This window comes from Apodemus sylvaticus, chromosome 1, assembly GCF_947179515.1.
Source record: "Apodemus sylvaticus chromosome 1, mApoSyl1.1, whole genome shotgun sequence".
NCBI classification, from domain to species: domain Eukaryota; kingdom Metazoa; phylum Chordata; class Mammalia; order Rodentia; family Muridae; genus Apodemus; species Apodemus sylvaticus.
This window is the reverse complement of record NC_067472.1, coordinates 102,440,461-102,505,920: the sequence shown is the minus strand read 5'-3', so window position 1 is coordinate 102,505,920 and position 65,460 is coordinate 102,440,461. Positions and strand designations below refer to the sequence as shown.

At 37.5% G+C, this 65,460-nt stretch overlaps 4 protein-coding genes and 1 pseudogene across 4 annotated transcripts; 2 read left to right on the top strand and 3 right to left on the bottom strand.

Annotated features, from left to right (window-relative positions):
- Positions 1 to 6,514: 6,514 nt before the first annotated feature.
- LOC127683447 (olfactory receptor 52D1-like) lies at positions 6,515 to 8,715 on the bottom strand (annotated as a pseudogene).
- An 8,502-nt stretch (positions 8,716 to 17,217) lies between these two features.
- On the bottom strand, positions 17,218 to 18,162 carry LOC127680953 (olfactory receptor 52M1-like). The gene has a single exon (XM_052176770.1). The coding sequence runs from the start codon at positions 18,160 to 18,162 to the stop codon at positions 17,218 to 17,220; it is 945 nt and encodes a 314-aa protein (XP_052032730.1).
- An 8,255-nt stretch (positions 18,163 to 26,417) lies between these two features.
- LOC127680945 (olfactory receptor 51G2-like) lies at positions 26,418 to 27,377 on the top strand. Its single transcript, XM_052176758.1, has one exon. It carries the CDS (start codon positions 26,418 to 26,420, stop codon positions 27,375 to 27,377), a length of 960 nt encoding a protein of 319 aa, XP_052032718.1.
- A 7,940-nt stretch (positions 27,378 to 35,317) lies between these two features.
- Positions 35,318 to 39,332, bottom strand: LOC127680934 (olfactory receptor 52Z1P-like). The gene is made up of 2 exons (XM_052176750.1): positions 39,314 to 39,332; positions 35,318 to 36,243 (listed from the first exon to the last, which is right to left on the bottom strand). Exons 1-2 carry the CDS (start codon positions 39,330 to 39,332, stop codon positions 35,318 to 35,320), a joined length of 945 nt encoding a protein of 314 aa, XP_052032710.1.
- Positions 39,333 to 53,382: 14,050 nt separating this feature from the next.
- Positions 53,383 to 54,333, top strand: LOC127680923 (olfactory receptor 52K1-like). The gene has a single exon (XM_052176739.1). The coding sequence runs from the start codon at positions 53,383 to 53,385 to the stop codon at positions 54,331 to 54,333; it is 951 nt and encodes a 316-aa protein (XP_052032699.1).
- Positions 54,334 to 65,460: the final 11,127 nt, after the last annotated feature.

Sequence of the window (65,460 nt, the reverse complement as noted above, 5' to 3'; positions counted from 1 at the left end):
AATGTTTTGGATTAATTTAAAAGACAGATTCTTCACTGTAACATACATAAAGTTTGGCTTTGCACTTCAATATGAAAACTAATTTGCTCTAAGTTTATATTAAACATGATCTATTAATTTTGTATTTTTATGTTCCCTACTAAAAATATATCTTAAGTGAGAATTTTTGAAATAAGTTCATATCAATTGAAGGTTCTAAATGGATCTCAATAATCATTAAATTATTAAAATGTGCCAGGTAGGAGCACAACCTTACATAAGCAACCATTACATAAAGCATTAGTATTTGCTCATTATTCCACAGCAAATGTGGATCTAGCATATTGTCTAAGCAAAAACATCACACAATTAAGTTTTACAGCTTATCAATAATAAACACATGGAATTTAATATCAATGAAATTACCAGTATTAAGTCTTGCCTTTTTCATTATTTGGCAGTTTGTTCAAGTATCTCATAAAATGGTGTTTTCACTTTATGATATACCTGTGTAAATATAAATGTCATTAATCTACTTAGATGCTTGATTAGCTACACAGTTGTATTTGGAAAATTTTGAGGTTTACATGGATCTCTAAAAATATTTAGTTAATTTCTTTATATTATTACAATTTTGCCTATTAAGAGTTTCAGAAACATTAAAAATCATGTTTATAAGCAATGCCATTGCTTCTGGCTTTTTTTGTTTTTTGTTTGTTTTACTGATTTTGTTTTTACAATTAATAAATAATACAAAATAAAAGGTATGATTCTTATCATACCTTTCATATCTTATAAGAATCATACCTTTTATTTTGTATATTTATAGCTGTAATAAGTTCTCAGTTGCCAAGTCATATGCTATATGTCTCATGTATCAGTTTCCCATTATGAAAACTGGGAAAAAAAATAAAACTATGTGAAGATTAATGTCATTAAAATTCGCCAAGCACTGTGGCACAAGTCTTTAATCTCAGCACTTGGGAGGCAGAGGAAGCACTCTGTGAGGTAAAGGTTAGCTTGGTCTACATGGTGAATTCTCGGAAAGCCAGAGCTATAGAGTGAGACTCTGTCTTGGAAAAAATTATTAAAATGTGCCAGGTAGGAGCACAACCTTACATAAGCAACCATTACATAAAGCATTAGTATTTGCTCATTATTCCACAGCAAATGTGGATCTAGCATATTGTCTAAGCAAAAGCATCACACAACTAGACTAGCAAATTAGATAATAAAAATCATGGTTCCTGCTTTTGTGCCCTCTCTTTTGTGTGTTCCAAGTGGGCTGCTATGAACATTATAACATCCATCAACCACACAATGATTCTCTGCAATGGTAACCTTTTTCTCATAAGTCTTTTGATAGTGGTTACTGTCCTGTTTTTATTATCTGCATAGCATTTCATTATCCTTGTAGCATTTAGGCTGAATAGAATTCCATCTGTGGTTCTGTGATTCTTTGCTAGCTCACATCACATTAACATTTGTTGTTAATATGTGCTCCCATTGGAACTTTACAATTTTGCTGTTTTTGGAAGGCTTAAAAGCTATGGTATATCTTGTTTAGTGAAATGCAATTATTGGGTCACCTGACTTCTTTATAAGTTTAAATTTCTCAATGTCAAAGTCTTGTGTAAGTTTGTATTGCAATGATCCAGCCTAAAGTCTAGAACCAGATTCTTTATTTTATCAGCAAATTTTCGAAGTAATTAAGTTGTTGTTTAATGTGGAAGTACTCCCAAGGAAAACTTGTTTCAGCTCCATGACTGAATTTTCATTTATTTTAAAATGTTTGATATTTTTATTTTAATTAAGATTTAATTACATCATATTGCCTTTCTTTTCATTACTTAGGTCCTCTCATCCCTCACCCTCTAGCTTCTCCTACTTCCTTTCAAAATCATGAAGTCTTGTTTTCAACTAACTTTTTATCCTAATAAATAAAACACATTTCTTCTTTACTCCTAAATATTTTCCTTCCACAAGACATGCTGTGATTTTGCAAACTCTAAAGCTAAGTAGAACAAAAATAGGAATATCTGCACACAGATATGATCTGTCCTGGCCAATTACAATGCTATTACCAGTCTAATTCAGATTGTCTATCAGTCTATCACTCTACACTCCAGTTAATACACAAATACACTATATATCATTTATGAAAATTTGTACCTATTTGTATGTATGATCACTAGTGTCCTTAACTTTAGTATGTATATTTGTAGGATGGAATGTTACCTTTCTGACGATCTCATAATTCTATAAAGTAGTATATTAGAGTGAAGCCTTGTTTGCTCTATGTTTCCCATCCAACATTTCTGTTTTCATTCTTCCAAATTAAAAGGTACCTGTTCTCCAGAGAGCTGCCTTTGATGAGCAGATACATGGTATGCTCTGTTAATAGGAAATGGAACTATAGCTCACTCTGGGTCCATTCCAGATGGAGCAATGATTAGTGGTCCTTTGGGGTCAGGGACCTAAATTACTTTTAGTGAGAATAATTATCACAAACTCTCTTTTAAGAAAAGTAATAAAGATAATGATTCTTTAATGTGTTCTGAACACTTTGATATTTAAAATATTTGATGAATATATCCAAGAATATTCATCTTATTCTTATCATGAGTCTTCCAGATTTCACTAACTTGTTTTAATTTTCTAATCCTTCCTTTGAAAGTTGAACCCTGTATCTGACTTCTGACTGTAGAACTCTAATTTTTAGATATTACATATAAAAACTTGCCTTTCTATTATCTTACTCAATACCTTTCTTCTACTCAATAGCATTCTAGTTTGTTTCTTTTCATACTCTATCTTTCTCAACAACCCATTTCTAGTTTACATCTTACTAAAACCATATTGTCTTCTTTTACATGCAGAAATCCAAAGTCAGAGTCTTCCATTGACCTAAACTTATTTTTATCTTCTATGACTTCACTCTATCCTTTAAGTGACATGAAAGTCAGATACCTTGTCATACATAAGCCAACTCACAAGGAGCACAACAATTTCCCCTTTTATCTAACAAAAGAGAGGAAATTATTTCTTCCAGACTTTATCGTTTGAATAGAAACTATCACTCTACAGGCACATATATTGAGCCCAGTGGTTAATGCTCTTTCAGGAGGTTCTAGAATATCAATGACATTCAGTCTAGCAAGAGAATGATCACTGGAAACTAGGGGCAAGTCTGAGGGTGATGTCATGCTTCTGTCTCTTTCTCCCTCTTCTTGTACATGGCCATTTCTTTCTCCTCTCCCCCACTTTGTCTTTCAGTTTCCTGAACACTGCTGTGCCATTGTGGGCCATGTGCCATCATTAGGCTTTTAATTTCCTGATTGTGGTTCATGTTTTTTCCAGGCTTCAAGGAACAAAATTGCAGCACATGAACAGTTTCCTAAAGTTCTTAAAGAGATGATCCATCTTATGGCATGAGGGACTTCTCTTACATCAGCAAAGTTTTACTAACTAATTTTTAATAGTTTCTTTTATTGTTGTTTCATCTTCTTTTATTCAAAACTGTTTTAATTATGTCTTTGCATATGTACTAACCCAGTTAACACATTTCAAAGCTTCAATATATCTTCCTTTCTCCAAATGTGAAATTTGACACCAACACTTCACTAGGTTGGAGAATTGTGCCTCCTCTGTAACTCCTGCATTTTTCTCTGACCATTAAACATTGCTTCCCTTTCTTGTTCCTTAAACAAACTGAGCAACATTTTTTATTGCATGTCTAAAACTTTAAATTTTAGGTTTCCTATCTTTTCTGTGATTTTTTCTTTGCCTGCATTGAATTGTGAATTTATTTCAAACTGCATCTTCTTATTGTCATGATTTAATTAGTGTTAAAGGATTATGTCTTCATATTTCTTTATACCTTTGTAATAAGTTAAGTTAGGGTTCATGAAAAGTTTCTCAAAAATATCTGAATTGAGCCTATGGATTTCTTGTATTAAACACAGAAACCTCAGGGCATGCATCTGTGCCTTTCCTCTTCTAAAGAAGACCCTAAACTCACCTGGTTTAGTCTAACACAATAAGCACAAATGTACCTCAGACATTTTTCAGCTATGGGTGGGTACTTGTCCACTGAGTCACAGCTGAAGATCTTGAGGATACTTGTTTGCTACATATTTGTTCTCCTCAGTAAGGGAACATGTTTCTAGATGCAAATTTGAGCAAAGTAGACATGCTACTCTCCCAGGAAACAGCAGAAGAAATGATTGATGTTGCCCCTTCGTGGAGAGATGGGGAGAGATGGAAGGTTAGAAGTTAAGACGAAAAGATGTGGCCGGGCAGTGGTGGCGCATGCCTGTAATCCCAGCACTCTGGGAGGCAGAGGCAGGCGGATTTCTGAGTTCAAGGCCAGCCTGGTCTACAGAGTGAGTTCCAGGACAGCCAGGGCTATACAGAGAAACCCTGTCTGGAAAAAACCAAATCCAAAAACAAAAACAAACAAACAAAAAAAAACAGAAAAAAAAGATGAAAAGATGTGTTTGGAGTCTCAAAAAATATGCAAAATGTTAGCACAAAAGTACATTTATCAAGATTCATTGGGAAGTGTGCATATTTGATATGAAATTTGGTTGACAGAATTTGTAAGACCAATAAGTCTTAACTTCTGCCATCTGCAAACTGGAAAACCAGTTTTAATTTACTGGTAGTGGATTCAGCTTGACTCCAAAGGCCTGAGATTTGAAAATGGAAGTACTGCTATTTTCTTTCTTCCAATTTAAAAGAGACCCTATTCTCTAATATTTGGTGAGCAGATAGATGGTATGTTCTGTTAACAGGAACTGGAACTACAGCTCACTCTAGGTCCATCCCAGATGGAGCATGACTAAAACTTTAAATTTTAAGTTTCCTATCTTTTCTATGTTTTTTTCTTTGCCTGCATTAAATTAAATTTATTACAAACTGGATCTTCTTATTGTCATGATTTAATTACTTTTAAATGTGTATATCCATTGATTGTAGGCTACTTCCAAGAGAATCTCTGCCCAACAAATAGGAATTGTGCAACATAGTATCTGTGCACTTCAATAGAATCCTGCCATACAAGAAAGAACATAGTGGAAATACAGTATATAGTCACTCTATATTTTTGTTTCTCATCTCTATTAGTTCCTTGATAATTTCATATAAATTTGATCATATTTGCAATCTTCTTCCAACTTCTTCAAGATTCTTCCCAATTGTTTAGTTACCTAATTTTGAGTACTCATTTTTATTTGCTTGTTTGTTTAAAACTCGAGTACAGTTTTTGCTCTCTATATGCATTTACATGTGTAGCTTGCAACTGCAGTGTACTATATTTAACAGGAGCCACACCCTTAGAAAACTGATCCTTTTACAGTAGCTATGAAAATCTTTTTTCAAAAATATGTAGATTATATTATTATATAATTTTCCTATTTTCATCTTTTCACATCAGAAACTTTTACAAATACTCTTTAGCACTACTGCAAATTAATAACCTAATCACATGCATAATATAAAAAATGTATTTATTTATTATGATAGGCAAACAATGGATACTATTTTCAGGATGCATTTTCAGTTTGCTTTTATTTCATAACAGAATGTCATCTCTTACATTAGTTAGAGAGCAAACATTAGAATGGAAAACATTTTAATATGCCAATTTTTCTTTGAAAATATCTTAACTAAAAGATATTCTTAGATATCAATGTTTTGTTTTACCATAACATAAACTGATTCACAGACAAGTGTTTTGGAGAAAATAAATTCTTACAACTGATAGTTTGTATATTTCAAGATGGTCAGTACTGACTTCTGTAGCCATTCTTAGTAATTTTAGTTATGTGAGCATATCTAATCCTAACCAAGAAAATGTAAAAGCATGGTAATTAAGCTTATAGAACTAGATAAGAATTGGAAAGACATTTTTTTATTTCTTAATGTAGAGTAAGTATATGTAGTAGTACAGAATATAAAAACATCAAAGAATTTAAGAGGAGGCTACAGCTTTTAAAGAATCCACTATAACAATAATGTGAAAACAACAAGAAAAGGAAATGTTAGAGTAATTTGAAATATTTTTAAAGCACTTGGGAAGGTGTTTATAAGATGTTATTTAGATTTAGTAAAAGAATTTCTAGATAAACATTGCATTTCAAAATTCCAGGAAAACTTCTGGAAGGTATATTTAGAAGACATTTATTTTCACATCATAATCTCTGTTGTTAAGTTTACAAACTGCCACTTCTACATGATGTGTATATAACTGTATTAACTAAAAATGCAAAATGCATGCCATTTCAAGGAATGCCAATTAGTGAGTTAGAGGCAATATATCAGAACTTCTAAGGTGAAATAATAAAAGTTTTATGTGTGACCTTAGGGCAGAATACAGTATCAAATATATCAGCATATAGAATCATACAGATAGATAAATATTGAATAAATGTTTCAATTTGTCCTTTTGGTGAAAGAACTTTATTGTTGGTGTTTTGATTGGTTCCTAAATCACTGGTTTATGAACCAGTGGTTCATAAAACAATAGTTTAATTTATGCATTTTTAGATGTCAAAATTTAGAGAAAATGTTCACTGATTGTCATGGTTCTGATTCCATAAATAATTGGGTTTGCTAAGGAAGGAACAAGAAGGTAAATATTAGCCACAAAGACGTGAATGTGAGGAGCCACATTATGACCACACCTGTGAGTAAGGAAGGAGAAAACGGCTGGGGCATAGGGTACTAAAATCACACAAACATGCGATCCACATGTGCCCAAGGATCCACATGTGCTGTGCTGCTTTGGATGGAAGATGAAAGACATTATAAATGATGACAATAAAGGAGCATATGATCAATATGAAATCTAAACCACCTGTTACGAAGGCAGCAGTTATACTGTATAATCTGAAATTTTGGGTCTCTGCACAAGCCAACTTTATTAGACCCATAAATTCACAGTATGTATGAGGGATGGTATTTGCTTTGCAGTAGGGAAGCATAAATAGCTGAGGACTAAAAAGCAACATCCCACGGAAGACAATAACTATCCCCAAGTTCCAGATGACATTGTTAGTCAGGGTAGTGGAGTGCTTCAGAGGGTCGGAGATAGCCATATAGAGATCCAAGGCCATGAACAAGATAAAACTCAAGACCATAGTGCATAGTGAGTAAATGAGAGATACTTGTACCAGACAGGCTTCGAAATGAACCTCTCCAAATTGATCCATCCTTGTCTCCTTGTACTAAGCTCAAATCCAAATGGATCAAGGACCTCCACATAAAGCCAGACACTCTGAAGCTAATAGAAAAGAAACTGGGGAAGACCCTTGAGGACATTGTTACAGGGAGAAAGTTTCTGAACAGAACACCAATAGCATATGTTCTAAGATCAAGAATTGACAAATAGGACTTCATAAAATTACAAAGTTTCTGTACAGCAAAAGGACACCATCAAAAGGACAAATCGGCAACCAACAAATTGGGAAAAGATCTTCACCAATCCTACATCAGATAGAGGGCTAATATCCAATATATATATAAAGAACTCAAGAAGTTAGACTCCAGAAAACCAAACAGCCCTATTAAAAAATGGGGTACAGAGTTAAACAAAGAATTCTCACCTGAAGAACTTCGGATGGCAGAGAAACATCTTAAAACATGCTTAACTTCATTAGTCATTAGGGAAATGCAAATCAAAACAACCCTGAGATTTCACCTTACACCAGTCAGAATGGCTAAGATTAAAAATTCAGGAGACAGCAGGTGTTGGCAAGGATGTAGAGAAAGAGGAACACTCCTCCATTGCTGGTGGGGTTGCAAATTGGTACAACCACTCTGGAAATCAGTCTGGCGGTTCCTCCAAATACTGGGCACCTCACTTCCAGAAGATCATGCTATACCACTCCTGGGTTTATACCCAAAAGATTCCCCAGCATGTAATAAGGATACATGTTCCACTATGTTCATAGCAGCCCTATTTATAATTGCCAGAAGTTGGAAAGAACCCAGGTAACCCTCAACAGAAGAGTGGATGCAAAAAATGTATATATACAGAATGGAGTACTATTCAGCCATTAGAAACAATGAATTCATGAAATTCTTAGGCAAATGGATGGAGCTGGAGAACATCATACTAAGTGAGGTAACCCAGACTCAAAAGATGAATCATGGTATGCTCTCACTAATAAGTGGATATTAACCTAGAAAACTGGAATACCCAAAACATAATCCACGCATCAAATGAGGAACAAGAAGAACGGAAGAGTGGCCCCTTGTTCTGAAAAGACTCAGTGAAGCAGTATAGAGCAAAATCAGAACAGGAAAGGGTTGGGTGGGAAAACAGGGGGAGGGAAGGGGACTGATGGGACTTTCGGGGAGTGGGGGTCCAGAAAAGGAGAAATCATTTGAAATGTAAATAAATATATCAATAAATTAAAAAAAAAATAACCTCTCTGTCATGGACCCAAAAATTGCTGAGAACTTTAAGCATGGACAGTTGTGGAAAGGATCAGGTCTGTCACAGATAGCATACAGTGGAAGAAATAAATTGGCTCACCAGATTGGATGGAATCTATTCTGACAATAAAGAGAATAGAGGAATTACCGAAAAGAGCACTCAGGTAAATGAGGCAGAAAGGCACTGATAACTGTGTGCATGGCTTCCGTTCCTGCAATGCCAAGGAGAAGAAAGATCCTGGGGTGTAGATTAGTAATATTTGACAATGGCATCATGGAAACAACTTGTTGCATTCTTTTGTAGAAAGTGTAAAGTCTTCACATTCATCTGTCCATTAATAAACAGATTATTTATTAATTTTAATATAACACTTAACATGTTTTACCCCAAGATTAAATTAATAGAATCCACTTTTCTAACTTAGAACATCACCATTATAGTAGGAGAAATATTTGGATAATCTAATGATTATCTTCCCTGGTAACAATTTCTTTCAAATCATATGAACAAGTACTTTCAAATGACTCAAAAGATGAATGAATTGACTGATTCATAGACAACATGCTCAATCCTTGTCCCTTAACATCCTGGACTTTTAGGATGAAGAGAAAAATATAAATTTTAATAATGCAAAACCAGAAGACATGATTTTCATTTCTAAGAAGACAAAAGAACTATATTTCTGTGTTTATAGACCAAGATAGAGTATACATTTTTAAACCTTCAAATACAATTTTTATATACTTTTCATGCATGACACAATGGAGGAGTTAGAGAAAGAACTGAAGGTGCTGAAGAGGTTTGCAACCCCAATGGAAGCACAACAATATTAACCAACCAGACCCCTCCAGGGCTCCTGGGGATAAAACCACCAACTAAGGAGTTCACATGGAACAACCCATGGCTCTAGCTGTATATGTAGCAGAGAACGGCCTTGTTGGGTATCAGTTGTGACAGAGAGGGAACTAGTGGCTTATAGAAAATACAAGGAGGAGTTGGTGGGGTTTCTTTTTTTAGTATTTCTCACAACAGATGGCGTACCCAAAGTGCTGGCTGGGCATGAGTCCACTAGAAATTTGAGATGTTTAGCCTGAGAGTTAGAGTTTTATTTTAGTATTTATTTATTTATTTATTTATTTATTTATTTATTTATTTATTTGGTAAGTGAGTACACTGGGTGGCCCTAAAAGTAAGTCATGTGACTCAACCTGATTGGGGGGAGTTGAAACAAATAAACTGCTGGCAGTCCTGAGGTTCCCTGCTGTAAGGAAATCAGATTACTCAGAGTCAGAGAGCTATAAAATGGAAGTTTCCAAGTTCTTGGGGTAGAGATTGATTTAACTCTGAAGTTAAAATTAGGATTATTTGCTTTTAGGATAAATTTATTTTCAGATTCTGTCTGAATCACATGGGAAATTTTGCCTGTGGCTCAGAACTAGATAGGGAATACTAGTCACTGACTCCAGAGTAGAGAGTGCAGTGATAACCATTGCTTGCTATGAACAGGTATTAATTAATAGATGTCTGAGGCTCCAGGTAGAAAGCCCAACAGATAGACAGTATAACAGGATGGCTGCTCTAGGCAGAGACCCAAACAGGAAGGTTATCTTGATGATACTCAAATTTTGCTTTGAGATTTGTATATTAAAGAATATACAGCCCTGGTCAGTCTCCTCGTCAAACATTCTGAACTGACCTGCTTGAACTCCTGATGTCCTGCACTTCAGCCAGATCCAGTCAAGACATAGACAACAGAGACTAATTCTATTTTCCTATCATTCCCCGCCCCTTTCATAATATGCATTTATTCAGCTTGAAGAAGTTATAAAGAGTTGTTGACCCAATTCCCTGGGATTTGTGGCTGGAGAGGATTGTTAATAGGTTGTCTTTCTAGGAAATATAAAAATGGTGATATCTGGAACAGAGAAGAAATAGAATTAATTGTATAACCATAATCTCATTTGCTAGAAATCTTTATAATTTACTAAGTTAAGTCATAAGTTCTTATTTGGTATAAAATTCATTTTGATACAAAATCAAGGTTTTCACTAGTATAAATTTCTTTTATTAATACTAAAAAGTTAAAAGTACAGGCCTTAGACCAAGTCCTTCTTCACTGTTATAAACAGATCTAAGATGTTTAAGCTTGTGAGTTTAGGGCCAAATTCTTGGCTCTGAGTTTATTGTTAGGGTGTTTTCAAGATTTTAATTAGAAGTAACTTAGAGTAGTTAATGGACAATAGTCTAGATTACTTTGCATAGATTGTTGGTTTTCAAAAACATCAGAAATCCACAGAATGTGATGTTCAATGCTATGAATACACTTGTTGTTGAGCCTAGTCTGCTCCTGACAGCTTTTTCTGTCTTGGATTCAAAGAAGAAGCTTAGTATCTATGAGTTACTCCAGCTGTGGCCAGACATCCACTAGGCAATAATTGCCTTTTTTCATCTACAGACATAATATTGTCCAATGAAAGGACACAAATACAGACTTAGGACAGCTTAAATCTGCAGAGACAGAGTAGGGAAGTGCTTAATATTCCTGTTTCTCTAATGTCTGTAAGACTTTCATGGGCTAGAAGCCTGAAGAACAATCCTCCAACATCTTGATGTAAAGGGCTATCAGGATGTTTAGCAGTTTCTATCAATTGGCTAAGATTTGGAAGCTGTGTTGGGCTTCCTATCTATTTTCAGTCGTTCTTGGATTTCTGACAGGGTTGAAAAACTACATAGTCTCCTAGCCAACCTAAGCTTTTTACTTTGAGAGGAACAGATTTGAAAGGATGGTTTTCAGATGGCATTCAATCTAAAGCCTGGACAAAAGTCAGGTACAGAACTGTAGTCTTTTAGGAGAAAGGACAGTGTTCAATTTTGTTGACAAGTATGTTGGACTGGATGTTAGGTTATACCTTGTACCTTATAATTTACAAAATGGTAATAGTTATGCTCAATTTATATTTTGAGACAAAGTTATTTTTCTTAAATTAAACAGAATGGGTGAAATGTTGCAAGATTTCCCATGTCTAATCATATTAGGGCAGTGGAAGGCCTGTGATTGGACAGGAAAGGGGAGAAAGAACTAGGAGTTGGGGAGTCTCAGAGGTCTCAGGAGAAGGAAGGAACCAAAATGGAGTCCAATATGGTGTTATCAAGAGGTTAGAGTATTTGGGTTAAAGCTTTTATCATAACCAATTGGCTCTCAAATTACTGTATTGGCATCTTGTAATTGTGATTCTAAATATACATAAATCTAATTGGCTTTAAGAATCATGTTTCTACCTGGTATTTGAAGTGAGAGGTGGCAGACCATGGGGTGTATAGATAAGCAAGAGAGATGAACTTGCATAGCCCTGCCAGAGATATGGCCAGGTCAACAGAATTGCTGAATAGCTGGGTTCACATGGAGAGGGACCCTGAGGGGACATGGTATTGTACCATGGCAGGGCAGGAGAGTTGGCAGGTCTATCATTTTTTAATATTGCACACAACACACCAAGATTCATGAATATTCTTTTTTTGATATTAAAGATTTACTGTTTCTTAAATGTAAATGTTTTGGGGTTGACCACTTGGTACTGGATAATTAATCAGAGGAGCTCAACCCTGGAGAAGACGGTTCAATGGATTGTATTTATATATGTGTTCATATAACACATACATATGCATATACAAATACTAATTTAAAAAAAATAGTAAATTTGATGAGGGGCAGGAAAGGGACAGAGGAAGAATTGTAAGAATGAAGGGGGAATGATGTGAATACAGCATACATATATAAAATTTAAGAAATGAATGAAAAAATAAACATCTAAGAGATGGAGAAAGGAAAGAATTTAAATGCAATGTGTCTCATAGTATTTTACTGGAGATATACTAGATGATAAAATATGTCAAGTAACTTGTACCACTCCATATGTGATATTTCCAATGTGTCTACATTTGCTGTATCTTCTCTGCCTGATTTTCCTTTTCACTTTTTAATTTAATGGGTCTGTATGATGAGTGCAGGTCTTGCCTTTTGGGGTACTGGGCCTTGGATTTGTGACCAATTACATAGTATGACTAAACAAATATCAAAGTCTCTTGCTTATGGTAAAACAAAATCCAGAGATAATGCAAACAAAGCAACCAAAAACCAATCAACTAGAGTTGTTCAGTGTTCTCAGTATTTAAATTTATGCCACAGACAATGGGAGGTAAAATTGAGCCATTTTCAACACTCAAACTTAATGTGTGCAATTTGATTCCTGAACAGGAGGCTGAAGTAATCATAAAGGAAATTCAAGGAGCACCTATAGGAATTTGTTTTAATAAAAGAGGGAAGATGAGGGGGACTTGAAGTCAAAGGAGGGGAGACTGTGTTTGGGCTATATTGTGTGGGAGATGAGTAAATAAAAAGACAAGAGAACTTCAAATAAATATAAAATGTACATTTCTTAGTAATAAAAAGAAAAAAATACATTGATTTCATATAGAATTACTACTTAGAAATGTCCTCCAAAATGAAAAATATACAGAAATTAACTAAATATTAAAACATTTATTAAATTTTTAAAAATTTATCCCTCTTTATAAATGGTTAAATTATACTTAGAGTAATGCCTCTCCTCTCACCAGTAGTGTTTATACAGGATCCCATGAATGACTGTATAATGTACCAAGGGAGACAAATTGAATAGGCAATCAAAACTTTATATAGGAAAAAAATATAATTATTTTCTTCCATTTTTGTTTCACTTAGTGAAGGATTTATTTTATTTGAATTAAGACTAATTAAAATAAGTGTTTTGCATCCTTGGCTAGAGTTTAAACCAAGATATTTTATGTTATTTGAGGCTATCGTGAATGATGTTTTCCCAAATTTCATTTGGCATTTGTGTATAGGAAGGCTACTAATTTTTGTGAACTAATTTTGTATCTATCTACTTCACTTAAAAGTGTATAGTACCTATAGGAGCTTTCTGGTGGAATTTTTCAGGTCAGTTATGTATACTATCAAATTGTCTGTAAATAAAGATACTTTGATTTCTCCCTTTCTAATTTGCATTCCCCTGATATCCTTTGGTTGCTTTATTATGACAGGTAAGATTTCAAGTACTATATTAAATAAGTATGGACACAATGAACAGCCTTGTCTTGTTCCTAATTTTAGTGAAATTGCTTTGAGATGCTCTCTGTTTAATTTGAACTTGGCTTTGGGAGTGCTATAAATTGTCTTTATTATGTGACTGTTGACATATGTCTCTTGCATTTCTAATCTCTCCATGACTTTTATCATGTGGGTGTGTTAGATTTTGACACAGGCCTTTTCTCCATCTAATGGCATGATCATTTGTTTTTTCTTTCCTTTCTTTTATATTGTTTATATAGTAGATTATATCTATTGTATATTGAAAGATACAATGATATGTTGAGATATACACAATATATCAATGTGAAACTTTGTCAGTATGGATTGAAGAAATCAATCTTTCAAACAAGGCGCACGAGTTTAAGTGGTAGTTCAATTTTTAATAACATCAAGTTTTTCCTAGGTAAGAAAGATGTAGAAGGTGGAAAATTAGCAAAGACACAGATAGGAAGAATACTGAGGCCTGACTCAGATGTGAGACTTCATAGGTAGAAAACAGCACACGGGGATGTGGAGGAAACTAAGAGAAACTGGAGAATGATGATTTAGTAAACATTTCTCAAACACATATCAGTATCTACTTACTTGTGTATCTATTATCTATCTACTTCTCATCCATCTAGGTATTCATCATCTATACTAAGAAGAAAACTCTGACACATGTAGAGGAGACACTAGATATAGTAATTAAAAGAACTGCTGAGTTTTGACTGTGGGATGGCAATCCCATCCCTGTCTTTCTGCAGAAGGTAGACTCTACAAGTTCCCTCTCCTCAAGTTAGAGCATTTCATCTAAGGTCCCTCTCTTTGAATCCTGAGAGTCTCTCACATCCCAGGTCTCTGGTACATTCTAGAGGGTCCCCCCCCAAAACCTCCTAGCTTCTAAGGTTGACTGTTTCCATTCGTTCTGTGGCCCTCAGGGATTTCAGTCATTTTTCCCCACCCAACACCCGATCATGTTGCCCTCTCTACCCCCTGGCATATTAGGTCCCTCCATTCCCCTATGGTGGTTGTTTTCTTCTCCCTTCCAAGTGGGACTGAGAAATCCTCACTTGGGCCCATCAGCTTGTTGACCTTCTTGAGTTCTGTGGATTATATCCTGGGTATTTGGTACTTTTTAGCTAATATCCAGTTATTAGTGAGTACATGACATGCCTGTCTTTTGGGGTCTGAGTTACCTCACTCAGGATGATATTTTCTAGTTCTGTCCATTTACATGCAAAATTCAGGATATTCTCATTCTCAATCGCTGAGTAGTATTCTGTCGTATAAATGAACCACATTTTCTATATCCATTGACCTATAATTGTTCCTCTCTGAAAGAACTGCAGAGATGGAAATGGAGAGGAGCCTGAGGAAAAGGTCCTGCTGGATCCCTCAAAGTGGGATCCAGCTCAAGGGGAGGCCCCAAGACCTGACACTATTACTGAGGCTATGGAGCACTCACAAAAAGGGACCTATCATGATTTCCCTCCGAAAGACCCAACAAGGAACAGAATGAGTCAGAAGCAAATGTTTGCACATAACCAATGAACAGAAGATGCTGGCCCCTGTGGTTGAATTAGGGAAAAGCTGGAAGAAGCTGAAGAGAAGGGCGACCCTGTAGGAGGACCAGCAGTCTCAATTAACCTGGACTCCCGAGATCTCTCAAGTGGACCACCAACCAGGCAACATACACCAGCTGATATGAGTACTCCCAGGTATATACAGCAGAGGACTACCAGGTCTGGCTTTAGTCAGAGAAGATTCAACTAACCCTCAAGAGGCTGGAGGTCCCAGAGAGTTTAGAGTTCTGGTGGAGTGAGGGGTGGGGGATGGGAAGAAGGTAGGGGTGTGAAAGAGTCAGAGAGTGGACCAGGAGGGGAATAAAATCTGGAATTTGAAATAAATAAATAGAAAAAAGTGAAATGGTGAAACAGTTTTGCTGATAAATAAGAGGCTGAACAGCTTTATTTATTAAAGAGTAAATGAGCTCAGATATTTACCTTCAATTAATTTGTAGATTGTAGATAAAAGAATGAAAAAAGAAAGGGAAAATAATATTATAAAAATTATAAATTTTTATAAAGGCAGCATTGCCATAGCCTCACCTTTATTGATTGCTTCTGAAATCATTTATTCTCTTATAGACTAAGAAAGATTAGGGTTACCTTATTTTGAGGTATAGCTAAATGGTTATATTTTTCATAAATAAACTTACATTTTCATTACCAATTTGATCTTCAATGTTTCTGTTAGAATAGTCATCCAATAAATGTAAACTGCTTTACATACTGGCCTGTCCTTTTTATTTAACAAGAAATAATGCCACATAATTGTAGCATGTAATTATTAAAAAGCAATCCATACTACTCACCAGCAACAGTGGTCTCCCCGCCCCTATGGCTATCCCTGATTGGTGGTATGCCCAATTTCCCATGGTTGGCTTGCCTCCAAACCCCTCTTATTCCCAGGCATCTGTCCACTAGAGCAAGTCTTTTAAGACTTGCTCTAAACCCCAGCCCAGTATAAAGAAAACTCCAGAGGATTGTAATTTATTAGTCAGATTTTAACAGTAAATTCTCAACCCACAAAATGCCCACACTCAGAACTCAAAAGTTCAATTGATATCAATACAAGCTGCCTACCTAGAGTGGACAAATTGCCACATATTATTCTGTTGCTCTTCTATGATATCCATAGCTACCTGTGATTACTTCAATACATGTGGATTCAGTTTGTCCTGTTCGTCCATCTTGCTCTGTCTTTTGCCCTATCTATCCCCTGTCCTCTCTCTCTAAAACTCTTAGCTCCACTTCCTTTTCCATTGCCCAATCACAGCCTCTAGCCTTGTATTTCACCTGTCCTCACCTGAGTATCTACAGCAATCAGCACATCAAAAAATGTATCAAGTTCACTGCTCTTGATAGGACTTTTGGTATAAATATAAATAAGGCTGTAGTGTGAGAAAAAAGTTATAGAAGTTTTGAGGACCATTATAATACAGACCAAATGTTAGTTAAGATAAAAAATTCAATAGTGAATACAAATTACTATAATTTTTTTGCCATACCTGCTTTATGCAGTATTAGAGTGAACTCTGCGTTTCATGCAAACTGACATATTTGTCTGACGTAAGTCACTCTGAGTGAGGAAACAAATTCCATTGAAATATGGAGCTTAGAACATGAGGGCTTAGTGGCTGCAGTGCTGGATTGTAGCACATCTTCTGACTGAGAAATTGCTGTGCCAATTTCTGGGACTGTGTGACACGTTCCTCATATGCAGATGTAACTAGATCATTTATAATGCCTCTTTATGGTATATTGTCAGTGGCTATTAATTTTCAAATTAAGTGTTATTCATGGGCTTGGTTTTAAAATTTTAATGATTCATTGATTTTTAAATAAGCCTCTATCCATTACATCACACATTGGTAAAAGCAAGGACTTAAGAGATTCATTCAATATTCATCAAGCTCATAGTATAGCCTCTAAAAGGAAGATGTCCAAAGAATTTTTTTACTTGCTAGTTTTATTATATTCCCATTAATATGTGAAAACATTGCTGCAAATATGACAAAAATCTCAAATTTCTGTGAGAAAGATGGCAGTTACATAGAAGGCTTGAGTTACTTGCATAGGAACATCCTATGTTGTCACTTTCTCTGCAGGCACTTGAAACATCAGGAAACTTTTATTCTAAGAAAACTAAGAACATACTCTCTAATTTTCTTTGTCCTGATACCATAAACAATGGGGTTTAGAAAGGGTGGCACCAGAAGGTACATATTGGCTATGAAGATATGAATTTGGGGGGCCACATTGTGGCCAAAACGGTGGGTTAGGAATGTGAAGACGGCTGTAGAATAGAAAACAAGGATTACACACACATGGGAGCCACAGGTGCCTAAGGCTTTAAGACTTGCTTCTCGAGATGGAAGACGAAAAACAGCACGGAGAATAAGAACATAAGAGAGGGCAATGAAGAAGCCATCACAAGAGCCAATGACAGAGGCCACACTCAGGCTGTAACGCTTGGTGGCTCCAGTGTCCACACATGCCAGTTTCACCACAGCCATGAACTCACAGTAAGTGTGTGCAATGATTCGAGTTCTGCAGTAGGGCAGCTGCTTGAGCAGGATGGGGTGTGGGGAGAAGAAGCCTACCCCCCGCAGCACCACAACTGCTCCCATCTTGACGATGCGGCTGTTGGTAAGAATTGTGGCATGGCGCAGTGGGTCACAGATGGCCACATAGCGATCAATGGCCATGGCCAAGAAGAAACCAGATTCCATGGCAGTGAAACTGTGGATGAAGAACATTTGAGCAAGGCATGCATCAAAGGTGATGTCATGAACTTCCATCCAGAAGAGACAGAGCATGCGTGGCAATGTAGATGTGGAGAGGACCAGGTCAGTGACAGACAGCATGCACAGGAAGAGGAACATGGGCTCATGGAGGCTGCGCTCTGCTCTCACCACGGCCAGGATAGTCACGTTCCCCATCAGGGCCACCATGTACATGGAACAGAAGGGAATCCCAATCCAGACATGGAGGTGCTCTAGGCCCGGGATGCCCATCAGCCAGAAGGTGCTTGGAGAGAGTTGCGACTTATTAGCTGGCTCCATGATGGCACTGCCCACTGTTTGTGGCTGAAGTCCTCCTGGTACAGCGTGCATGTTTTGCTGAGGTCAATATAAATAACTCTGCAAACAAATGAGAAATAAACCTGGAGTATCCCCCAAAACTCAACCTGTAGCTCTACCTAAGCCTTAATTAGAGCAGTGGTTCCTCAACCTGTGGGTTGTGACCCATTATCATTCATCTAAGACCCTTGGAGAGCACAGATATTTTATTATGATTCATCACAGTAGGAAAGTTACAGTTATGAAGTAAAAACAAAAATAATTATATGGTCTGAAGTCATTACAACATGAGGACCCTGATTAAAGTGTTGCTAATTTAGAGAAATTGAGAATCACTAAAGTACAGATAATAAAAAACCTCCTTAGCAACATTAGGTGAAACATGTACTCAGACACCTCAAATTGCTTATAAATCGAGTAAAAATTCTCATATATGTTTAAAAACATTAAACTTATTTGACACTATATATTACAAACAAAATATTAACCTTGTTTTATTTTCGTTATTTGCTTAATTCTTGGGTATATCAGATTTATACATGGAATATGTTTAAAATTTTAGATTAATAGATTTCCTTCTTGACATCAAACCTAAACATTCTCTCTCTCTCTCTCTCTCTCTCTCTGTGTGTGTGTTTGTGTGTGTGTCTAAATAAAAGTTTGTATTCCGTAGAATTTATACCTATGAGACATTCTCTACTGCTCTACAAAAGTGAAGAGTATTCTGCAGGCAAGATTTTATAAAATTTTTGAAATGTAAATAAAAAATATATCAAATAAAAAAAAGAAAATTAACAAGAATTTCCTAACACGTACTTTTTTGAAGTCAAATTTCTCAGTTCATATGTTTTGTGATGTTAAGCCTTGATTTCTGTTTTAATTCACTTCCTATATGTCCAGTCATTCTTAATGTTCATTGTGTTTGAGGTATTTGGCACAAATAGTAACTCATTTATATCTCTTGATGTTTGCACATAAATGTAATATCTCTCCCCATTTTCATACAAATTAATGAAAGAGGGTAATGACTAGATTCTCTTAAAATGAAAAGCGAAACATCATGCTAGAATGCCTTTCATATTGCTACTTAACTGGAAACACTATACAAAGCAAATAGTGATTTTTCAGTTTTGTAGGTATAAAACAGAAGCTCAGAATATAGATAATGCAAGGTATCACGGAAGGCATATCTAAGCCAAGGCAGTTCCATGATACCTTCTATTAACTATAAGTCCCCTTTGTTTTCATTATGTTAACTTAATTTTTCATGTCACAGATTATACTAAAATTTATGTAAGACAAAATGCTGTGATACCTCTTAAAACATACTCTGAGTTTTCTCTTTTGGATTTTAGAACCAGAAGTCAGGGTGGTGAACAAACAGAAGTAGGTGAGATGAGGGGTTATATGAATGAACACTTTTAAAACTTTTGTTCAGGAGAATTATTTATGCTCCAACAATTTTTGTCTGAATGTATCTCTTCATTTTCAGTCTTTCTTATTTCTACAGACTAAGAACTTTAAGGATTAACTGACTGAATAGTAATTTTTTAGAGACAGAGTCTTCTGCAGCCTAAGATGGCCTAAAATTCTCTAGAGAGATGTAGGATGTCTTTGAACTCTTGATCCTCCTGCTTCTACATGGCAGTGTGAGGACTACAGAAGTGTGCTACCACACCTAATACTAATATATATATATATATATTATATGATATACATATATATATTAATTTAACATCTCTAAGTTGATATATATGTAGGAATTTATTATATGTGAATATCTATGATATATGATATGTGGAAAAGACAGGAATTTTAAAGTTAAGACAAGCATATCAGTGATTGAACACTTCCTTTTTTTTTACAATAAAGGCGTTTAAAAGTGATTGATTTATTCTTTTTAAAGGGAGTTAATGCAACTAAGAGATTATAGCAGTTTCAGTTGTCGTGAAAGAATGTTTCCTTCTTGTTCTTGATGAAGTGATCGTCTCAATAAGGGTTATTTTTCTGACTACAGGTCTTGCTAGGACAGATTACTTTTTAATGTTTAAGAAGTCCAAACTGGTTCTTCTCTGCCTGCAACTGTCTCTGCTACCAAGGTCTGCCCTGCTCAAGCTACTCAGATGCTGTCATACTTCTTACCTGGATTTTTATCATTCTACAGCATAGCTAGCCAGCAAGTAACTGTATTAACAGCATTTTAAAAATTCTAGTCCTTTTAGAATCTATGGTATTTATCCTTAACTTTTCAAGGTTTTTCAAAGGAAAAACATTACCGATTAGAGGAGTTCATCATTCTGTCCATGTAAGTGAAAATGCAGCTCTTTTCCCCATCACTTTGTCTCCATTACAGTATTAAAAGCTGACTGTTTCCAGAGGGCCACCTTCTGAAAGAAACAGATCAAAACTCATTCAACTTACATCAGCTGGACTTACAGTTCATTTTGGATTTCATCTGATTAAGAGGGTTGTTAAAGAGTAATTAGTAGTCCACTGGGATAGGACTATTTTATTAAACAACCAGAGACAAATCTTATGAAAAGTAATTATTATGAATATCTTTAAAGGTAATTAATAAAGACATTTCAAAGCTGTCTTCTGGGAATTTTGATGTTTGAAATATTTATGGGCTGTACCAAAAAAAGGTACCAAATAAAAGTGTCATAGTTATCTTTTGAGAGATTAGTTATACTTGACTAGGCTTCATGATTAATCATTACAAGTCACTCTTCTCTTTTAATATTTTAGGTTTTCATTTGTAATATAGAAAATTACATTTTAATAAACAAGGAGATAAAATTATGGATAGACATTAACATGTGCTTAAATTTTAAGAGTCAATAAAAGATAATGTCAGTATCTGAATCCAGACAGGTTTGGGTTCAAATATAGTCCATGTAAGTATGAATCACTTTAAAAAGTCTATGTATCTGAATTTACTTAGTTTTATGGATTATAACTGATGATATCCAAAATGATAAGCAAGTGCCTTCCCAGTCTGGCTTCTTTTGCCCCCCTTCACATCACCACCCGATACTTAGATCACAGTGGTTTCTTTGAAACCTCTGCCCATGTAAAACTTTGCATGTGTCCTTGTTTAGCATTGCTTTGTGTCAGGGATCTTCCTGTTGTTGTTCCCCATAACAAGTGTGTCCTGTGTGTTTTGGGTTACAAACATAAAGTCACTGTTTATGAAGTACTGACGTGAAAAGCTAGAAGTGAAATTGTAGAGGAAAAGGTGACTGACGGGAAGGGGAGGGGAGAAGATGTGAGAGGAGAGTTCAAAATTAATTTTATTTATGCATGAAATGAACTTATGAACTCCTATAGGACTACTAAAGGACAAGTGGCCAATTCTCCCTCTCCCAGGAATCACTTGGTACCTGTAGTTCTTTGTCTAGGGTTGGCTTCTATGAGATCTCCTGGCCCTTTCATGTTAACAAACCTATTTTTATTGCCATCATTTAGGTTTTATTTATTTATTTATTTATTTATTATTTATTATTTCATTTTTGAGACAGACTGTTTCAAAGCAGACTTCCTTAAATAAATCCATAGTATTAACAACTTCCTACTGCAGAGAGGGACTCAGCTACACCAGAAAACAGTTGGTAACATCAGAAGAGTGATGCTAATATTGTACAAGGGAACCTATCTTTCCTGACAGGGTGTTGTTACAGTATTTAAGGTCCACAGCAGGATAAAGCCATGTCTTTTTTTCATAGCTGCTTGCTTAGTAACTTTCGCTGCTATGAAAGCTAGCTGTTTCTCTGCTTAATTTACCCATCCACCCCAACTCCACACAGATTAGATTTTAGACTTCGTAAAACTGTGCTCTTGTACTGACCATCTGTTGCTATTGATCCACTTGTCTTTTTTAAATTTATTTTTTATTTTTTATTTTTTCTTAGTTTTAATGTTTTGTCTTTTTTATTATATATTTTCTTTATTTACATTTCAGATGTTATCCTTCTTCTGAAAACCACCTATCCCATTCCCCGTTTCCATGCTCACTAACCCATCCACTCCTGCTTCCCTGTCCTGGCATTCCCCTATACTGGAGAAATGAGCCTTCACAGGAACAATGGCCTCTCCTATCACTGATGTCCAACAAGGCCATCCTCTGCTACATATGCAACTGGAGCTATTCCTCTCTCCATATGTAGTCTTTGGTTAGTCCCTGGGAGTTCTGGGGGTACTAGTTGGTTCATATTGCTGTTCCTCTTATGGGCTGCAAACCCCTTCAGCTCCTTGAGTCCTTTTTCTAGCTCCTCCATTGGGGACCCTGTGCTCTGTCCAATGGTTGACTGAGAGCATCTACCTCTTCATGGATGCCAACAAGTGCTTGCTGACAGAAGCCTGATATAGTTGTCTCCTGAGCCACCTGTCCTAACTTTCAGATGTGATTTTTAATTCCTTCATGCCTCCTACCACCAAGCACGGTTTGGGAACTGTTTCTTACTTTTTACTTTATAACATTTTTGTTTCTCCATTTTTTTCAGGTATGCTATCACATACTGATCTTCTTATCTTGTCTCTTTTCTTTTTACCCTGGTATTCTCATGCACAGTCATACAGGGGATGTTCCTAGTATAACATCTAACTGGGGGAATAAGAAAACCACTTGTGCTAGAAACCAAGATGAGGAAGAATCAGCTACAGAAAGACAAGCCAGAAAAACTTCTCAGATGAGAAACTTTTAGTTTAGTTTCTAAATTAGTCATTCAATACACTGATACAGAATATTATAGGAAATATTATTAGAATAAATAAATAGTTAAATAAACAATGCCTATTGAGAAAAACCTTGTTAATTATTGCGGGTGAGGGAAAAAGTAGGACACAGTATGCAAGGAGAAAGAAAAAGTGACCTTAAAAAGACTAAAGAGTAATGTAATTTATGATCATCTCACACATTAAAATGCCCCATATTTAATCCAAGTAGAATGGGAATCCCCCTCCTCCAGCAATTTGTAATAGGATCTGCAAAAGAGAGAATTTATGGGTTGAGAGTATTAACGTTGGATCAATGCTAACTCTAGAGTTATTTTTTCAAAGCCAGGTTCACATCACCTAAGGTCTCCCAGAGCTGCCAAAGTATTTTTAGAGTGAAAAGCAGATCCTTAAAAGCAGAAAATATAAGAACATTTTCTGTGTTTAGGCATCAGGCAATAATGGTTATTGTGATGGTAAGTTGTAATGGTCATTGGATTGGTCAGTCAAAGTGGTCACTGTAGTGGTCAGCTGTAGTGTTCACTGTGATGGTCAGTCAACCATAGTGGTCACTGTGGTTGTCAGTTTTAGTTTCCATTGTTATGATGAGTGATAGTGTACAAATATGTGGTCAGTTACAGTGTTCACTGTGATGGTCAGTCACAGTGAGTGTGTGAGCAAGTGAGCCTCTGTTTCCTGTGCCTTCTCTTAGACTCCTTCCCTTTTGTTTGCCTTGTCCAACTCTGATGTGTTCATTGTTTTATCCTAATGTGTATTATTTTATGATTATCCCTTAGAATCCTGTTTATGTTCTAAGGAGAAACAGAGATCCAGAAGGGAAGGTAGATGGAGAGAAACTATGAGTAGTGGGAAGTTTGGGGTGGGATATAATAAAGATATGTTACCTAAATGGGAAAAAAGCTACACTCAATAAAAGGGAAGAAAAGTGTGGGTAAGATAAAAAGAAAAGAATGCATCAAAGCTAATGGGAGTTTTGGGCAGTAGTGAACCTGCTGAAGCTGGTACATATGTCATCAGCCAGCAGGCAGTAAGGAATCAATATTATTGACAATATATAGGTAATACACTTACTCTATGTGTCGGTTACATGTGTGTCAACTTGGCACAAGCTAAATTCATCTGAGAACAGGGAAGGGCAATATTTTAAAAATGCCTCCATACAATCTGAATTAGGCAAGCCTTTAGGGCATATTTTTAAATTAGTGATTGATGTGGGAGGGTCCAAGACATAGTGGGCAATGCCAATTCTGGGCTGGATTCTACAAGAAAGCTGCCTGACCAAGCTAGGAAGGGAAAAGCAGTAAGTAGCACTCTTCCATGACCTCTGCGTCAGCTTCTGCCTCCAGCTTCCTACTCAGTTTTTAGTTACTGTTTTGACTTCTTCAAGGTTGAACAGGAATGAGGAAGAATAAGCCAAATAAATCCTTTCCATTCCAATTTGCTTTGGTTATGGTATCCTATCAGAGCAATGGCAAGTCTACTTACAATACTCTACCCCCAAAAATTCTTCAGTAACTATATTCTGGATGCAAGCCAACATCTCGTTTCATGTAACGTCATATCATTTTTCCAGATACTGAGACACTAAATACTTGAGAAATCTGAAAGCATACTACCAAGAAACAACACAGTTCTTCAGTCTGAAAGTAGTGGACTGAGTGGCTTTGGGAGGTGACACAAAAACATGTTGGCACTGAGATAGTTAAAGTCACTGCCTTGCATATATCTTGGGATCTCGTGTCTCTTGGGAGTGTAGGAATATTTATAAATTAACCGCACATATTTGTTGAATTGAATGGCCACTCATAAGAAGGAAAATTGTTGTGCCCAGTATTAGAGACCACGGAAATATTTAGGTGAGAGAAAATGAAAACACAGAGTTGAAAACTTGAGAAGCAAAAAAAAGAGGTGGATATTTATCAAATGTAGAAGAAAAGCTATTTGGGGAAGTTTTTATTTGTTTGGGATTTGGTTTGTTTTCAGTTAAGGACAATCTTATGACAAAACATCTTAGTTATTTATGTTCATCTAAAAGCCTCCCATTAGACTCAGCCTTTCAGACTGAGAAGGCTTATGTAGGATACCCAAGACTGCATGGCTCTTTCTCATTGTCAGTGGATTTGCTGCTAATAGGAGCCAAAGAGATGTGTTCAAATCTAACAGATAAGGAATTGCAGTTTATAAACTAATCTTAGCAACATACTGTAAGTCTGTGAAGACTGACTTGACACTGTAGTCATAAACAATGGAAAGTAGACAGTCAAAAGCAAGCCTTCCTAGAGCTTTACAGGAGTAGTCACTCCTGGATAGACAGCTGCATCACATGTGCATGTACTGGGGGAACCACAGAGTCTAGCATGGATTTTCAGATTAATATCTCAGTAAGTCCCAGTGATTCTCATCTTTGTCTGGGTGAAACAATTTTTTCCATTAATTTGTTTGTATTCCACTCTAGGTGCTATTTTCTATTTGAACCAAATAGAGTGAAATGCATCTAGGTAGGAACATTGTAATTATCAATGGAAATTGATAGTAGTAAAAACAGAGTGTGATCCTTATATATGTTTAGTAGTCACTGGTTGTTATTGAGATGAAATTGATAATTTTTACTGTACTGTTACCTATGTGACTTTGAAAAATTCTTACTCATGAGGGTTCTATCTATATTATAATGCTATGTCTTCTCTGTTTTTCATTTCTACACTAATGAAGGACTGCTAGTCTCACCAATCTATCTATAGTGGTCATTTTAAATATTTATATACAAATTTCCTGTGTTGTTTATTTTTATTTACAGCTGTAAATGTTTCTTCAATGAGAAACAATAATTGTCTGGGCTGATCTGTAAACTAATTTTCCTGATTTGGATACAGTATCTCCTTGGTTTTCAGTACAATATTGCCAATGTTTCAGTTGATAAAGGATGTAATTTTGGTATAAATAGCATGAAACTGCAGAAATGAAGAAATTGTGGATTGAGAGTAGTTTTTTTCCATTACTTTGTTTGTTTATTCACTTTACATGCCAGGTGGCCTGTGCCCTCCCAGTCAGGCACTGGCATGCCTTTTCCCCTTCCTTTGGCCCTCCCCTTCACCTCTGTGAAGGAGGAGGTTCCCACCTTGAAACCTCATGGCACAGCAGGACTAGGCATATCCTCTCCCAGTGACATCAGATAAGGAAGCCCAGTTAGGAGCAGACAACAGAGTCAGGGTAAGCTGCCGTTGCAGTTGTAGTTGTTGAGGGGACCTGCATGAAGATCAAGCTGCACATCTGGTACATATGTTCAGAGTCGATAATTTTAACTGACAATAATCAATAATGCAGAGAAAGGGGAAATAGGATTAGAATGGCTGAAGACGTTATTAGAGATAAGCACTAGACATCTCCTTTGTTTACTTTTTCTTTATGACCCATTCTTTCGAAAATACAGATCCTGGACTTGTCAATGCCTTCTCCATTAGAGAATAACAGTGGAATCGGACTTCACTATAGCAGTCAGTCCAATGGCACCCTCAAACTCCAGTGGCATCGTGTCCTCCACATTCTTTCTCACAGGCATCCCTGGCTATGAGGAATTTCACCACTGGATTTCCATCCCGTTCTGCCTAATCTACATTATTGGTGTAACAGGCAACTGTTCCATCCTGCACATTGTGCGGACAGACCCCAGACTCCACGAGCCCATGTATTACTTCCTGGCTATGCTTTCCCTCACTGACATGGCCATGTCCCTGCCTGCTATGGTATCGCTTTTCAGGGTGTTGTGGTCTATTTCCCGAGAAATCCAATTTAATATTTGCGTGGTCCAAATGTTTCTGATTCATACTTTTTCCTTCACTGAATCATCTGTGCTCTTGGCCATGGCCCTTGACCGTTACGTGGCTATCTGCCACCCCCTGCGATATGCTACCATTCTCACGCCAAAACTTATTGCCAAGATTGGAATCGCAGCCTTGCTTCGGAGTGCTATTCCACTCATTCCTCTCCTGGTTCGTCTAGCATTCTTTTCCTTCTGCGGCTCCCATGTGCTTTCTCATTCGTATTGTTTGCACCAGGATATAATCCGCCTTGCCTGCGCTGACATCAGGTTTAATGTTATATACGGAATGGTTGTGATTGTTATGCTGTGGGGTATGGATTCTTTGGGTATTTTAATAACTTACGTCTTCATCCTTCACTCAGTGTTAAGAATTGCGTCCCGGGAGGGTAGGCTTAAGGCACTTAACACATGTGCGTCCCACATCTGCGCGGTGCTCATTCTATATGTGCCCATGATCGGGTTGTCTATCGTCCACCGTTTTGCCAAACATTCCTCTCCCTTTGTTCATATCTTCATGGCTCATATTTACTTAATGGTGCCACCAGTGCTCAACCCAATCATCTACAGTGTGAAGACCAAGCAGATCCGACAAGGAATACTCCATTTGATCTGTCCCCACAAAATCAATTCTTCTGCAATGTAAGCATATCATCAAGGCAGCAAGCTATTGGTTTGGATGGTGTGATGCCATAATAAATCTTTGCATGTTGTGTTCAGACAAAACACTGGCAAAGCAAAATTAGAGGCAACGCAGCTACAGACAGGCTCTTTAGCACGCACTGTTGATCATTAGGACTAGATGAAATGATCTCACACATACTTTTAAAATCAGTTATTAATTAATCAGTTATTAATCTATTAAAGTGAACTATGATACAAATAACTGACTTTTCTGTTCTTGCCTATACTAACCTTAAGTTTCATATAAAGAATCTATCCCCCAAATTTTCCTTGAATCAGCAAAACCCAGATTCTTTTTGCTTTTTGACATTTGGTAATGTTTGGCATAGAACTTTACATGACCTTTTACATTTTATTGTTATTATTATTATTATTGTGCTTAAAATCTGTTTATTCAGTCATAATTTATAGGTGGTAACAACTTGATACTAAGTGTTAAAAATTTTACTTATAATTTAAGTCAAAGCAGAAGTTGCTAGCTAATATGCTGCCTATTTGTCATCTTTAAAAAATAAAGGTATGTACATTCTATCTTATCTGGGATGTAGTTTCTTTAGAAAGGAGCAACATCAATATCAATTTTCTTGTTTTGTGGGAATGACTTTAACTTTATAGAATTCTGAAAGAAATTCTGTCACATTAGCACAGATTTTTATTTAAAGCCCAAACTATAATCCATTAGTTTAATTCACACTTTAATAAGAATTCAGGGTGAGGAACATGTTTAAATATTTTCAAATACAGGTGAATAATGATTAATTGTTTAGAATATTTGGGAAAAGAAAATATAATATTCTAGATCTTTTCTGTAGGTGACTCTTCATTGTTGTTGTGTTTGCTTAGTTTTCCCTTTTTATTTAAAAATGTCATACAATTTATTTTGACTATGTTTTCCTCTCAAGTACTTCCAGATCCTCTGATGTCTCTGATCACTAGTTAGAAATCAATTCTTCTTCTATCTTTGTAATAATCCAGTCCATATATGTTCATAAACTGTGGAATAATATCTGGAAATCTTCAGTTTTGCTAGTACACATATATCTCATTATTTGGTTTGAATAAAAAAATAAAGTAGAACTGATGAAAAGATACTTTTCATCTTCTGATCTCATCTGCCTTGTTAACTGGTAATGCTCATATATCTAATTCTAGCTACTGTCCTAGAATTTGACTTGCCTTAGTGTGAAAGCAGCCTTCAACAATTATTGGATATATAAACAATGAAGAAATAAACAAGTCACTGATATTTTTAAAATGGGTAATTTGGGTGTTATCTTTTTAATACTAATGTTGTAATGAAATCACACTTACAATACAAAGATGCCAGAAAATCCAATACAATTCAAATTAGGATTTCAAATTCCAGGCAGTTGATTCACTTCTGGAAAACCTGTGACTTCCATGTTGCTCCTTGATGGATTTTTTTCCCCACCTATGTCTCTTTGCTCCAAGTATGATCCTTTACTTGAGCCTACTTGTTATTTTTCTATTTAGGCACATTATATTTGACCAAAGAAGCATTGATTTAAAAAAATTAAGAACTACTAACCTCATATAAAAGAGCATCTGCTTTCTAAATTAATTACAATAAAATGTCCGTTAAAGACACCATTTTAAGAAAATGGCATTATTTAGCAATTGGAGATTACATAAATGTAGAAGAATTTTAATTCAGTAACATGGCTGCTCTGGCAAGGGATCACATATCCAGCTGTATGCATATGTATACAGACATGCCACACACCTTTAATTACTCTGACTGGAATAAGACATGACCTTAGTACACTCCTTTGGTCCCTCTGCCTGGAATACAGATACAACTTTAGTATACCTTTAATTCCAAATAATGTCTAATTGAGGAGCAGACAAAGTGATGAATCAGAGAAAGGTTTGATAGAATAAGTCCAAATTAAAATAAGTCTGACTCTCAAAAGAACAGGAAAGAGAGACTACTTAAAAAGCAGTAAGGGAGAGAGAATTCAATTCAGTTCAGTTCAATTCAATTCAATTCAGCTCAGTTATACCCAGTTCAGTTTGGTGTAGTTCAGTTGAGTGTAGTTGTGGAGAGTTCAGTTTAGACCAGAGCAGATGTGTTCAGAGCAGTTCTGTTCCAGAAGTGCACAGCCAGTCTTTCCAAGCATAGCAATTCAGCCAGAAGCCAAGTGAGATTCTAAACAATAAGAATCAGGCAACTTGAAGAGAAGTTGCAGCAAGAACGGTGAATTGAACCATCCTGCTAGAGTTCAAAAAGAGCTAGAAAGAGTGAGTCTATTCAGTAGTAAGCTTCAAAGGATGAAATATTTTAGGCCTAGGTTAGCTGAAACCAAAGTCTCCTTGGTCCAGGCTTGTAGAAGATTAGATTGTATGGCGTCTAGAACCTTCCATGCTCAGGCAGAGGGGTAGTTGGATAGAAAAGCTCTGGGCCCAGTGCAATCCATGTATTCATACAACATGGGCATTGCTCTCATTGCATCCCTTCAACTGTGGAAATAAAAGGAACATTAACATTTACATAGAAGGTGGATTTAGTTAAATACAAAACACTTAGAAATCACTCTTAAATACGAACTATATTTTATTTCATTTAAAGCATTTTCTTTATTCTTGATAATTTCATTCATGTACAATGGAATACTGTATCTCTCCCACTTCTCCCTTTAAGTCTTCCTATATTTTCAATTTTTTTTGGAAACTCATACATCCAGTTAGTTCTGGTCATGTGCACATGGGCTTGTGACTATTCACTGGTGCAAGGGAAAACTACAAGTTGTCACCTTTTCATGGGTATTATTCTAATACCCTTAGCATCTATCCACTACCAATAACTTCTCAATTTTGAGATGAGATGTGAAGATTATCTGGCCATATTTTTGGGCTTTTTGATTAACTTCATCTTGTTCAAGTATTGTCTAAGTAATCATAGTTTCTTAACCATCATGAGTAAGATACTTATTATAAGCATAGAAATGTTGAAAGAAATTTATGGCTTTGTTTCCGAAATATTTTTATTAACTTTCTTGTTAACTAAATCATGTAATTGAGCAATGAAGCTTCAATATTTTTAATATCATTTTGATAACAGTTTTTCATACAATTTATTTTTATCAAATATCTTTTAAACCTAGAGAAGCTATTTTAAGTATACAATGCACACAGAAGAGAAGAGAGAGATAAAATTTTACCTACATATATACATGTATATATATGTGTGTGTATACATGAATATATGTATATAGTACTGTAAATTTTAATCACTGTTACTTCTGGTAACTCATTATCAGATTAGCATCATATTTACAAGTCATTAAGGAAGGCATTCTTAGCAAAGTACATTTGGTCAGGATGCATGATTGTGCACATCTGTGAATAAATGAACAGATGACTTTCTTGAGTTTTTCTCATCATGTGGGAATGCCATCTGGTGGTATCATTTTTCTGGTATTGTTCAAGTAATGGTATTGCGCTGGTCAGGCATGCTCTATCTTCATGGGGAAGGACTTCAGGAGATTGTTTCTATGTGACTGATCATCATGGCCCTCCTAGTGGGGGTGACATGGTCATGTGCTTCAGGACAGGAATCTGGTCCAGAGCTAGTTCAAACTTCTCACATTCTTAACTATGAGTTTTATCAGGGTTCTGAACTTTTGCTACAAACTTACCACTTCTGTTTGATGGCATGTTCCACTGCCCCACAGGACTGAAGCAGTCATCGTTAGTCTTATGATTCTTATAGTATTCCCATACTCTGGAACATAGGCACAGGAGTTGCATTACAGATGTGACAATTTGCAGTGGGCACATTTCTGATACCTATTCTCTTTGTTTTAATCTCTTTTATAAAAAAGAAGAAGGAGGATGTCTTAGGGTTTTGGTGCTGTGGACAAACGCCATGACCAAGGCAACTCCTATAAGGACAACATTTAACTGGGATTGGCTTACAGATTCAGATGTTTAGTCCATTATCATAAAGCTGGGAATATGGCAGAATCCAGACAGGTATGGTACAGGAAGAGCTCAGAGTTCTATATCTTCATCTAGATGGTGCTGAAGCCTGACTTCCAGGCAGCTAGGAGGAGGGTCTTAAAGCCTATGGCCCCAAAGACACACTTCCTCTCCCAAGGCCACATTTACTCCAACAAGACTTAATAGTGCAACTCCCTGGGTCAAGAATATTCAAACTACCACAGAGGAGGAGGAGGAGGAGAAGAGGAGGAGGAAGAAGAAGAGGAGAAGGAGGAAGCATTGATATACAGGGAAATTCCATAATGCACTTCCCAGGGCGAGAGCTCTAGGGAAATTCCACAATGCACTTTCCAGGGGGAGAGCTCTAGGTATACAATGGCTGCTAAGAATGGGAGAATATATTTCACCTTAAGACAATACTCAACAAAAATTACCTAATCCCATATATTTGGCACTGGATACATGTGTGAATGAGTGATGCTAAATGGATCAATAGACTATGAATGGATGCAAATGTATATGTACTAATCAAATAATTTGTGGATTTAAGAGGGGGAGTGAAGATATAAGAGAAGATTGATTTGTGGAGGAAGGGGCAAGAGTGATATAAATGCAATACCCATTTGAGAAGATCTCAGAAACATAAGATGGCACTTTTTTACCCTTTTTATTATTCAGGTATTATTTGGCATTTTCTTTTAATTGGTACAGATCACTTTGTTAGTTTTCTTACTCATTCAATCTTCTATAATACCTTAGAGTATAAAACATATTTTAACAACAGTGTGAAATAGCCACTTTCATATACATACAATATAGAGACAACTTTGTTCATGTATAAAGAAAGATGCCATGATGAAAGGCTTTTAAGACATGAAGTACATCAGTAAAACAACTAGACCATGTCTATGTATTATTTTATTATACTTACAACATAGTTTTTTCTTACACTGCAGGGACAGTGTTCAAAAGTGAAGATTTTTCAGTAAATACATGATTTAAATTTCATGCTTATCTCACATAGTCTTCTAGATTACAAATGTATATGCCAGGAATGATAGGATGCAAATATCATAACACTTGCCTATTGGGAACCAAACTAGAAAATTTACATGTGTTTCTATAAGAGAAAAAGAAAAAAAAACTGGCCATGATTCTTATATACATGGGTCCTGGTGCTCAGACGCTTAAAGAAGAGGAATGTGAATCTGAGGCCAATCTTAGTCTCGGAAGAAAACCAGTTCACAAAATTGTAAGTAAAAATAAATTATAAAAACTTTAGAAATTATCTCCTCGTACTAAGTTCAACTCCAAATGGATCAAGGACCTCCATATAAAGCCAGACACTCTGAAGCTAATAGAAAAGAAACTGGGGAAGACCCTTGAGGACATCGGTACAGGGGGAAAGTTCCTGAACAGAACACCAATAGCTTATGCTCTAAGATCAAGAATTGACAAATGGGACCTCATAAAATTACAAAGTTTCTGTAAAGCAAAGGACACCATCAAAAGGACAAATCAGCAACCAGCAAATTGAGAAAATATCTTCACCAACCCTACATCAGATAGAGGGCTAAAATCCAATATATACAAAGAACTCAAGAAGTTAGACCCCAGAAAACCAAAATAACCCTATTAAAAATGGGGAGCAGAGTTAAACAAAGAATTCTCACCTGAAGAACTTCAGATGGCGAAGAAACATCTTAAAAAATGCTCGACTTCACTAGTCATCAGGGAAATGCAAATCAAAACAACCCTGAGATTTCACCTTACACCAGTCAGAATGGCTAAGATTAAAAACTCAGGAGACAGCAGGTGTTGGCGAGGATGTGGAGAAAGAGGAACACTCCTCCACTGCTGGTGGGGTTGCAAATTAGTACAACCACTCTGGAAATCAGTCTGGCAGTCCCTCAGAAAACTCAGCATGTCACTTCAGAAAGATCCTGCTATACCACTCCTGGGCATATACCCAGAGGATTCCCCAGCATGTAATAAGGATACATGTTCCACTATGTTCATAGCAGCCCTATTTATAATTGCCAGAAACTGGAAAGAACCCAGGTATCCCTCAACAGAAGAATGGATGCAAAAAATGTGGTATATCTACACAATGGATTGCTATTCAGCCATTAGAAACAATGAATTCATGCAATTCTTAGGCAAATGGATGGAGCTGGAGAACATCATACTAAGTGAGGTAACCCAGTCTCAAAAGATCAATCATGGTATGCACTCACTAATAAGTGGATATTAGCTTGGAAAACTGGAATATGCAAAACATAATCCACACATCAAATGAGGTACAAGAAGAATGGAGGAGTGACCCCTAGTTCTGGAAAGACCCAGTGTAGCAGTATAAGACAAAACCAGAACAGGGAAGTGGGAGGGGATAGGTGGGAGAACAGAGGGAGGGAAGGGGGCTTATGTGACTTTCGGGGAGTTGGGAACCAGAAAAGGGGAAATCATTTGAAATGTAAATAAAAAATATATCGAATAAAATTAAAAAAAAAATTTAGAAATACAAAGAAAACCTGCAAAGCCAAGCTATGATTCAAGCTTTCCATGATTCATCTAATTGAGAACAGCACTGACAGACTTTTATTATTTTCAAATCAGAATATTATACTATGAGGTATTATGAATTGACCTAATATGTCAATCAACCCAATGGCAGTCAATCATTTTTATTATATCAGAGTCACAGTCCCTTAAACTGATGTTACCTACTCTATCAATGCTCTCCTGCAAGTGAGGTGTATAGTAACCTGTCTTTCCTCCTTCCTGAGTCTTAGATACTTATCCATCTTATTTTTGTGCATCATTACATAATTCAGATGTTTCACAAAGCAGCACATTTGAGATATTATTAATCCAAACAAAGTAAAATTCTAGATTGTAAATCTTAAGCAGCTTAAATACATGAATGGCCTAAAGTCTGTAAGAAATAGTATTTTCTGGAATTGCATTTGAATGACTGGCTAATTGACCATTGACTTCTGGGAGTAGAGTTAGTCTCCCAAAGATGAGCTTCCTCATAAAAGGTCCAATTCAGAGTGGTCAACCTTGAAAACATATATACACAATCAAAGAATAAATAAACTTATCAGGTTCTATTTAGATATATTTGTGCATACACATGTATAAATAGGTATGTAACGAACATAATCATAGGTCAATGATTCTATTAATTTAAGACTGGGGGAATAGAATTGTGAGGAAAGGGGGATATGGAGAAGAAAATAAAAGAGAGTCACATAACTGTTTAAATTAAAATGCTAGAAGTTAAAACAATAAAGCATTGTATTTTATGCATAGGCTCTATGCACAGATGTATATCAGGGAGCTTGTTACATATGATCATTGTGATTTAATAGTTGATTAACTGAATTGTTATCTAGTGAGCATTTATGAATTCATTCAGTTTCAATGTTCTTGAAATTAGGATAATTAGTAATTTCTGACTTGACAAAACTATTATTTTATTCTCTCTATGGATAAGTGACAAAGAAGTGGTACATATCATAAAAACATTCAACTTATTTTAGTATGCTGATTTTCCCTTGATTAATGTAGTATGTTGATATATTCCTCAAAAGTACTTGTATTTCCTGTTATCTTCCTATTTATGTCACAATAATAAACTTTGGAAACAATATATTACATAATTTTATTTTAAAATTTATGTATTCTTTTAAATTTAATTTTTATACAATATATTTTATTATATTTTCCCTATACCAATTTCTTCAAGATCCTTTCCACTACCCTACATACCCAGTTTATGTTCTTTCTCTCTTGAGTTCTATTTAGTGTTTTTACTGAATTTTAGGTAATCCAGGGCTAGATCTGCTTATACTGTTTTGGGTATTTATTTAAGCCTCATTTTTTATTTTGGATTTCCTGTTCTTTGCTGTTTCATTAGACTAGAATAAATGTTGTTCAAGAACAGGGTCCTACTACTCGCATCCTTATCTCTTTGGTCTTTATTCCATAAACGATGGGGTTCATGGTTGGGGGTATCAGTAGATAGAGGTTTGCCAGGAGGATGAGGGTATGCCTGGACACATGGTGCCCAAAGCGATGGGTAAAGAAAGAGAAAAAGGCCAGTGTGTAGAATATTAAAATGACACAAATGTGGGCTCCACAGGTGCCAAAGGCTTTTGTCCGTGCTTCCCTTGATGGCAGTTGTAGAACTGTTCTCAAGATTAGCCAGTAAGACAAGGAAATGAAGACGAAGTCCAGCCCTGTCGTGAGGAGAGCAGCTGAGAGACCATAAATGCTATTTAAGGTAAAGCTGTTGCAAGCCAGCTTGGCAATGCCCATGTTCTCACAATAGGTGTGACGGATAATGTTGCTTCGGCAAAAGTCCAAGCGGAGGATAAGTAGAACACCTGGAGTAACAACAGCCACACTCCGAGCTATCAGCGCCAGCCCAACCTTGCCAATGAGAGAACCTGTAAGCAGGGATGTATAATGCAGTGGTGTACAGATAGCCACATAGCGATCATAAGCCATGGCCAGTAAGACTGCAGATTCAGAGAGGAACAGAGCATGGACAAAAAACATCTGTGTGAGGCAGGCAGGAAAGGGGGCTGCCAAGGGGCCCTGCCAGAAAATGAGCAGCATTTGTGGTACCGTGACAGTACAGAGGAGGACATCATTGAATGCCAACATAGCCAGGAAGAGATACATAGGTTCATGGAGGCTCCGTTCACAGACCACCACTGCCATGACCAGCACATTGCCTAACACAGCCAAGAAATACATGAAGCTGAAAGGGATGGACATCCAAATCTGAATATCTTCTAATCCTGGCACACCAGTAAGCAGGAAGAAAGTGAGATGAGCAGGTGTAGTGTTGAGCTCTATAAGAGAGGTGTGGAAAAGTTTATTACATGAGAACAAAAGGCCCAGAGGAAACTGCTTTAATTCTTTAATGCTAGTGAAGTCCTAATCATTTTTGGTGTGATGAAGAGAAAGCAGTAAAAACCATAAAAGAGATAATTGTAAGTGAACTAGTATATAGAATGCTCTTCTGATAATCCATTTTGCAGAACAATTATCGTTGAAACTCTGGGTGAAGCTGTTGCAAGCCATTTTCTGTGATTGTAGAATCCTCATTTTCTATGATTGATGCCATTTTTACAACCAAATAATTTTATTTGGTTTTTGAGCTTTTATTCTAAATGAAGAGATCTGCTAAATAATAACGACAAAAAAACATCGTTTTTCTTCCTTTCTCCATCTAAGCAAAGGCTGGAAAGAATATCACATTTATTAAATCATCACCTGGTGCAAAACTGACAGCAATTGCTTGCTAATTCTTTAATATTGTAATTCCTTTTAAAATACTATATTGTACACTCCCTTTCTTCCTTCCTTCTTCCCTTCTTCCCTTTCTATCTTTATACACGTGTGTGCATGTGCATGAGTATGTGCATGTGTGTACACATGTGTACATGCATGAATGTGTGTGTGTGCATGTATGGGGTGACATGTATGGTATGTCACAGTATATCATGGTATATAGTGCATGCAAAGGTCAGAAAACAACTTTCAGGACCCCATGTATGTCCTGGGAGTTGATATCACATTCTTAATCTTAGAATTAAGAAATTTTCTTTTGGGAGCCATCTCATGGGCCCCAAGAGAGAAATTATTATGTTCTATTTGCAAGTTGGGAAATTTTTATTATTGTCCTAATTTTTCACTATTAAGAGGAATAATTCAATTCACTTGTCTCTCATTCAACTTCTTGAAGACAATAACTGAACAAACATAAAATTTAAAGCACACTGAAAAGTACTTTATTCATCCTCAAATTAATATTGCTTCTCCAGAATCAGGACATAGAATCAGCTAGAAATTCAGCCCCTTGTATATTTTCATTTAGAGAAAGCCACAGCAGAGAAGCAAGACTCATCATTACCCATTACATAACACTGTTGGGGCTCTCCATGAAGCAGAAACATGTCTATTTTCATTCAGATCCATCAAGAGAAAAATATGAGAATGTACCAATACCTTTATAGTCAGGGTCTTGTTTTTATAATGTTGTTGAAAATTGTAATGATGCTGAGAGCCATGCAAGGGGGCAAGACAGATGGCTGTAGAACACATGGAATGTAGCCCACAGGCTACCAGAACTACATGGGTGAGCCTCCATGTGGCATGTCCCCAAGGACTATGTTTCCTAAGGACTGCGTGCTGCTGTGGAGTTCTACTCTGTTTGATACATTCACATCTGTCTTAATCTAAGAATTATAAGAAAACTCTAAGGGAGTTTCTAGGCCCCCATGGGGTGGTATTTCTGGCACTCACAATAATCGCTTTTAGGCATTGCTGATGAAGCAGATTAATAATTCAATCACTAACCTAGAGAAGAATTTAGAAACATAGATTGTCAACAATAACTACCACCCTTATAAAATATTTGGAAAAATATAATTGTTTGTTAATCTAGGTTGAGATGTTTTTACCACTGGCTCTGATGTAAAAAAAATTCTCAGGGAATAATTTGAAATTCAGAAAAGCACACTCTTACTAGTTCAGCAAGGGCCCTTTATGGTCAGGGAACAAGAACAGTAGCAACACTGAGTGATGTGACTCTCACTGAGGCTGGACTGATGATAATTGATTTCTTATATTCAATTTTGTCCTCAGCTTCCTGATATGATTTGTTGATATTGCTGATGAGTAGATACGCATTTTGAGGATTTAGGATAGACATGACTGATTCTTATATAGACGTTTAGCTTTGTGATTCTTTTAAGGTTCTTACAAGATTACTTTTAGAGATAAACAATGAAATAATTACTTCTTTCTTTGTAACTGCAAATTGTTGCTGGCCAATAAGAGAAACTGGTTAAGAAAAGTACCGTGCTTGCTTACATTTTGTTAATCTGTAACAAGCTCCTTGGTTACAAATGTATGTTAGTTTTGGGTAATAGTTTTTTCTTTACCTGTACTATGTAATATTATTTCTTGTAAAGGTATTGGGAAACACACTACTTTTTCATAATCATTTACTAGAAGATAGCTAAAATGTAATCACATTGCAATTTTATATTTCTTGAATGATTTTTCTGGGATATAAAAGCTATGGAAGAAAGAACAAAGTGTGGAGACTCAAACACTGTTTCTCCCATGGGACAACTCTGTATGTGCAAAGTCTGTATGAATAGGGGCTGGAGCATTGTTCCTTCCATCTATTAACTATGTGTATGTACATACATGTGTTAAGTTTGTGTGGGAGGTTTGGAGCATCCATCAACTATGTTTATGTGTAAGGTTTGTGTGAACGGGGACTTGAATGTCCTTTTGTCTATCTTTGCTTTCTTGTTTTCTTTCACTCTCTTCTCTCTACTACTTTTTTCTCTCTGGATTAGTTGTAATAAGTAATAAATACATTTATTTTTTTACTTCAGGGACACACATATAAAATACATAATTCTTTTCAATAGAAGAAGGATAACAATTGCTTAATATACATTTAGGTTCACTGTTTCCTCAAACACATGAGGTAGAAAATTTGCTCTCTCTACCATTGTCTTATAACAAACACACAGAAAATATAATATATTTAAATAGAAGTCAAACCACATAACACACTAATAACTGCCATTATAGTTGTAAATGGTAATATTTGGAAATGTTAATAATGCTTACTAATAAGCCTTTTTCTAAAATAAAAATGATCTTTTCACACAATGAAATATAAGAATACCAACTACTCTTCTTAGTCTATTATGCCAGTTTAAAGAGGCAGAATCACAGTCATCTAATATTATACAAATCTTGTTCACAGATGTAGATATGTTAGTTTCAGAATCTGTAATTTTAACCGTTGAAAAAATTTTAGTTTACCTTGTGAGTTCATTGCTTTTCTGAGTCAACAAAACAGTAAAGGAAAGGCTTGTAAACTGTGTTAATTACCGTTTATTGTGATATCCATAAAGCTTGGGTGATATAGCCATGCCCTACTGGTATGAGCACAGAGCTGAGTGCTACATATACTTCTCTGTATTTCAGCTGATATTATTAATATCAACCAAGGGAATAGCATCTACCTGGATAGAGAGGTCATTTGAGAATTATTTTCGTTAAGTAACTATTTCCACAGCTGAGACCACATTTAGAATTTGGTTATCTAACTTGATCATGCCTTTCATACCTCTGAAGTTATAATTTCATATCCTGAATTGTATCTGATTATTTTTAATCCATAATAAATATTTTGCAATGCATGTGTATACTATTATAAGTCCAATATTCAATCCTCATATAATAGTATAAATATACAAGTTTCCTATTCTATATCTGCTATGAAATATAATGCCTTCTACAACAAAAAACTTCTGTGAATACTTGTATCTATTTCAATAAAGTATCAGATGCTTCTTAGTGCAATTTTTGTGTGTGGTGATGAGGGAGATATGCAATGTGGTATTTGAAGTACTCACACTTTAGCATAGATTGAAAATTATTAGAAGGCTACATATGTTGTCAAAGGCCTCTTACTATCACAACTTGGGACTCTGAGGCAGGTGGATCTCTATGGATTTGAGGCAATGCTGTTCTGTATAATGAGTTTTAGGACATCCAATGCTAGAAAGTGAGAGTCTGTGCTAGAAAACCACTAACAAATAGTAATAGATTATACTCCATTGAACAGTTGTATGTTTTTGTAAAATGTAAAAAAAATTAAACAAAAAGTATTTACATATAGGAATGGGAAACTGAAGGCGGGAAGCTTCAGCAAATTTGTCAGATGATACTCAGGAATGTCAGTGGTCTCCAAGTGATTCTGTTCTTTATCATCATGAGCTCACTCCATGTCATGAACCATGTTTATATTTAAATATTTTAAACTTTTGATCATATCAGAATAACTATACTTATGAAACAATCTGATACATATATATGTATATATATGAATATAATGAGAATGACTAATCTTATTGAGAAAATTTTTCTTTATTTCTATGAGTGTAAATTTATTAATAAAATTCATCATGCCACATAAAGCTAGGTACAATAAAAAATTATGCCTGATCATTTTATTTGATTTTCATTTTGCTGTTATAATTGAAAATCAGTTAATTTGGCACATTATGCTTCTATATAAAATACACCACTTATAACATACATTTTTGAATAAAATTCTTCCATTTGTGGAAGGTAATGATTAATCAAGAGTTTAAAAATCATTAAAGTTCTAAAAACTGGTGGCTACTGTGTCCTTATCTCTAAATTGGACATCAATATTACCTTCTCAAAGGCCCAGAAATAGGGCTCTAGAAGATTTCCTTTTTTTAACATTTATTTTTATTGGATATTTTCTTTTAAAAAAACTTTTTAATTAGATATTTTCTTTATTTCAAATGTTATCCCCTTTCCTGGTTTCCCCTCACAAAGCCCCCTATCCCATCTCTCCTGCCCCTGCTCAATAACCCATTCACTCCTGCTTCCCTGTCCTGGCATACCCATATATTTGGACATTGAGCCTTCACAGGACCAAGGGCCTCTCCTCTCATTGACGTCCAATAAGGCCATCCTCTGTTACATAAGCAGCTGGAGCCATGAGTCACTCCATGTGTACTCTTTGGTTGGTGGTTTAGTCCCTAGCAGCTCTGGGCGTAGTGGTTGGTCATATTGTTGTTTCTCCTATGGATCTGCAAGCTCCTTCAGCTCCTTGGGACCTTTCTCTAGCTCTTCCGTTGGGGGCCCTGTGCCTAGTCCAGTAGTTGGCTGAGAGCATGCCCCTCTATATTTGTCGGGCACTGGCAGAGCCTCTCAGGAGACAGCTATATCAGGCTCCTGTCAGCAGATTTCAAGAGCGTGAAGATAGGGGTAAAAATTTACAAAACTCTTGTCTTTAGGATATGGATGTCCGTGATTTCAAAGGACCTACATACAGCTGTGGTTACCTACATACAGTCTCCCCACCCAACAACCCCAACTCTCCTGTCTGTCTTTGTGTGTGTGTGTGTGTGTGTGTGTGTGTGTGTGTGTGTCTCAATGCATAGACACACATGAATACACATAAAACACAAATAAGTAGAAGAGGGAAGTTTAGTTGGGAAAGAAGAAGGTCTACTGAAGTAGGAGAGAGAGGGATAGGGAACATTAAGGGCATGAATATAAACAAAACACATTGACTGCATGTATGAAGGTGACAGAAATAAACAAAAACATTAGCAAAACAAGAAAAGAAAAGAAAAAAGAAAACAAAAGAAATGAAAGAAGGAAAGGAAGGAAAGGGAAGGGAAGGTAGGGAAGGGAAGGGATAGGGAAGGGAAGGGAGGGGTAGGGAAGGGAAGGAAGGGAAGGGATAGGGAAGGGAAGGGAGGGGTAGGGAAGGGAAGGGAAGGAAGGGAAGGGAAGCAAAGGGAAGGGAAGGGAAGGGCAGGGAAGGGAAGGGAAGGGAAGGGAAGGGAAAGGGAGGGAAGGGATAGGGAAGGGAAGGGAAGGGAAAGGGAAAGGGAAAGGGAAGGGAAGGGAAAGGGAAGGGAAGGGAAGGGAAGGGAAGGGAAAGGGAAAGGGAAGGGAAGGGAAGGGAAGGGCAGGGAAGGGAAGGGAAGGGCAGGGAAGGGAAGGGAAGGGAAGGGAAAGGGAGGGAAGGGATAGGGAAGGGAAGGGAAGGGAAAGGGAAAGGGAAAGGGAAAGGGAAGGGAAGGGAAGGGAAAGGGAAGGGAAGGGAAGGGAAGGGAAAGGGAAAGGGAAGGGAAGGGAAGGGATAGGGAAGGGAAAGGGAAAGGGAAGGGAAGGAAAGGGATAGGGAAGGGAAGGGAAGGGAAGGGAAGGAAAGGGATAGGGAAAGGAAGGGAAGGGAAGGGAAGGGAAGGGAAGGGAAAGGGAAAGGGAAGGGAAGGGATAGGGAAGGGAAGGGAAGGGAAGGGAAAGGGAAAGGGAAGGGAAGGGGTAGGGAAGGGAAGGGAAGGGAAAGGGAAAGGGAAGGGAAGGGAAGGGAAGGGAAGGGAAAGGGGAAGGGAAGGGAAGGGAAAGGGAAAGGGAAGGGAAGGGAAAGGAAAAGGGAAGGGAAGGGAAGGGATAGGGAAGGAAAGGAAAGGAAAGGAAAGGAAAGGAAAGGAAAGGAAAGGAAAGGAAAGGAAAGGAAAGGAAAGGAAAGGAAAGGAAAGGAAAGGAAAGGAAAGGAAAGGAAAGGAAAGGAAAGGAAATTTTCCCGACACCACTTTTGCCTTAAATCAAAATGAGTAACTTTTCCAAGCCTACCTAGACATTTGCATACTTTAGTCAATAAAATCCAGCACCTTGAAAATCTCTACATTGAAATCCAGAAATTAAAATGTGAATTTTTTTCCTCTTTGCATGGCGATTTTATTTAGCTGAAAATTGGACAAATTTTAAATAGATTAAAGGGGAGTTATTGGCTATTGCTGATTGCCGTGATTCAGGGTGTCAAAAGGCCATATATTTAAATTTTACAGATATCAAGTGTAGACCAGGTAGAACGTGGCCTGCCCTTTGTTTTCTTTAAGAGATCCACAGGATTTTTTTTATTCGATATATTTTTTTATTTACATTTCAAATGATTTCCCCTTTTCTAGCCGCCCACTCCCCGAAAGTCCCTCAAGCCCCCTTCTCTCCCCCTGTCCTCCCACCCACCCCCTTCCCACTTCCCCGTTCTGGTTTTGCCGAATACTGCTTCACTGAGTCTTTCCAGAACAGGGGGCCACTCTTCCTTTCTTCTTCTACCTCATTTGATGTGTGGATTATGTTTTAGGTATTCCAGTTTTCTAGGTTAATATCCACTTATTAGTGAGTACATACCATGATTCACCTTTTGAGTCAGGGTTACCTCACTTAGTATGATGTTCTCTAGAACCATCCATTTGCCTAAGAATTTCATGAATTCATTGTTTCTAATGGCTGAATAGTACTCCATTGTGTAGATATACCACATTTTTTGCATCCACTCTTCTGTTGAGGGATACCTGGGTTCTTTCCAGCATCTGGCAATTATAAATAGGGCTGCTATGAACATAGTAGAGCATGTATCCTTATTACATGGTGGGGAATCCTCTGGGTATATGCCCAGGAGTGGTATAGCAGGATCTTCTGGAAGTGAGGTGCCCAGTTTTCAGAGGAACCGCCAGACTGATTTCCAGAGTGGTTGTACCAATTTGCAACCCCACCAGCAGTGGAGGAGTGTTCCTCTTTCTCCACACCCTCTCCAACACCTGCTATCTCCTGAATTTTTAATCTTAGCCATTCTGACTGGTGTAAGTTGAAATCTCAGGGTTATTTTGTTTTGCATTTCCCTAATGACTAATGAAGTTGAGCATTTTTTAAGATGCTTCTCCACCATCCAAAGTTCTTCAGGTGAGAATTCTTTGTTTAACTCTGTACCCCATTTTTTAATAGGTTTGTTTGGTTTTCTGGAATCTAACTTCTTGAGTTCTTTATATATATTGGATATTAGCCCTCTATCTGATGTAGGATTGGTGAAGATCTTTTCCCAATTTGTTGGTTGCTGATTTGTCCTCTTGATGGTGTCCTTTGCCTTACAGAAACTTTGTAATTTTATGAGGTCCCATTTGTCAATTCTTGCTCTTAGAGCATACGCTATTGGTGTTCTGTTCAGAAACTTTCTCCCTGTACCGATATCCTCAAGGGTCTTCCCCAGTTTCTTTTCTATTAGCATCAGAATGTCTGGCTTTATGGGGAGGTCCTTGATCCATTTGGAGTTGAGCTTAATACAAGGAGACAAGGATGGATCAATTCGCATTCTTCTGCATGCTGACCTCCAGTGGAACCAGCACCATTTGTTGAAAAGGCTATCTTTTTTTCCATTGGATGTTTTCAGCCCCTTTGCCAAGGATCAAGTGGCCATAGGTGTGTGGGCTCATTTCTGGATCTTCAGTCCTGTTCCATTGATCCTCCTGCCTGTCACTGTACCAATACCATGCACTTTTTAACACTTTTGCTCTGTAGTATTGCTTGAGGTCAGGGATACTGATTCCCCCTGACTTTCTTTTGTTGCTGAGAGTAGTTTTAGCTATCCTGGGTTTTTTGTTATTCCAGATGAATTTGATAATTGCTCTTTCTAACTCTGTGAAGAATTGAGTTGGGATTTTGATGGGTATTGCATTGAATCTGTATATTGCTTTTGGCAAAATGGCCATTTTAACTATATTGATTCTACCAATCCATGAGCATGGGAGGTTTTCCCATTTTTTGAGGTCTTCTTCCATTTCCTTCTTTAGAGTCTTGAAGTTCTTGTCATACAGATCTTTCACATGTTTGGTAACAGTCACCCCAAGATACTTTATACTGTTTGTGGCTATTGTGAAGGGGGTCATTTCCCTAATTTCTTTCTCAGCCTGCTTATCCTTTGAGTATAGGAAGGCCACTGATTTGCTTGAGTTGATTTTATAACCTGCCACTTTGCTGAAGTTGTTTATCAGCTGTAGGAGTTCTCTAGTGGAGTTTTTTGGGTCACTTAGGTAGACAATCATGCCATCTGCAAATAATGATAGTTTGACTTCTTCCTTTCCAATTTGTATCCCTTTGACCTCCTTATGTTGTCGAATTGCCCGAGCTAGTACAATATTGCAAAGATAAGGAGAAAGGGGGCAGCCCTGTCCAGTCCCTGATTTCAGTGGGATTGCTTCAAGTTTCTCTCCATTTAGTTTGTTGCTGGCTACAGGTTTGCTGTATATTGCTCTTACTATGTTTAGGTATGGGCCTTGAATTCCTGTTCTTTCCAAGACTTTAAGCATGAAAGGATGCTGAATTTTGTCAAATGCTTTTTCAGCATCCAATGAAATGACCATGTGGTTTTTTTCTTTGAGTTTGTTTATGTAGTGGATTGCATTGATGGATTTCCGTATATTGAACCGACCCTGCATTCCCGGGATAAAGCCTACTTGATCATGGTGGATGATCGTTTTGATGTGATCTTGGATTCGGTTGGCAAGAATTTTATTGAGTAATTTTGCATCGATGTTCATAAGGGAAATTGGCCTGAAGTTCTCTTTCTTTGTTGGATCTTTGTGTGGTTTTGGTATCAGCGTAATTGTGGCTTCATAGAAGGAATTCCGTAGTATTCCTTCTGTTTCTATTTTGTGGAATAGTTTGAATAGTATTGGTGTTAATTCTTCTTTGAAGGTCTGATAGAATTCTGCACTGAAACCATCTGGTCCTGTGCTTTTTTTTGGTTGGAAGGCTTTCTATGACTCCTTCTATTTCTTTAGGCATTATGGGACTGTTTAGATGATCTATTTGGTCCTGATTTAATTTTGGTATTTGGTATCTGTCAAGGAAATTGTCCATTTCCTCCAGATTCTCCAGTTGTGTTGAGTACAGGCTCTTGTAGTAGGATCTGATGATTTTTTGGATTTCCTCAGTTTCCGTTGTTATATGTCCCTTTTCATTTCTAAGTTTGTTAATTTGGATACTTTCTCTGTGCCCTTTGGTCAGTCTGGCTAAGGGTTTTTCTATCTTGTTGATTTTCTCAAAGAACCAGCTCCTGGTTTTGTTGTATTTGTATGGTTCTCTTTGTTTCTACTTGATTGATTTCAGCCCTGAGTTTGATGATTTTCTGCCTTCTACTCCTCCTGGGTGAAATAGCTTCTTTTTGTTCCAGGGCTTTCAGGTGTGTCATTAAGCTGGTAATGTATGCTCTCTCCATTTTCTTTTTGGAGGCACTCAGGGCTATGAGTTTTCCTCTTAGCACTGCTTTCATTGTGTCCCATAGATTTGGGTATGTTGTGTTTTCATTTTCATTGTGTTCTAAAAAGTCTTTAATTTCTTTCTTTATTTTTTCCTTGACCAAGATATCATTGAGTAGAGTATTGTTCAGTTTCCACGTGTATGTGGGTTTTCTGTTGTTTTTGTTGCTATTGAAGACCACTTTTACTCCATAGTGATCTGATAGGAGGCATGGGATTAGTTCGATCTTCTTATATTTGTTGAGGTCTGTCTTGTGACCAATTATGTGGTCGATTTTGGAGAAGGTAACATGAGGTGCTGAGAAAAAGGTATATTCTTTTGCTTTACGATAGAATGTTCTATATATATCTGTTAAATCTAATTGGTCCAAAGCTTCAATTAGTTTCATTGTGTTCCTGTTTAGTTTCGGTTTTCCTGATCGGTCCATTGAGGAAAGTGCAGTGTTGAAGTCAACCACAATTATTGTGTTCAGTGCAATGTGTGCTTTGAGCTTTAATAAAGTTTCTTTTACGAAAGAGGGTGCCCTTGCATTTGGAGCATAGATGTTCAGGATTGAGAGTTCTTCTTGTTGTATTTTTCCTTTGACCAGCAAGAAGTGTCCCTCAGAGTCTCTTTTGATGACTTTGGGTTGAAAGTCAATTTTATCTGATATTAAAATGGCTACTCCAGCTTGTTTCCTGAGACCATTTGCTTGTAAAATTGTCTTCCAGCCTTTTACTCTAAGGTAGTGTTTGTCTTTGACCCTTAGGTGTGTTTCCTGTAAGCAGCAAAAATGTAGAGTCCTGTTTACGTATCCAGTCAGTTAGTCTATGTCTTTTTATTGGGGCATTGAGTCCATTGATGTTAAGAGATATTAAGGAATAGTGATTGTTACTTCGTGTCATTTTTGACGTTATTTTTTAAATTTGATTGGTTAACTTCTTTTGGGTTTGATGAAAGGTTACTATCTTGCTTTTTCCAGGGTGAAGTTTCCCTCCTTGTATTGGTGTTTTCCTCCTATTATCCTTTGTAGGGCTGGGTTTGTGGATAGATATTGGGTAAAGTTGGTTTTGTCATGGAATATCTTAGTTTCTCCATCTATGGTGATTAAGAGTTTTGCTGGATATAGTAGTTTTGGCTGGCATTTGTGTTCTCTTAGAGTCTGCATGAGATCTGCCCAGGATCTTCTAACCTTCATAGTCTCAGGTGAAAAGTCTGCTGTGATTCTGATAGGTCTTCCTTTATATGTTACTTGGCCTTTTTCTCTTACTGCCTTTAATATTCTTTCTTTGTTTAGTACATTTGGTGGTTTGATTATTATGTGACGGGAAGTATTTCTGTTCTGGTCCAGTCTGTTTGGAGTTCTGTAGGCTTCTTGTATATTCATGGGCATCTCTCTCTTTAGGATAGGGAAGTTTTCTTCCATAATTTTATTGAAGATATTTGCTGGCCCTTCAAGTTGTAAATCTTCACTCTCATCTATGCCTATAATCCTTAGGTTTGGTCTTCTCATTGTGTCCTGGGTTTCCTGGATATTTTGGTTACAAGCTTTTTGCATTTTGCATTTTCTTTAACTGTTGAGTCCATGGTTTCTATGGTATCTCCAGCATCTGAGATTCTTTCTTCTATCTCTTGTATTCTGTTGTTGATATTTGCATCTATGTCTCCTGATTTCTTCCCAAGGCTTTCTATCTCCAAAGTTGTCTCCCTTTGAGTTTTCTTAGTTGTTTCTACTTCTGATTTTAGATCCTGGATGGTTTTGCTTAGCTCCTTCACTTGCTTGTTTGTGCTTTCCTGTAATTCTTTAAGAGATTTTTGTGTTTCCTCTTTCATGACCTCAGCCTGTTGACCAAAGTTCTCCTGTATTTCTTTAAATGTTTTTTTGCGTTTCCTCCTTATTGGCTTTTGTATTCTCCTGGATTTCTTTCAATGATTTTTGTGTTTCCCTTGGAAGGGCTCCTAACTTTTGATCCATTTTCTCCTGAATTTCTTTATGTATGTCCTTCATGTGTTCCTGTACCAGCATCATGACCAGTGATTTTAAATCCAAATCTTGTTTTACTGGTGTGATGGGGTATCCAGGACATGCTGGTAAAGAGAATTGGGTTCAGATGTTGCCATATTGCCTTGATTTCTGTTAGTGACGTTCCTGCATTTGCCTTTTGCCATCTAGTTCTCACTGGTGTTAGTTGGTCTTGTCAATGGTGGACTCACCATTGCAAGCTGCCCCTTCCCAGGTGGCCTCTGGTGCACAGCTTACCTCCTGCACTGCCTGGAGACAGGGTGCTGTTGCCCAGGCTGTTCAGATCCGGAAGCAGACACCTGAAGGCTCCCGCTGGGGCCTGCTGGATTCACAGGAGCACACTGACTTCTCCCGCTGGCCGCCCGGAAGCCCCTCTTGCCTCTTGCAGGACCTGGATATGTGGTGTTGCCGCCCAGGCTGATCTGGATCCAGAAGCGGAGAGGTCTGAGGGCTACCACCAGAGGCCTCTAGACTGGAGCCTAAGCTCTGTGCCACAGGAGCAAGCTGTGCTGTGAGCTCCCAGACTGCGTCTGGGTGCACACCAGGTCTTCCGCACTTCCTGGAGACCGAGTGCTGTGGCCCAGGCTGTTCAGATCCCAAAGCAGGCACCTGAAGGCTCCTGCTGGGATGTGCTGGATTCACTGGAGCACACTGACTTCTCCCTGCTGGCCGCCCGGAAGCCCCTCTTATAATGTGATTTTTTTCGTGAGAAATTAGTTATTTTTAGAGAAAAAAACTTTCCATAATCTATCATTTATTTATTTATTAATTTATTTATTTATTTATATTTAAAACTCCAGATTTTATTCCCCTCTATCCACTCTCCAAATGTTCCACATGACATACCTCCTCCCTGGCCCCTGTCTCCATGAAGATGTCCCCACCTCCAAGTTCCCACCCTACCAGACCTCTAAATTCCGTGGGGCATCCAATCTCTTGAGGGTTAGGTGCATCTTCTCTGACTAAACAAAGACCCAGAAGTCCCCAGTTGTATATGTGTTGGTGACATTATATCATCTGGTTTATGCTGCCTGCTTGGTGGTCCAGTGTCTGAGACCTTTTGAGGGTCCAGATTAATTGAGACTGCTAGACATCCTACAGGGTCACCCTCCTCCTCAGCATCTTCCAGATTTTCCATAATTCAAATACAGGGGTTAGCAGCTTCTGTCCAGTGATTGGGTACAAATATCTGCATCTGAGTCAGCTGCTTGTTGGGTCTTTCAGAGGACAGTCATGATAGGTCCCTTTTTGTGAGCGCTCTATAGTCTCAGTGAGATCATAAGGCCTTGGAGCCTCCCCTTGAACTGGATCCCACGTTGGGGCTGTCACTGGGCCTTCTTTACCTCAGGTTCCTCTCCATTTCCATCTCTGCAGTTCTTTCAGACAAGAACAATTATGGGTCAGAATTTTGACTGTGGGATGGCAACCCCATTTCTCAATTGATACTGTGTCTTTCTGCTAGAAGTGGGCTCTATAAGTTCCCTAGGTGCTAGAGACTCAGCTCAGTGGTTAAGAGCACTGACTGCTCTTCCAAAGGTCCTGAGTTCAATTCCCAGCAACCACATGGTGGTGCACAACCATCTGTACTGGGTCTGATGCCCTCTTCTGGTGTGTCTGAAGACAATGACAGTGACTCACATACATAAAACAAATAAATGATTTTTTTACAAAAAAAGAGAGAAATTAGTTTTTAATAAAAATATTCATATATTTTAAACATACGTCAATAACATATATTAGTTGTACAAAGGAATGAGTTATATCATCATATTTACATTCAAGTATATCAATCACTCTGACCACATTCATACTCCAAATTCCTCTCCTGTCTCTATTCTTCCCAAATAGCTCCCTCTTTACCTATTTGCATATATGTATGTGTATGTATATGTATATGCCATATGTGTATGACATATGTATATGTTGATATCATTTGGATGTGCTTGCGTTGTCTTGCAATATTTGTTTAGGCGTGTGCCACCATCCAGTCTACAATAATAACTATGAATGTTAAAATAATTATTGCCCTTGACATTTGTTTTGATACAATCTCTGATAATAAATTACCTTTCATCAAACACTAAAATGTTAATGGAAAGAAAGATCAATCAATCTCCCATAAAATGTCTATCTACTTTCATTATTGTTTTGATTCTTTTACATGTTTCCTCAACACTATTTTTTAGCAAAGGTGTTAAAAACATCTATGTGAAGGGAATCTCCAGCATCCATAACTATATGCCTTATGCTTTTTTGGTTAAAAGGTCTTGTAAAATTAATTGGGAAAGGCAGTAAAATATCTGCAATAAATGAGGGTAGAAGATGTAACAAGAGACAAAAAAGAAAGGGAAATTTTACTTCAAGGAAGTCATAAATACATGCAACTTTGGGGTAAAACATTGGTCAAAATATAAACAGAACTTCTAACCTATGATTAGCATAAGATACCAAAGAAAAATTAAAAAAAAAAAAGAATAAGTTACTTTTAAAAACTTGAATACTTCATCTGAATATAGCCAACAAATTTCAGCCAGATATTTGAAATTTTATTTATTTATTCATTCATTTGTTTGTTTGTTTGTTTGTTTTTGAGAAAGTTTCTCTGTATGGACCTGGCTGTCCTGGAACTCACACTGCATACCAGGTTGTCCTCAAACTCAGAGCTATACTTGCCTCTACCTCCCAGTGCTGGGAAATATACATGTGTGCTACCACAAAATACGTTTCTTAAAATATAGTATTATATTTATTGACACATCACTATCATACAGGCTTATTGGGTATACTTTGTGTTGTTTCAAGAAACATAAATACGTGCAGAATCATGATAAAATCAACACAGAAAGATGATATTCATTCTGCCATCATAGTTTTATTTTTTTTGTGTGTTGAAAACACAGAAAATCCTCTCTTTCAATTATGTTGAAATATATAATTCCGTGAACTTTATTCATGCTACTTGGCAATGTGCTCCTTCCAGGTGGATTCAATAAAACAGTTGACAAAACTTTTGCTTACCATATTTTTCCTTACTCTTCCTATGAAGGAGTAAGTAATCCATCTTCATCTATGGGATCAGCTTTTCTAAGGGCCTGATATAACTGAGTTCTTAAGGATTTATGTTTTTATGCACAGCTAAGTTCACATAGTTTTTCTAGGGCTATCTCTTTTTTTAAAAATCTAATGGTGAGATCTCATTCTTCAAGGTGATTGAAGAAAATTTGTATATCTCAAAATAGAGCAAAGCACCTATGTTTACTCAGATAAAGCATTGTGGGAGAAATTTCAATAAAATTGAAATTGAGATTTGGAGAATGAGGATAATCACATCTTCACTGACAAGATTTGTGGAATGCTCATGGCCAATCAGGGGACATTGCACTGTTTTGTGCTGCATGTTGCTCTAATCCTTTCCCTAAGATCCTGCATATCCCAAAGGATGTCTTCACTATCAATCAGAGGTGACTCCTGAGCATCGGACTAGAACATTAAAAATGAACCACAGCTGCCAGATTTATAGAGTGCAGGATATATGTTGCAACAGGTATGTTTACATCATCTTCAGTGTATTATAGATCACACAATTATATAATACAGAGAAGATGAAAGCAGGTGAGAATGAATACTGGAAAGAAAGAAACAGCATTATGTATTTGAATGATAACTAATAGATATTTCAAAATTTGATCTGATAAGAATGAACTGATTGTTCCAAAACATATTATTCTTCATTTGAAGAATTACATTGTTTGTTGTTATGGGTTGATTACTAGTTTTGTTATCCATGAAACAAATTGGAGAGACCATTTCAAGAAACAGTTGAAGAGAATGAAGTTTAGGTAACAACTGTAAGTAAGCTCTCCATCTAAGTATGGTCAGGGTCTGTAGGTAAGAGGTAGAAAAAATCCCTGATATGCATGTGAAAGAATATAGCATGCTAAAAGCTTTTAGTATGCTCTAAGAAGAATTAATTATCGATTTATTGGATTTCTGTAAATTCTTTTTATGTTCCTAGTGTGATGAAAAAGACTGACAAATGTACTGGAAAGGAGCTAACCTAAGAGAAGGAGAGATAGTGACTGTTTATGAAACATGAGAGTTAAATGAAGCCAGGTGACAAGGATCATTTTAAGGCATCAGATGTTTATGATTGGATGGTTAGTGTTGCAAGCAAATAAAATTTGTCTCTTGCCTAACAACTGTGCTTAAATTATGCCATTATATCCAAATTATCAATTGAATATTTGATGATCGATCATAAGATGCCATTTTGAAGAGACTAATCACGTATAGTGAGTTACGAAAAGTTGGTAATTTTAGAGAAACCTCTTTCCATGGATATGTAAAATATTAAAACTGAGCATTCCACACTAAATTTCTAAGTTTCTAAAATAAAACTGAAGCCTAATGATTGCTTAATAAGTAAGTTGGTAGAAATATCAGCAAATGTCCTCAAACAGGAGAGTTTCAATTGGTGTGATATAGCTAGGCCCTGTGTTTTAGCCCTTACACAGCAGAGGCAGGCTGTGTTGCTCTGATGGTAGCTAATAACCAGGCAGTCTATTGAGTACTCCCCATCTTCCTATTTCCTAGGAAAGTACTGTCAATATGACTAACCTGCTTTCGTCTCTTTTTTCCTGTTGCTCTAAGATTTAGGTGTCTTAAAGTCAAATACATCTGCCTGTGGAATCTTTTCTCTTTTACCAAATGAGGTACTACTCAATGGTGAAATGGAAAATACAGTTAAGATTTAAACATTTTTGTACTTTTCCTCTTGAAATTTTAATTGTATAAATTTGGTGTTGATGGATGTTAAAGCAAATATCGTATATAATTTTATGTTCTTGATTCTTAGCATTACTTCTTTGAATGGTCAACTATTTAACTATGATATCAAAGAATAAGAGCAAAATGTTAAAAGGATAACATAATTTTTGGAGCATTTGTATATTTTATATTTATATCTCCATTCTTTACTTCAGTTCCTCAATAATGACTGGCTTAAATGCAATATTCTCTTATTTTAGTAGCTTTACTTTTAATACAAAAATGAAAATTTTCAGTAAGATTTAATTAGCTATTGAATTCATCAAATCCTCCATAAAAACTAAAACCTAATGTGCAATCCTTAATCTTTTATTTTGCAGATATGGTTGATGCTGCTGCACAGGATGCCATTTTGCAAACTTAGGCTAGAATTTCTAGATTCAATACATAAATATCTAGAATAAAGGCTTTGCAATGCTATCTCCCCTTTGAGGAGATTACCCTTGAAGATTATACTTGAAACATCCTTAGTTTTAACATGGTAAATAATACAACATATCACTACATTTCATTTTTCTACCTGGTTGGTATTCCCGGCTTGGAACATTTTCACTACTTGATCGGCATCCCTGTCTGCTTCCTGTTTGTCCTGACCCTGGTGGGGAACAGCATAGTCATTGCTACTATCAAACTAGAACCAAGCCTCCACCAGCCTATGTATTTCTTCCTTTGCATGCTGGCAATGAATGACATTTTTCTTACCTGTTCCACATCCCTGAAAATGCTTGGTATTTTCTGGTTTAATGAACACTGGATTGCGTTTGATGTCTGTCTAACACAGATGTATTTTATCCACACACTTTGCATTTTTGAGTCAGCCATCCTGGTGGCCATGGCTTTTGATCGCTTTGTAGCCATTTGCATCCCACTGCACTACTCAACCATCCTCACAACAGCCATGGTTATTAAACTTGGTTTAGTTGGCTTGAGCCGAGCTGTGTCCATGGTTTTGCCATGTCCTCTTCTCATTAAAAGGCTACCCTACTACACAAACTATATAATCCATCATACCTACTGTGAGCATATGGCTATAGTGAAGTTAGCCAGTGCTAACACTCAAATTAACAGAGCATATGGAATCTCAGTAGCCCTTTCAGTAACAATGGTGGATATATGGCTCATAGCCACATCATATATAAAAATTCTCCAAGCAGTGTTCCGGCTGTCTTCCCAGAATGCCCGCTCTAAAGCTCTGGGCACCTGTGCTGCTCATGTCTGCACTATTCTTGCCTTCTATACACCTGCACTGTTTAGCTTCATAACTCATCGCATTGGCAAGAATGTGTCTCCAAGTGTCCACATCATCTTGGCAAGCTTGTACCTTCTAGTTCCCCCCACAGTCAATCCCTTGGTGTATGGTGTCAAGACAAAACAGATTCGGGATCGAGTGCTGAATCTCTTCTCACACTTAAAAATTTCTGTATATTAAACCATTTAGATAACGTTTGTGATGGAAAAATATGTCTCATGAAATAATGGGGTATCATCTTACACTTGCTTTTTTGCTGTTGTATAATGCTACGTCTTTTTATGTTATTTTTTAAAAGAACAAATTTTTGGTGTGATGTAATTTTAATTTTATGTAAAATATGTCTTTTATCACTTCATTCAGTATCTTTACATTGAATGAATTCTGGTTCAAATTATGCACATGTAATCCATCATTATATATCTTCTTGTCAATTTCTCTGTGTACACTGCATATTTAGTGACAATTTTCTGGGCAAAATAAATGCCATCATTTCAGCTTTAGTTTCATATATAGATGTTTGAATACTGACAGTGCAATTCTTTCTTAAGAATAATTCTCAGCAGGTATGCTCACCTGTACAATAGTTCACTGGCGAGAGCCAGTGAACAACAAGTTATATCCTTTATTAAATAAAAGTGTGATCCTTTTGCCTATTTTCATCTGATCATTTTAATGCATTTTTGTTTTTCTTTATGTCTTTGTTAATAAAATCAACTCTGACCATTTTTCTTCCTTTCACCAGAGAAGAAATTTTATCTGGCTAATTGTTCCCTCAACATCTGGATAATCAGTAAAGAGAGACAATAACTTTACTTGAAACAAGAACATTTGAGGCAGGTATGTTGTGCTCTATAAGAATTTTAAACACAATTCTTTTGAGATATTGAAATTAAAGGAGGTAGAGGGCTAAGAAACTAAGTTTCTTAGTTTGTAAAAAGAATATACCAGAAAAGTCATTCATTCATCTTAGATCTCAGATTATATATATACTTTATCAAGGAAGTATTTAGGCTGAGATCATATATGTTAATATGCAAATGAGAGGGAGAAAAAGCACCCATAGTAACCATATTGTAAAGAATGTAGTAGAAGCTGTGTAGAGGCTACTAAACATTTGTACAATCTCTTGAAGAGAATATTACTAGTTGAATGTGTTGTAACAGTATGGTGACAAAACTTTACAGCTCCATTAATTTCTCTAAAGAGATATAAGAGATATTATACTAAACTTCTGTAGAGTTTTGAATTAAATAAAAAGAGAAGACATAATATGAAAATAATAAACTAAATTATGATTCAAAATTATTGTCTCAGTGTACTAAGGAAAAATCTGTAAGTATGGATAAAAAATGAGGATAGATTATGTGTTATATACAAAGTTAAATTTTTTCTCTGAAAATCTGGTATTGATTTTCAATGTGTTTTTTAAATTTTTGTTAAGAAAAAGGTAAGGAGTTGTAGCCCAGATAGAGATTTTGCTTCTTAATAATTGAAGTCATTTCTTTTTATGTCTGTATTTTGTTATTATTTTCTTAATCATTAGATTTGTTTACATCTCAAATGATATTCCACTTCCAAGTTACCCTTCAACAAACTCCTCATCCACATCTGCCCTCCCCTCCCTCCCTTTGTCTCTGAGTGTGCTGCCCCACCCTTCTCCCTCCCCTCTACTCCATTGTCCCCCTATGCTTGTCCATCAAACCTCCACAGGACCAATGGCCATTGATGTCAGACAAGGCCATCCTCTGCTACATATGTATCTGGAGCTATGGATCCCTCCCTGTACTCTCCTTGGTTGGTGGTCTAGTCCCTGGGAGCACTGGGTGGTCCAGCCAGCTGATGTTGTTTTTCCTATGGGGTGTCAATCCCCATCTGCTCCTCCTTCTGCCAGCAAACCCACCTGAGTCTGTGAGCTCAGTCTGATGGTTGGCTCCAAGCCTCCACATCTGCATTTTTCAGTTGCTAGCTGAACTTCCCAAGGAACAGCCATACCAGGTTCCTGTTAGCAATCACTTCTTGACAACTGCAAAGGTACAACCAGGTTTGGTGCCTCAGACAGCATGCATCCCCAGGTGGGGCAGTCCCAGGTTGGACCTTCCTGCCATCTTTGCTCCATTTTTGTCCTTGTTCTTTCTTTGGACAGGAACATTTCTGGGTTAAAAACTTTGAGATGTGTAATGGCCCCATCTTTCAATGGGGGACCATGTCAATCTACTGGAGGTGGTCAATCTACTACAGGTTCTATCTCCCCTTCTCTGTGCATTTTGGCTAAAGTCCTCCCTGTTTGGTCCTCATTTCCCTTGTGTCTGGGACCCTCAAGTGCCTGTCACAAATTCCTCTTCCCCACTGTCACATACTTTTATTCAATTTCGTGACCCACTTTCCCTCTCACATCCCTTCTAGTACCTGACACTGCCCCCTTATTTCCTCCCATTCCTCTCTCCCTCCCAGGTGCCCACTCCCTCCATCTTCCATGATCATCCTGTTTGCCCTCAATGCAGGACATCCACACTCTTGTCTTCCTTCCTGTTAAGTTCCATCTGGTCTGTGGGTTGGGTCATGGGCATTGTGAGTTTTTGAGCTAATATCTACTTGATAGTGAGTTCATACCATGTGTATTTCTTTGTGTCTGGGTACCTTGCCCGGGATGATATTTTCTAGTTCCATCTGTTTGCCTACAAATTTTCATGAAGTCATTGTTTTGAATCACTGAGTACATTTTCTGAATCCATTCTTCTGTTGAGAGACATCTGTGTTGCTTCCTGCTTCTGTCTAATAAAATAAGGCTCCTGTGAACATAGTTGTTATATGTTGGACCATCTTTTGGGTATATTCCCAAGAGTGGTATAGCTGGGTTTTCAGGTAGAATTATTTTCAGTTTTCTGAGGAACCACTAAATTGATTTCCAAAGTTGCTTTACCAGCTTACAGTCCCACCAGCAATAGAGGGGTGTACCTCTTTTGCCACATCTTCACCAACCTCTGCTGTCCCCTGTGTAATTTATCTTATCCATTCTGGTTGGAGTGGGATGGAATTTCGTGGTTCTTTGGAATTGCATCTCCCTGATGACTAAGGATGCTGAACATGTCCTTTTTTTATTTCCTTTTTTTGGGGGGGGGGGTTTAAATGAGATTAAAAATTGTATTGCCTGACAAGGTGGACAAGTACTTCTCAATCCCTGCTTCACACACACAAGTCTGTCAAATTTTCTGGGCCAGAAGGCTGAAGATAGATGCACTTTCCCATAAGTGTTATGGGAAAACTTGAGGAGTCTGTGCAGACACCAGCTGTCTATGTCATTTCTAGAGTTTTGGAAACTTCCTGTCTGCACTTCCTGCTTACTTGGGTAATATATATTCCTTCTCAGGTCTCTGATGGGGTTGAAGACTAGAGAATTATAGTCACACAATAAAAGATTAAGTAATTTAGGATTTTTAAAATGTTTTCAGGTATAAGAAAATGTTTTTAGATTGGTAATACAAGTTATGATAGAAAATTCTTTAGGCATAGAACTTGAAAATCACCAAGATAAAATAGAGAATTTTCTCCTAAATTTACACATACAAATGGACTGGACATTGTGAATGTAACTCTTGCATGATGGTTTTCAGTATTGTTCCTATTGTATATAGATTATTATTGTAAGAGAAAGAGCCTTTTATTGGAATAAAAGGGGAGTAGTTAGGCTCTGTTTTGTGTGATGTGTATTCAGATGCTGAGTTCTGTGCCCCCAAATCAGTCTGGGCACGGGCATTATCCATGCATAAGGACCAATGAGATGTAAAGAATGTTCCTCAATAATCTTTGATTAGGCAATAAAAGGCTAGAGACTGTGACCGCACAGGGGAGAGAGAAGGGACTTGAGATCAAGTAGAGGGGTCTCGGGTAGGAACCATGAGAAAGAGAGAGGAGGTGGCCATGAGGCAGGATACACCATGAGGATGGACCATAAGCATGTAGCCAAGATATGCTCACCCTGAGGTGACACTTGCAACAGAGCAAGTAATAGGGTGTTTATATGGCTATTAATGGACTAGTTAGGTTATAATAGTCTCAGAACCTGCCCAATTTAGACTTGCAGCTTGTTAATCAATTCTGATGACTGTGTTGTTTACTCAGGAGCTAAACATGAAAGAGAGGAAGTTAAGATTTGAGATTAAGCACTTCCATTTCCCAGTGTTCAGCCCACTGCTACACTGCACACTGGCTCACTGATGTTCCCAGAAGATCATTGTTTCTCTTCTTATTGACTGGTTTTTCATGACATTCACATTTTTTTTCTTTTTTTTTTATTCGATATAATTTATTTACATTTCAAATGATTTCCCCTTTTCTAGCCACCCCCACTCCCCGAAAGTCCCGTAACCCCCCTTCTCTTCCCCTGTCCTCCCTCCCACCCCTTCCCGGTTCCTCGTTCTGGTTTTGCCAAATACTGTTTCACTGAGTCTTTCCAGAACCAGGGACCACTCCTGCTTTCTTCTTGTATCTCATTTGATGTGTGGATTATGTTTTGGGTATTCCAGTTTTCTAGGTTAATAACCACTTATTAGTGAGTGCATACCATGATTCACCTTTTGAGTCTGGGTTACCTCACTTAGTATGATGTTCTCTAGCTCCATCCATTTGCCTAAGAATTTCATGAATTCATTGTTTCTAATGGCTGAATAGTACTCCATTGTGTAGATATACCACATTTTTTGCATCCACTCTTCTGTTGAGGGATACCTGGGTTCTTTCCAGCATCTGGCAATTATAAATAGGGCTGCTATGAACATAGTAGGGCATGTATCCTTATTACATGGTGGGGAATCCTCTGGGTATATGCCCAGGAGTGGTATAGCAGGATCTTCTGGAAGTGAGGTGCCCAGTTTTCAGAGGAACCGCCAGACTGCTTTCCAGAGTGGTTGTACCAATTTGCAACCCCACCAGCAGTGGAGGAGTGTTCCTCTTTCTCTGCACCCTCTCCAACACCTGCTGTCTCCTGAATTTTTAATCTTAGCCATTCTGACTGGTGTAAGATGAAATCTTAGGGTTGTTTTGATTTGCATTTCCCTAATGACTAATGAAGTTGAGCATTTTTTAAGATGCTTCTCCGCCATCCGAAGTTCTTCAGGTGAGAATTCTTTGTTTAACTCTGTACCCCATTTTTTAATAGGGTTGTTCGGTTTTCTGGAGTCTAACTTCTTGAGTTCTTTATATATATTGGATATTAGCCCTCTATCTGATGTAGGATTGGTGAAGATCTTTTCCCAATTTGTTGGTTGCCGATCTGTCCTCTTGATGGTGTCCTTTGCCTTACAGAAACTCTGTAACCTTATGAGGTCCCATTTGTCAATTCTTGCTCTTAGAGCATACGCTATTGGTGTTCTGTTCAGAAACTTTCTCCCTGTACCGATGTCCTCAAGGGTCTTCCCCAGTTTCTTTTCTATTAGCTTCAGAGTGTCTGGCTTTATGTGGAGGTCCTTGATCCATTTGGATTTGAGCTTAGTACAAGGAGACAAGGATGGATCAATTCGCATTCTTCTGCATGCTGACCTCCAGTTGAACCAGCACCATTTGTTGAAAAGGCTATCTTTTTTCCATTGGATGTTTTCAGCCTCTTTGTTGAGGATCAAGTGGCCATAGGTGTGTGGGTTCATTTCTGGATCTTCAATCCTGTTCCATTGATCCTCCTGCCTGTCACTGTACCAATACCATGCAGTTTTTAACACTATTGCTCTGTAGTATTGCTTGAGGTCAGGGATACTGATTCCCCCAGATTTTCTTTTGTTGCTGAGAGTAGTTTTAGCTATCCTGGGTTTTTTGTTGTTCCAGATGAATTTGATAATTGCTCTTTCTAACTCTGTGAAGAATTGAGTTGGGATTTTGATGGGTATTGCATTGAATCTGTATAGTGCTTTAGGCAAAATGGCCATTTTAACTATATTGATTCTACCGATCCATGAGCATGGGAGGTTTTCCCATTTTTTGAGGTCTTCTTCCATTTCCTTCTTCAGAGTCTTGAAGTTCTTGTCATACAGATCTTTCACATGTTTGGTAAGAGTCACCCCAAGATACTTTATACTGTTTGTGGCTATTGTGAAGGGGGTCATTTCCCTAATTTCTTTCTCAGCCTGCTTAACCTTTGAGTATAAGAAGGCCACTGATTTGCTTGAGTTGATTTTATAACCTGCCACTTTGCTGAAGTTGTTTATCAGCTGTAGGAGCTCTCTAGTGGAGTTTTTTGGGTCACTTAGGTAGACAATCATGTCGTCTGCAAATAATGATAGTTTGACTTCCTCCTTTCCAATTTGTATCCCTTTGACCTCCTTATGTTGTCGAATTGCCCGAGCTAGTACCTCAAGTAAAATATTGAAAAGATAAGGAGAAAGGGGGCAGCCTTGTCTGGTCCCTGATTTCAGTGGGATTGCTTCAAGTTTCTCTCCATTTAGTTTGATGCTGTCTACCGGTTTGCTGTATATTGCTTTTACTATGTTTAGGTATGGGCCTTGAATTCCTGTTCTCTCCAAGACTTTAAGCATGAAAGGATGCTGAATTTTGTCAAATGCTTTTTCAGCATCCAATGAAATGACCATGTGGTTTTGTTCTTTGAGTTTGTTTATGTAGTAGATTGTATTGATGGATTTCCGTATATTGAACCAACCCTGCATTCCCGGGAGAAAGCCTACTTGATCATGGTGGATGATCGTTTTGATGTGTTCTTGGATTCAGTTGGCAAGAATTTTATTGAGTATTTTTGCATCGATGTTCATAAGGGAAATTGGTCTGAAGTTCTCTTTCTTTGTTGGATCTTTGTGTGGCTTTGGTATCAGCGTAATTGTGGCTTCGTAGAAGGAATTGGGTAGTGTTCCTTCTGTTTCTATTTGGAGGAATAGTTTGAAGAGTATTGGTGTTAACTCTTCTTTGAAGGTCTGGTAGAATTCTGCACTGAAACCATCTGGTCCTGTGCTTTTTTTGGTTGGAAGACTTTCTATGACTCCTTCTATTTCTTTAGGCTTTATGGGACTGTTCAGATGGTCTAGTTGGTCCTGATTTAATTTTGGTATTTGGTATCTGTCAAGGAAATTGTCCATTTCCTCCAGATTCTCCAGTTGTGTTGAGTACAGGCTCTTGTAGTAGGATCTGATGATTTTTTGGATTTCCTCAGTTTCCGTTGTTATGTCTCCCTTTTCATTTCTAAGTTTGTTAATTTGGATACTTTCTCTGTGCCTTTTGGTCAGTCTGGCTAAGGGTTTATCTATCTTGTTGATTTTCTCAAAGAACCAGCTCCTGGTTTTGTTGATTTTTTGTATGGTTCTCTTTGTTTCTACTTTATTGACTTCGGCCCTGAGTTTGATGATTTCCTGCCTTCTACTCCTCCTGGGCGAAATAGCTTCTTTTTGTTCTAGGGCTTTCAGGTGTGTCATTAAGTTGGTAATGTATGCTCTCTCCATTTTCTTTTTGGAGGCACTCAGGGCTATGAGTTTTCCTCTTAGCACTGCTTTCATTGTGTCCCATAGATTTGGGTATGTTGTGTTTTCATTTTCATTGTGTTCTAAAAAGTCTTTAATTTCTTTCTTTATTTCTTCCTTGACCAAGGTATCATTGAGTAGAGTATTGTTCAATTTCCACGTGTATGTGGGTTTTCTATTGTTTCTGTTGCTATTGAAGACCACTTTTACTCCATAGTGATCAGATAGGAGGCATGGGATTAGTTCGATCTTCTTATATTTGTTGAGGTCTGTCTTGTGACCAATTATATGGTCGATTTTGGAGAAGGTACCATGAGGTGCTGAAAAAAAGGTATATTCTTTTGTTTTAGGATAGAATGTTCTATATATATCAGTTAAATCTAATTGGTCCAAAGCTTCAATTACTTTCATTGTGTCCTTGTTTAGTTTCTGTTTTCCTGATCGGTCCATTGAGGAAAGTGCAGTGTTGAAGTCACCCACAATTATTGTGTTAGGTGCAATGTGTGCTTTGAGTTTTAATAAAGTTTCTTTTATGAAAGAGGGTGCCCTTGCATTTGGAGCATAGATGTTCAGGATTGAGAGTTCTTCTTGTTGTATTTTTCCTTTGACCAGCAAGAAGTGTCCCTCAGAGTCTCTTTTGATGACTTTGGGTTGAAAGTCAATTTTATCTGATATTAAAATGGCTACTCCAGCTTGTTTCCTGAGACCATTTGCTTGTAAAATTGTCTTCCAGCCTTTTACTCTAAGGTAGTGTTTGTCTTTGACCCTGAGGTGTGTTTCCTGTAAGCAGCAAAATGTAGGGTCCTGTTTACGTATCCAGTCAGTTAGTCTGTGTCTTTTTATTGGGGCATTGAGTCCATTGATGTTAAGAGATATTAAGGAATAGTGATTGTTACTTCCTATCATTTTTGACGTTATTTTTTAAATTTGACTGCTTAACTTCTTTTGGGTTTGATGAACGGTTACTATCTTGCTTTTTTCAGGGTGAAGTTTCCCTCCTTGTATTGGTGTTGTCCTCCTATTATCCTTTTTAGGGCTGGGTTTGTGGATAGATATTGGGTAAACTTGGTTTTGTCATGAAATATCTTTGTTTCTCCATCTATGGTGATTGAGAGTTTTGCTGGATATAGTAGTTTTGGTTGGCATTTGTGTTCTCTTAGAGTCTGCATGAGATCTGCCCAGGACCTTCTAGCCTTCATAGTCTCAGGTGAAAAGTCTGCTGTGATTCTGATAGGTCTTCCTTTATATGTTACTTGGCCTTTTTCTCTTACTGCCTTTAATATTCTTTCTTTGTTTAGAACATTTGGTGTTTTGATTATTATGTGACGGGAAGTAGTTCTGTTCTGGTCCAGTCTTTTTGGAGTTCTGTAGGCTTCTTTTATATTCATGGGCATCTCTCTCTTTAGGTTAGGGAAGTTTTCTTCCATAATTTTATTGAAGATATTTGCTGGCCCTTTAAGTTGTAAATCTTCACTCTCATCTATGCCTATAATCCTTAGGTTTGGTCTTCTCATTGTGTCCTGGATTTCCTGGATATTTTGGGTTACAAGCTTTTTGCATTTTGCATTTTCTTTAACTGTTGAGTCCATGGTTTCTATGGAATCTTCAGCATCTGAGATTCTTTCTTCTATTTCTTGTATTCTGTTGTTGATATTTGCATCTCTGTCCCCTGATTTCTTCCCAAGGCTTTCTATCTCCAAAGTTGTCTCCTTTTGAGTTTTCTTAGTTGTTTCTACTTCTGATTTTAGATCCTGGATGGTTTTGCTTAGCTCCTTCACTTGCTTGTTTGTGCTTTCCTGTAATTCTTTAAGAGATTTTTGTGTTTTTCTTTCATGACCTCAGCCTGTTGACCAAAGTTCTCCTGTATTTCTTTAAGAGATTTTTGTGTTTCGTCTTTCATGACCTCAGCCTGTTGACCAAAGTTCTCTTGTATTTCTTTAAGTGGTTTTTGCATTTCCTCCTTGTTGGCTTTTGTATTCTCCTGGATTTCTTTCAATGATTTTTGTGTTTCCCTTGCAAGGGCTTCTAACTTTTAATCCATTTTCTCCTGAATTTCTTTTAGTATGTCCTTCATGTGTTCCTGTACCAGCATCATGACCAGTGATTTTAAATCCAAATCTTGTTTTACTGGTGTGATGGGGTATCCAGGGCATGCTGGTAGAGGAGAATTGATTTCAGATGTTGCCATATTGCCTTGATTTCTGTTAGTGACGTTCCTGCGTTTGCCTTTTGCCATCTAGCTCTCACTGGTGTTACTTGGTCTTGTCAGTGCTGGACTCACCAGTGCAAGCTGCCCCTTCCCCGTTGGCCTCTGGTGCACAGCTTACACCCTGCACTGCCTGTAGACACGGTGCTGCTGTCCAGGCTGTTCAGATCCCGAAGCAGGCACCTGAAGGCTCCCGCTGGGGCCCGCAGGATTTATTGGAGCACACCGACTTCTCCCAGCTGGCCGCCCGGAAGCCCCCACTAGCCTCTTGAGGGACCTGGAGATGTGGTGCGGCTGCCCAGGCTGATCTGAAGCGGAGAGAGTTGACCTGAGGGCTTCTGCCTGAGGCCTTGCCCCAGATTGTGTCTGTGGACCAGATGGAACCCGTGTGCACCCCCAGGGAGCTCCGAAGGTGTATGCTGCTGTGACCTCCCCTGTGTTCCGCTCACTCCTCTGGGCAGCCGATTTCCCCAACCGTGCTGGCGCACACTAGGTTAGCCTTGTCGCCCAGGCCCTGAGTCCAGGCAAAAGCCTGGGAGGCCAAGGTCCGAGCAAAGTTCCCCTAGGGCTATGACTGTTAATTGGGTCTGCCAGGTGACCCGGATGGAGGGCGTGCGCGTCCGCGCTCCCTGAAAGTGCCGGGAGAGTCTGTTGTGCTAATAACCTCCTGGGCAGGTTGACTCACAGATGGCCCACCAAGCCGCCCAGTTCTTGGGGTCAGTCCTGTGCCTTTTGGGGCCTAGACCCCCGTTTTGTTAGCCTCAGGCTACGCTTGTTAGCAGTCTCTGCCCTCCCGAGCACTTTGGGTCCTGTAGGCAAAATGGCGGTGCGTGCGCCGGCCAGGGCAAAAAAAACTCCTGGCTGGGTTGGCGCCCCGATGGCCACTCGAACAGCCCAGGGCCTGGGTGCAGGCCAACGCCCGTCAGGCTCAGACCCCTGCGGTGTTGGGCCTAGGATTATGTTTGTGTACCTCAGTCTGTCCGATCTCTGGAGCCCGGAATCAAGATGGAGGTGAGTCTCTCCTGACTGGCGGGAAGCGGAGTTCTGAAGTGGCTTCCGTGCAGCGAAAGGCTCCGCAGAACCGCAGCTGCTTGCCGCCCGGCTGGTCAGCGAAGGTCAGTGGTCGTGGGCGCAGGGCCTAACTGGACCCTGTGTCGCCTTGGTTCCACCGCTGATGGCCCTTCAGCTGGACCAGCTACTCGACATTCACATTTTTACTTACCACATTTTCTACCACATACTATAACTATGATTGTTTTTGATGGATCATCTATTAGTGTCCTAGCTAATATTTATTTTCAGCTTAGTTGAATTATTAAATCTTTTAAAATATTTTATTATTTAATTATGTGTTTATGGTCATGTGCACATGAGTACAGGTGCCCTCAGAGGCTAGAGGCATTTGATATACCTATAACTTGACTTACAGGCTGTTTTCAGCCATTGGGACATGGGTGCTGGAAATCAAACTCATTCTCTGTGACATGTTCTCATTGGTATGTTCCTGTGAATAACTAAGATAACATGAAAAAGATGCCTAAGTATCTCCTGCAGGTGGGTGGTTGTTTCCCATTAATGAACCTTAGAGTCTGTTTACTAGGAATTTTAGTGCTGAAAAATGTAATAAATACTCAGAGGTCATGATAA

Coding starts and splice junctions, on each gene's coding strand:
- LOC127680945 (XM_052176758.1), top strand. CDS start 26,418: ATGGCACCCTCAAACTCCAGTGGCATCGTGTCCTCCACATTCTTTCTC.
- LOC127680953 (XM_052176770.1), bottom strand. CDS start 18,162: ATGGAGCCAGCTAATAAGTCGCAACTCTCTCCAAGCACCTTCTGGCTG.
- LOC127680923 (XM_052176739.1), top strand. CDS start 53,383: ATGGTAAATAATACAACATATCACTACATTTCATTTTTCTACCTGGTT.